Here is a 72089-nt window from a genome sequence, read left to right as displayed (position 1 = left end):
AGTTTTCTGCACGCCCAGTTACATTTCTTACATTTCAACAACAATTAATTTCATCTTGCCTAGATGAAATTAATTGTTGTTGAAATGTAATTATTTTTTTCATTTTCAACTATTTTCAAGTTGCCTATTAGCATTTTACATTAATAACTTTGTTGAGCCTAATACTATCTATTTCAATTTTACTGTTATCATTAAACATATTACCAGTAATCTTACTATTGTTACAATTGAATAAATGAATATAAAAGAATCTTACAAATTGTGATCTTTTCTAATCAAAGACTTTATTTAAACTTAAGATTTATTGAAATCTATATTTTTACTTATGTTTATGAAAAATTTGTTGAAGTTTTCAGCTATTTCTTTCTTATCAAATATTTGTTTGTTTATAGTTAGCTTTATTCTATTTGGAATTGTGGTGTTTTTTTGTAATTGTTTTTTCCCTGTAACTTCTTTAATTACTTTTCATGTCTTTTTACTATTTCCAATCATTAAACATATTACCAGTAATCTTACTATTGTTAGAATTGAATGAATGAACGTAAAAGAATCTTACAAATTGTGATCTTTTCTAATCAAAGACTTTATTTAAACTTAAGATTTATTGAAATCTATATCTTTTTATAGGTTTATATACATAAGTCGTTTATCAAAAATAATAAACAATATTTATTTACATCAATTATTTTTAATTTAACAAAGAATCTACAATGCACAAAATTATTTTTACCTTAATGAAAAAAATAAAATAAATGCACAATCTTGTATAAAATATTGAAGCAATGTCAGTCTTTTACTCTAAAGTAATTATATATATATATATATATATATATATATATATATATATATATATATATATATATATATATATATATATATATATATATATATATATACTGAAATATAGGCAGATTTAAGTTTATAAACTTTCGTGTCAACAAATTACAGTCAGTTTTAAATACAAAAAATATATATCTAATATAAAATAAATCCAATATAAATAAAATAAAATAGTAAACTTACTCAAACCAGTATCAGTTACACCGTGTGAAGTAACTACAAAACACTTCAGTTCTTTTCAATCACTCTAAAAAATAACTTTCAGCTCTTTCCAATAGCACTAAAAATAAAACAAAACTTGCTTAGCTAAGTTTCCTAGTTTATAAGAATCTGAAAACAGATAAGTAAAAAACCAAGTACAAACAAACATTTATTTGTCAATACTACTATATTTAAACAAATTAAATAAAACAAAGAATAACGCCAATTCTCCTTAAAAGCTAAAAAAATTTTTCAACTTAAATTTGCGTGCAGACCTTGCTTGTAAAATAAAATGTGAATAAGAAACACATTTAGAAAAGCCTAGAAAAATTCATAAAAATTTACATACTTTTTTTCTTTTATATCGCATAAATCCATCATATGATAAATCTGAAATGAAAAAATGTAATTGATAAGTAAATACAAAGAAAAACATCAAATATGAATCGAAAATCATTATATCTGATAGAGATAAGATGTCATGATAAGAGAGTAGTAGTTGTTAAATATTGTTATTTCATGTTAGTTATTAGAAAACAAATCATGTTGGTACTTCATGGTTCTAAAAATTCAAATTGAGATATAAATAAAATATATATACGGCAAAACGATTTTTCTTGAGTCGCTTTTAGTGAATGATTAAAAGCAATGAGTTTCAATAATAAAACCACTTATAATTTTAACAATAGACACCAACATAAAGGTAAGCCAAATGTAACAACATTGGTAACATAAAAAACAACTTTACGCAAAATCTTGCTCAACACGTTTGCCAAGTCGCACACTTTGAAAACATTGAAACAACATAATATAAACATATATAATAACTATAAAACACAATACATTTATTGAACTTTATATAACATATGTAAACACCTCATATAATATTTATAAACACAATAGATACATTTTATACTATTTTAATGACACATTTATAAAACAATTACATAACACATATTATTACATACATATATTTATCAAAAACTTTTTAACTTTGAACATAATATAAACATATATGCAAACTATAAACATATATAACCTGAATTGCACGAACAAAAAATTTTAAAATAACATGAAAATATCTAAAAAGATTCATATATATATTCATATATAAAAACATATATGTTGTAATAAAATATAAAATTATAATTATATTTAAATTAAATCAAATACTTATTGAATAAAGAGCAAAAAACAGATAGAAGAACTGCAATCCCTATAACAAAATTTAACGTTTAGCAACAATAAAATGTCAGTGTTGGCTCGAAATTTTAATTTATTTTTCTAAATTTTTTAAAACAGTACAAAAAAAAGGTAATAGCATAACAGAAATGTTAATAAAATAATAATCAACATAATAAAATAAGCAAGGTATGAAATGATAGGATTTATAATATTTGAATTATATTAATTTAGGACTTAAATTCAAACTAAATAAATTTAAAAGTTACTTTTAAATTTATTAAGTTTTATGAAGTCCTAAATTAATATAATTCAAATATATTATAAATCCTATCATTTCATACCTTGCTTATTTTATTATTTTATATTATTTTATTATTACTACTTTTAAAGTAGTAATAAATATTTTTATGATAAAGTTTTAGTATCTTTTTTAGTACATAAAAGTACTGTAACTGTATTGGAGATATGCGATACTGCTTTAGCAGAACGATATCTCTTCATACAACTTTTCATTTCTTCCTGACTATTCCTTTTCATTCCAGACAAACTTTTAACTAAATTTCTTAAGAGAAAACTTTTTAATTAAAATTTTTCTTTCACAATTTCAGTTTAAGCATGCGCTTTAAAGCAAAGATTTTCGTTTTTCCGTTATATGTTATATTAATATTTGTTTAAAATTGGGTACGATATCGTTCCCGTTTTGATCAAATATTAAATAATACGTATTTTTGATAAATAAGTGCTATTGAACTCGAATTCGAAACTTAAAACTAAATGCGTATTTTTCTGGTATCAACGGCGGAATGTTATACGTGATCAATACTCCGAGTATTTACAATACTAGATATGCCGACTGGGTAAGGACCACGGTACGAAATGGAAAAGTGCGAGAGACTTGTTTTTTTAAAAGGTACGTTGAAGTTTCCCGTTCCTCTGGTATGGTATCTATTTTTGCTATTTTGGAAAAAATTCTTTGAAAAGTAAGAAGGAACAAGTCCAAGTTTATATTTGAGCATAAATAACATATTTTGGAATATATTGATTTGATATACATTTAATGCTTTCAAATTTTTTAAAAGTGGCTAAGCATGCGAGAGTCTATCCTTATTATAAACTATTCTTGTAGCATGTTTTTGTTTTTGATATAGTGTGGTTAGTTTGGATCTATGAGTGCTCGCCCATGCAACATTAGCGTATATGTATTAGCTTTGTATAAACGAGAAGTATAGAAATTTTATAAAAAACGCATAATATATATTTACACTTTAATAAAAATTTAAAAAAAAATACATAAATTTATATTTATAGCCTTAATTCAATGCTAAAGATGGTAATTTTTTGCAACTTTTCATAAAAATTAAAAAATTGCGGATGTTTTGGACCGAATTTCGTATTTCTTCAAATAAAGCTTTGGGAATTTTTAAGGCAAAAAAAATCGCCGTGCAAGACGTCTTTTAATCAGCCACCACAAATTTTAAACACAAACCTACTTCAATATTGGACAGACTTACCCGAAGGTCTTTAAATAAAGCATTTTTGAATCAATACAAAAACGAATTCGAACAAGCACTAAAAAAAAGAGGATATAAAAACAGCTCCCTTAAATATTGTATTATTCAAAATCCAACTCAAAAAAGTTGTGAAAAAAATCTATTTTAAAATATTTTAAAACAAGTTGTTAATACAACTAACCTTAACTACTAAACAACCTCTTCCCTGAAACCTCAAAAACTTCTTCCCTGAAACCTCTAAAGCCTCTTCCCTGTAGCAATATTCTATTATAAATATTAGCAATTTAGCTAATTCCTAGCTTTTAAAATATAAGAAAATTTATAAGTTTGAAATTAATATAGTAGTAGGTAGTAAAAAGTAATATCATTAAATCTTTTTGATTAAAAAAATTTAACTAACATTAATTAGAAAAATCTTTGTGAAATATTTTTGTTCCATAAAAAAAAAATCTTTGTGAAATATTTTTGTTCCATAAAAAAAAAAAAATTGTGAAATATGTTTGTTCCATAAAAATGATCAGCAAAGTCTAATAAATTTTTTTCTAAATTTAGGTTACAAAAAAAGCATTTGAATTAAATAATCGATCCCTAAGATAGTCAAGTTATCATCAATCTTTAAGATATTTAAGGAGACAAATCAATATATTTTTTGATTTTGCCTTCAGATTTAACCATTTAAACCGTAGCAAAATGTAAATGTTTTTTTTTTTTTATAAATTGTAGAAAAAAATGAACAGCGAAATTATCAAGACAAGCGTATAAAGTGGAGTCATCAGTAAAGTTGAGTTATAAGTATAAACATATAAATGTTTGCTCCATGCCTGGAAGTTTACTCAAATACCAAAAAATGCTGAATCCACCCCTGATTTTTTTATACCAATATGTTTTTTTTGTTTTTGTTTTGGTTTAAGCAATAAAGGTAAAAGTTTTTCCGAGTTATGAAAAAGTTGAAAGGAAGAAGTTTGAGAAACGGTCTCGGCCACACACCGGCCTATCCCTATTGTTGCGTTTCCTATACGTTGAATGAAGTTTTAGTAATTGCAGACAGGCTCAGATTTAGGCATGAGTAAGCTGTTACATGGTACAGGGACCCACCTATTAAAAAAATAAAGTTTTAATTGTTTTCGACATGATTTTAGCGACATGATTTATGTTGATAACACTAATTAGACACAAGAACTTTTATTGTAAAAATAAACTTAATCTGGTCATATCAGATAAAATTTCATAAATACTGTGATGGATATTCTTGAAGAAAATTTAATCACGGTTAATAAATTTTTATTTGCTAAACTTTAACGATTCCCTAAGAAGTATTAAGTTTTTTTAGGAGTATTAAAATTTCAACAAAAGATATAATTTGTTGAAATTTTATTACTCTTTCGTTGAAATTTTAACACTCCATAGGGAGTCGTTAAGCTTAAATAAATAAAGTTAATGTAGTTATTCAAACATTTGTTTTCACTAAAAAGTTTTAATTAAGAACTTTTAAAAGTAATTGTTAAAAAAAGATTCTTTAGCAATAGTTTTAGGTATATTGTTCTTTATTAATAAGTAATCGCTAATAACCGGTTATTAGCGATTACTTTTTAGTAAAGAACGATATACCTAAAACTATTAACCGGTTAACCAACTATATACTTTATTAATAATTTTATTAAAATTTTTTATAGTTAACAAATAACACTTTCTGAGTTTTATTAAAAATTTGTGAGTCCAAATAAATTTACTATTGTTTTTGTTAATAAAACTTCTACTGAAATCTTGTAAGTACTTCCAGTGTACTCTTAAGGGTTGTTCTCTCTACTTTTGAGAATATTTTTTTGCAGTCTCTGTAACCTATATGCAATATTAAAAACAATTTATTAATCATAAAACCCTGCATTAAATTCCAGATGGCTTACTACAGCTTACCGCTTCTGCAAATTATAGTAGGTATATGACAATTTTAAAACTGATTATATATTAGATTGTATCTATCATTAGAAAGGGTTCCAATACAGTAGTTTCAAAAGTGAAAAAATTTAGCAAAATTCAACAAACCTACTGAAAGTTATGACATTTTAAATACCGATTTTTTGATATATACGGATTTGTTGGAGAAACTGTGGTCAAAATTTAATTTTTCTTAAGTAAACATTTTAACTCTGTCAATACCTATCTAAAAAACTTTATCTTGGTATCAAAACATAAATATATGAGACGGCTACATATTTACATTGGTCACTAATCAACGGGCGCATCCATGGAGTTAGAGGAGGCACCAAACTTATGGAAATTTGTATTTATTGGATATTAAAGGTTGGTGACCTTTAATATCCAATAAATACAAGTTTCATCCCTCAAAGAGTATATTTAAACGAAGTTAGTAGTTTATATATACAAAAAGTTGTACATGCACCAGTGGTTATAGATTGACACAGAGAGTGGGTGTAGATTGACATAGGGAGGGGCTTATGGTCCTTCTCTCTTTGCCTTTACCTAAAATTGATAAAATTAACTTTTTGTTTAAATACATTTTTTTAAATTTAAATGCAGCTATGATACCTCACGTCAATTGATATAACCAGAGTGGGAACTGCTCCGCCATCTTTATTACCCAAAGATATTTATTTCTTTAATTTAAAATCAAAGAATGTTTCAATCTTATAATTACTTGTATCGTTATATAATTTGAAAAAACTATTAAAAACATGTTAAAAAATAACCTGTGTTTTACCTGTGTTATTTTCATTTCCTTAGGAAATGGGGCGTTTGCCCCTCTCAAACAAATTTTAAAAAAAGATGTTTTTTAATTAAAATTGAAATAAATTTACAATAACTTACCAAATAATATTACATTATACATTACAACATTATAAAATATGTACAACATTATAAAATATGTACAACATTATAAAATATGTACAACATTACAAAATATGTACAATATTATAAAATATGTACAACATTATAAAGTAATATATAAAACTGCCGCACTACTATTATAAAACTGCTATTGAGGAACTACTGTGACTTCATATGTAGATTGATAAAACTATAATTTAGAACTAAAATTAGGTTACTGTTTTAAATTAAAGAATTAATAAAAATCTCATTCATAGGAAATAATTTTTAATTACACTGAGGATGTATTTAGTTACTTTTGTCTTGGCTTTTAGTAAATGAATAAAAATTAAAACTCCAATAATGAAACTATGTAACAGCTATTTTTAACGATAGAAACCAAAAAGGTAATATTAAAGCCAGAACAGAATTTTATGCAAGTTTCATCATTTGCGATACGTTTTTGTAAGCCACAACTCTTGCGGTATTTAATTTGCAAGCTTTATCACTTGTAATACCTTTTTGCAAGTCACAACTCTTGGAATACCTATTTTGCAGGTGTCAACACTTGCTATACCTTTTTGAAAATCACAACTCTTGCAGTATTAATTTTGGCATTATTCAACATTACAATTATGAAAATAATACACATAAACGTTATCAAATAAGAACACACATTAACATTAAGAAAATATTATTTCTCTTAAAACAACATCAGCAGCAAGTCGGGATTTTTTAATGCAATAATCAAAAGCTTCAGAATATGCTTTATCTTTTTGTCCGTAAATAATAGGGTAAATTCCGAGTTGCAATCTTTCCTTTACTTTTTTAACTCTATCATCATTCATAACAGACTTAGATTGTTCAGTATCATACCATTCAAAACATTATTTTTTACCTACGATTCTCTTAGACATAACATCATCTAAGTCATCGACTCGTTTTGTAGTCTGATTGAGTTAATTGGATTTGAATTTTTTAGTTTAAATAAAAACTATCTCCATGTCAACATTTATTGTAACATATACTGTCTATATGGGGTTTTAATAAAAAACGATTTCATATACTAAATTTAAAATGTAATTAATTATCAAATTTATAATTTTAATAAAAGTATTATCAATATTGTTAATAAAAATAATACTGTTATAATTATTAAATCTAATAAACTTAAGCCCGACAAGAAATTTTCATGTGGGTCATATATGGCAATGCCATGTTAACCATATATTTACCACTCTCCGTTATGGGATGGCTTTGGTGCGTTTCATATGTAATAATAATGTTTATTCCACTAAAACCACACTAAATAGGAGCAAAAGCCACACTTCATTTTTGCATGAAAGTTTCATATGGCCCACGTGTGGTAAGCATATGTTAGCCATATATTTACACTCTTCTTTATGTGGTGGCGTTCCATATGTGGCTATAATATTTATCCCATTAAAACCACACTAAATAAGAACGAAAACCGCATCATTTTCCTACAAGAAAGTTATAACAAATACATAAATGAATCTTCTGAGTTATTTAAATATCATACTTCAACAAGTCAGTAGATTTGTTTATGTATAGATGGAATATCCAAATAATTACACATATATATCTATACAAATAAGTATCATACTGTATGTATACTAATTTGTATAGGAATACCAGTTAAAAAAATTTAGATGAAAAACATCATACTTTTTGCTTTTATTCATAATTTTATTCATAATTTTATTCAGATAAATATATACGTACAACAAATTTTCATTAAATTTAAGAAATTCATTTTGTATTAGTTCTGTACACAAAACTAATCTGATGAATCATGCAATGAAGACGCAATATTTTCTTCACTATTTATCTAGCATTCTTAAAATGTCTTCGAAAAGTTGCTAAAGATAGTTTCATATGAAATTCATGTACAAACAAAATCGAGAGAAAAAAATCAAAAATAACGAAATCTTGCTTACATTGCCCGCCATTTTAAAATCTAATGTTGTTTTCTGGTAGCAAACACAACGTATTAAGCTATTTTTATCTTCTTTTAGTATAACTCTGATTATAATTTTTTTCGTTAAGTATAACTCTGTTTAGAATAAGTTTATAACTTTAGTATAACTCGTTAAGTATAACAACAAGTTTTTATTCGTTAAGTGATTGACACTTATTTACAAATTTTATTGAAAGTTTATTTTGAAAACAATTCTCAAATATATTTATCACAAAACCGCTCAAACATACTTACAACTATGAATTGAAAATTATCAAATCTGTAAACCACATGGCATCATGGAATATTCTAGAGTTTAATACAATACATTGCAATGGGATCGTAGTTAACAATTGGTTAAAATTTAAAATTCAAAATGAGGCAAGATTGTGTGTTTTATATGTATGGCCCATATGATAGCCACACCTAATTTAGCATGTATTTATTTAAGGATTATACCAAACTAAGTAGAACAATAATGTGGATGCATTATGTGTTCCACATGTGGGCCACACTGATCATCAACACATATATCAATTACAACTGAAATATAGTTGTACACTTTTATTCCACTTGTAAGCACGATGGCCACATGTGGGCCACATATACCTTTCTTGTCGGGTATGACTTAATAAACGTAATTAACAATATACTATTATACTAATAATTAACAATAATACTATTATAATTGTAAAATCTAATAAGCCTATTATAATATAATATTATGAAATAATATTATAATTAATAATATTAATAACAATAATGTATAGTTCTTAGATTTAATAACTACAATTATATATAATATAAAATACAATATTAATATTATTAAAGTTTATAATACTATCATCATGATTATATTGGGAGTCAATGACAACACTTTCAATCTAAACTAAAATGATTGACTAATTTAGACTGAGATTCTCGATCTCCCTTCTCTCCTACACTGGAACTTCCAGTATAGGAGAGAAGGGAGATCGAAAATCTCAGTCTAAATTAGTCAATCATTTTAGTTTAGATACACGGAATAAAATGTTTCAAAAATGTTATCGTGAAATTTGTCTGCATTATCATTAAAAGTTAATATGCTTCCATTTAATAAACATTTTGAAACATTTTATTACGTGTATCACGCTTATTTTAAAACTATTGTAAAAACAATAAATCCAAAAAATATAAAAAACCCTTGGGTGACCAAGGGATTTAAAAAATTATCAAAGATAAAACAGAGGCTTTATATAAATTCTCAAAAATAAAAATCATCTGCAAATAAGAAATATATAGAGTCTTGAGTAGTATTTAAAAAAAAAATTACTACTCAAGACTCTAGATAAATTTAAAGAATAACTCAAAACGCACTTGGCAAGTAATGAAATAAGATTCCCTCTTCCAAACAATTATAGTTGAAAACAAACATATATGCCAATCAAGAGCTATAGCTCATGAATTTAATAAATTCTTCGCTGACATCGGTTATAAACTAGCAAATAAAATTCCTTATACCAATGCTACATTTAGAGATTTTTTAGTACAAACGGATAATTGCATTGGTTCCAACGAATTATCTTTTGAATTATCTTTTCAAGAATTTGAAAGAGCTTTCAAACCTTTTTAATTAGTTTAATCAACTGGAGCAGATGAACGGTAATATAGTCATTGAATGTTTTAAATACTTAAAAGATATCCTATTTAAAGTCTATGGAGCATCTATCCACCAAGGAGTTTTTCCTGAATAACTAAAAATTGCCGAAGTTACCCCAATTTTAAAAGAAGGTTACCAAACAAATATCAGTAATTATGGCCCAATCTCTGTCCTCTTCACATTTTCAAAAATACTAGAACGTATAATATACAATAGATTATACAATTATCTTCATTCTGATAATTTTTTTATTCAACTATCAATTAGGCTTTAAAAGTAATATTTTCACAGAACATGCAATTATCCAATTTGTTCGTGAAATCTCTAATTCTTTTAAAAAGTCTAAATATACATTAGGTCTTTTTATTGACCTTTCGAAAACATTCGATACTGTCGATCATGAAATTTTACTACACAAGCTAAGATATTATAAAATAAATTGCAATGTTATAAAATGGTTCAAAAGTTATCAATCCAACCGTAAACAATTTATTTTCAGCAATAAAGATTATCCAAATAAATTCTAAGTATTTCATGTGGCGTTCCACAGGGTTCCATTTTGGGACCACTATTGTTCTTAATTTATATATATATATATAAAAAAGCTAACAAATTAGATACAGAACAGTTTGTAAGTTTGTAATCTGCAAAAATATACAAAATAATGTTTAAATTTTTATTTCCCTATGAACTCAAGATTCAAAAATTCAATTTTTCTAGATTTTGCATGAGGTTCCTCAATCATTTTTACAGCATGTTCAGCAACTTGATAACTTGATTAAATCTGGAATATCAATTAATGACACCTCTATTGACTAATGCGTTTTTAAATATTTAATTGACTTCTTGCATTATATCTTAATGAGTGAGGTAAGGAGTTCATCGAAGGATGTTTAATTGTTGTATTGCAAATGAAACCAAGCATTTTTTCATTCGCAAATGAAGCTGCATGCTGGAGCAAGGATGCTGCGGCAACCTGGTATCAGAAAGAATGCTATAACAGTATATATCGCACGTGAGTTCTATCTTGCCTGATGAAAATTTGGGAGTTTTTTCTAGCTGATTCAAGAGACATAATTTTTTGTTAATTTGTTAATAAAGGAGTAGGTGAGCTCTTGCTTGCTCGTTGGCTCTTGAATAAGAAAATTCATGACATGTTTCAGAAGGAGGTCAAGTACGTGGTGCTGAAAGTCAATATATTGTGGTTTCTAAAAGCCCTTTATTTTTTATGAGCTTTACAATCCCGTGAAAACGATCAGTATTTGCTGAAATAATGTCACAGATTACCATTTAAATATTTACCCAATTTTTGGGTAAATATTTTCATTTATAAAAAGGGTTTTTGCTTTGAAGTTTTTAAACAGCTTTGGTTTTAATTTTCTGTCCTTTAGAGATTACTCTTTTTCAGATCCCTGTCTGACTTGGAACCAGCACATTATAACTCTGTTCAGCAATGGTTGCAAGAACATCATGTGCTTTATATGTTTATGTTATATGTTTTTCATTACTAGTAAACTAGCTGCTTTAGTGCTTACTCTTTGGTATTTCAGTTTTCATTTAGGAGAAGATGACGAAGAAGAAGAGGTTGGTGACGCGGGTAAATAAGCAGATGTTTCAGAATCCGAAGATTCTGTTTGTGAAGGTTACAATTGGAAAGAGGCTTGAGGTTTAGCTTTTGATAGTTGGATTCATTCTTGGGTGGATTGATTACAAAGAGATTGTTTGACCATCGATAACCAATCTTTCCTCCACTCTTAACTTGTCTCTGGTAAAGCTCTTTATCCTCCGTGCTTTTCCATTCGCCATCAATGTTGATGACATCAAATAACTGAGAAAGTGTTGCATTGAATCTATTAGGTGGTTTCTTTTCCGTTTTTGTCATATAAATAAATTTAGGTATTGAGTTTCTTTCTGATGAGTGGGTTGAATAATAGTGAAAAGTCTAGAATTTTTCTCCAAAGAAGTTCTATATAGTCATAACTTTGATTCAAACTAGTCGCAGTTTCTCGCTATTGAACAGAAAAGGGAAGTTTCCAAGAATTTGCCGGTTTTTCGACATTTGTGTTAGATTGGTTAGCTTTACAGCAGATGTAGTCATTGTATCACTTTTTGTTTAGAAAAGAAGGGTAGATTCTTCATCCAAATGCACCTTTTTGACTTTACACTGTTGCTGTAATTTTTATAAGACATTTTATTTTGGTTTTAAGGTGAATTAACGTGTTTCACTTTTTTTTTCTTTTTAAGACTTGCAATTTTGCACTGAAAACGAGATTTTATCCAAAATGTTCAAAAATATTTCCAAATGTTTCGAAATATTCCAATGTATATATAATATGTTTGCACCTGAAATAGAAAATAAATAAAGTATAACAATAAAATAATTATATATAGTGAACTCGCCCTTGTTTATAAACAAATGTAAACAGCTGACTGGAATCTGCTCAAAAGTAGACTAGAACATCATTTAAAAAATGTAGAAAATAAAAAAAGACTGTAGATGATCATTTAAAAAATGTAGAAAATAAAAAAATTATTTTATCAAGAATTTAAGTTTTCATTCGCTATTTTTAGGAACTATGATTCGAAATAACAAAAAAAAAGAAAAAAAAGAAAACAATAATTTCAGGACAAAAAGCCAAAGTTATAAAAAAAGTTACAAGAAAACCTAGAAATAGCTGTAAATAAAGTAAAAATGAGTTTACCATAAGGAAGTCTCCTAAAGCTGACAATATGCGAGGGGTAGATTGTGTTTAGTCTTTAATAAAGAGGCATTGTTTAGCTTAAAAAAGATAGCTAACAGTGTAAAACTTAATCGAGCTGTAGTCAAAGATGACACACTTAACAGTTATTTTAATAATTTGTAGCAGTAGTTGGAGGATATACTTCAAAAAAAAAAAAGCTAACTGATAATCCAGGGTCCAAATCTGTTAATTTTTGTAGTGGTCATGAATACCGCGTTGAAAAAAGTAGGAAAAAACTGAGCAGTCATAAAGTATAATATTTTCTAGCAACTGACACTCACGGTTGTTTATGAAACAAAGAATCTTTACTAAGTTTGGTCTTAAGGTAGACCACATAAAACTATTTACGATATCCCCCAAAATGATTTGTTTGATGGTAGGACATTTATTATTTGTTTATGGATATATACTTGTCTATTGCTATTTAAAAACCGGCCGCAAAGTGTCATAAAACTTATATTAATGCGTAGGTTAGTGTTCTTTTGGAACTGACTTTTTGAAACAATACTCTAGTCGCTTCTTTAAAAGAATACTCTTTCTATTCCGACTGCTTTAATTCTCCAAATACAGTAACATCTAGTTGTTGGCGGAAATGGTAATGATGTATTTCGGAGAATTGCTATAAATTTGATGTCGTGTTGAATCATGACTTCAATAACTTCTAACAGAATAAAAATGGGAACCAAGATTATCACCAACGATGTTGTTACAGTTTTTAAACAAACAAGTATGTCCCCATAAACCATTTGGTAAATACCCTGATTTTCATAATGATTATAAAATAAGACATGTGCTAATAAATAGTCTCTATGTATTAGGGTGGGGTGAAAATTGATTTTTCTGGAAACTTCTCCTGTTACACCCCATTGTTCTATATTATAAAATAACACTTAATTTAAAAAATCATGGAATAAAAAATATTTTAAGGGGTCCCAACTGACCCTTGCTTATTTAAGAGTCCTTATTTAAGAGAGTATTTAAGAGAGCGTATTTAAGAGAGCTTATTTAAAAGTTTATTTTAAAAACATTCTTTAAAGGTATGTCAACCTGGTACTCAAAAGAAGCGAAGTTTTACAAAAGTTTCAAAATTAGTAATCATATTTTATAAAAGTTTATATATATTTACAAAAAGAAGTTTTCTTAATTATAATTTTTTTCGTTTAATTAGTCATTTTTTAGTTGTATTTTTTAAATGTTCAAGACCCTTGAACATTTAAAGGGTTTCTATTATTATTAAATAAAAGTTATACAAAAACAGGTCAACCTAGATTTCAAATAAAGCAAAATTGTATACATATTTAAAAACTATCATCGCTAAAAAACAATTGTTGGCGTAAATTTTAGTGGATAATTTAGATAATAGGTATTATTTGTTACGTAGGTTTTTCAAGAAACGACTTGAGCATTTGGCTCTAAAAAAGAACCACAAGATTTTTAACGAGGATTTCATTTAACTAATTCAAACCATAATTAACGCAATTTAAATATTACTTTTTAAATATAAATCTTCCGAATCTCTTTTTATAATCTATTGAGCACATTTATACATTCCTTGTAAAGTTTTTCCATCCAGAAATATTTAGAAATTCCAAACTGCTGACTGTAGTTTTGCTGACATTCTAGTTTAATTTAAGAATTTTTACTAGGCACTGCCAAACTGCAGCATCGCTCAAAAGTCTGAGTCGTTTTTCATGACATAAACATTTCATTGACTAGGAAAATGTCTTTGAGTCTCTACAGTGAATAGCCTACTAAATCAATTCATAATCTCTTTATTACTCAATGGCAAAAATTAAAACAAAGGATTTGTTATCCAAAGTATTCCTAAATGCTTCAGAACTGTCTTGTTGATTTTTACAGCAAACATTTTTAGAAAATTTAGATTTTTCTTTGTTAGAATTTATTTATTTATTGTCCTTATTTAAAAAATAGAATTTCTATCTTGTTTTTTAATACAACTTCTAGATTTCTAGTAATACCTAACTAGTAATACTTAACAGGTAACTAGAAGTACTCTGCCGTAAATAATAAATTTAAAAGTTATTTAAAAATAAAAGTTGTATTTACGTAAAATTTTTTAAAGTTTTTTGCTTTGTTAGTCATAATATAAATCAAATAGAACAAAAATTAACAGTAAATAAAACAACAAGCTATTTATTTTCCATGAATCATTTATTAATATATTATTAATTATGATAATAAAAATAATATAATAATAATAATAATATAAGATAACAAAGTTAATAAAAACTATAGTAATAATAATAATATGCGCGTTTACAATAATTACTATGAAAAAGTAATAATATTAATAAATATTATAATCAGCATAAAATTATTTATAATAATAAGTTAATGATTTATCAGGATGGTGACACTCACACAAAAATCTGATCAAAGAAGTGGCACCATTCTTTTTAATATGATATAAGTGATAATAAGCACAAAGACATACATTGGAACATATGCAACGTAAACACATAGATTAAAGCACATAGAACATACATTAAAAATAAACATGTAGAAATCATAATTTGCAGATTACAATAATAAAAAAAGGAAAAAATAAACAAACAAAAAACGCTGATGATAATTGCAGATTAACGAAAAGAAAATTAAAAGAATATTTTAATAAGTAATAATGTCTAATAGTTAGAATAAAATGTTTTCAGAATTTTTTTTAATTGATTTTGTTTATGATGGAGAAAAGGTATTTTAGAATCTAGTTTTTTGGACTCATTCAAAATACATACAAGACTCGTATTCCATTTACAGACGCGTTGATAAACAATAGAATGTTTACCATACTTCTGCGTTTTAGAAGATGGTATATTTAGTTTTTCATTGTATATATTTCTAGTAGAGTTGGAATTTACTAGCCTACTTTCTGTTAAAAGACTTGTAATGGATGTTGGTAAATTTTTATTTAAGAATTCAAAAACAAAAAGAAGATTAGTATGCTTTACTAACGCTGGAAATGTTGGAATGTTAAGTTTTTTGGAGGAGTCATATGTACCTGATTTAATTGGTTGGAAGTTTATTATTCTAATGGATTGACGCATAGACGATAGCAACTTGTTAAAGCAATAGTTTCCAACCCCCAAACTTGACAACAATAGCTAAGATGTGATGATTAAATGCTTTTAAGTGTAACTTTATTGACATAATGACAAATTATTGAAAAAATATGAATTCCATATTGTTCTTATATTTTTATTTTATTATTATTTAGATATCAAAATGGTCAAAAAGATATTAATAAAGATTTTTTTTACGAAAAGAATCTTTTTTTTTTTATAAACCGAAAATAAACGTGAACTGCAAAAAGTGGTTTTTTATGCAACTCAGTTAAATTAGTTAACATTAGTCAATTTAGCAATCATACATTGATATGTAAGGCAACAACTAATACAAAAATGGCAATTTCAGCGTCTCTATACAATTTTTTAACAAACGGCTTATGGGAGAGCCAGAAATTTCCGATTAATGCTGCAACCTATACTTTCATATTATTAACTTTCTTTTTTTAGGTGCCCCATGAAGCTTTTACGGTCTTATCACAGAGCACCGCGGAAGAACATTTGAAAACCTCCTTCCTTACCGGTGTTATAAAACTTTCCCAGAGATAGCGTTGAACCATCTCTAGTGGATCTCTAGTGGTTAAGGCAAGCGCGCTAACCATTGCGCTACGGCTGCTCAAATTTACTCCCGCACGCCTAATACAAGGGAGTGGGGAGGGGGGGGTAGAAGAGAGGAGATTGTGGTAGTTTTAGTCTGGATTCAGGGTCCAAGTTAAAAAAAAAGGTGGTAATTTCTTACAAAACACGAATAAAACAATTTAATTATAGTGTAGCAATTTTATATATATATAATTATATACATACATATATTATATGTAAAGTTTTAAATAGAAAAGACTAAAGAAAAAACGGCTAAATATAATATAAAGTTCAATAATTGGTTAAATTTATTTTAAATAAATTTATAAGCATCTAGAGAAAAATAACACTTTTTTTACTTTTTTGTTCCAAAATAAAAAGACCTTATGAACCTTTTAAAAATTGAGTCAGAACAAGCAGCTGTTCATTAAAACACCACCACCTTCTCTGTCTATCATACCAAATCGCATTTATGTCGATGTGAACCATCACGTTCTGTACCCAGTACAAAAACGTTTCATGGCTACATAAACAGTGTAACTATAGTAACTTAGTGAATAGCTTAATCATATTCTAACGAAATTACTCAAAACATAAAGTTGTATCTTAAGTATCATCATCTTTTAGTTGATAGAATAGTTTAATTACTTTATATAAAAATAGTTTAATATAAAAATAGGAAAAAATACCAAGACAAATGTTTCTTCGTCGCTAACGTGCATCAGTTTGTAATTCAGAGTAAAACTTTTTAAAGGCAATCGCATATAATTGTGAATAAAAAATAACAAATGGTTCGGAACTGAAAAAAAACATTGTTTACAATTAGCGTAATAGTTTATTAACGAATATAAAGACAATAAAATAACAACTTCAAGTAACATTCAGAAAATATAACACAACTTCAACATTTTTTATATTTTCTACTCTTTGACACACAAGTAAAATATAAAACTATTCGGCCTTTTAATATTGGATAAACCACTATGACTTGTAATTTGAATTCACATATCCATCAAAACGACTCGCATTTCAATAGATGTTCAGATCCGTTATGTAAAGTTGCAATTGATCGAATCAGAAAGATTTCTATTCTTAGAACTAAGGTAAAAGAAAAAAAAATTAATATTATGATTATTTCTGTGTTACAGTTAAATTTTGTTTTTTTCTATGAATTTTTCAGTTGCACAACTAACAAGTGGCAGGTTCTGTTTAGGGAGATAATCTCAAAAATGTAGAAAACTTGTAACGCAAACAACTTATATTAGCACTTCATCTATTTTAAAAATATCTTTATATAAATAATAATAATAACAATAACAATAACAAATATGTTTAGTTTTATGTACAAAAAAAAAACATTTTTAATATTAAATAGTTATCCATTTTATCTTTATAAATACACACACACACACACACACACACACACACATACACACAGATATATATATATATATATATATATATATATATATATATATATATATATATATATATATATATATATATATGCATATTTAATTTTAGGAGCATGAAGTACTAGAAAAATATGTAAGTAAAAGTTTCATAAGTTATGCTTAAACTTACGTAAAACTCCATAACATATTATTCCGTAATAATTTTTGTTACCGTAAAATCGCCTTGGTTCGGTCACTTAGGCTACAAACATTCATTTATCACGCATAAATAAAAAATTTTAAATTTTTTTTCCTGAAACATAGAGAAAATTATGTTGATAATTGTTATTGTAAAAATAAAAAAAATAAAAAATAAAAAAGAGTACTCAATATTTAATTTAAAATGAAAACATCTACTTTAATCGAACTTTCAATACCATCTAATTAGTTCGGCCGCTATATAAATACTAATAACGTATCACAAACTTAACGTCACAAATAATGAAAACTAATTTTTAAATGTTGTTTTATTGTAAAATTATAATATAAATTCAGATAATACCAGTAACTAAGGAAGGCGTCTTCCCGGGCTCAAAAAAAGAAAGTCTTTTTGGGCACCAAAGAAAACAAGAGGGAGCACATAAAAAAGGCCTTTTTAAATATAAGTAGTAGTTTTATTTAGTTTTTATTGTAGTTAGTTAACTATTTTATTACTTTGGCCATTATCACATTTACTACACCACTTGTTAATAAAATTAAAAACAACCAATCGTCACAGAATTCGCAATGCATTCATAATTGTTGTCGATTTTATTTCCAAAAAAAAAATGTCACAAGCTTGATATTTTTTAGAACTCAAAGAACCGTCAGTTAATTTTGAAATTGTGATGTCAAAATTTCCGGGTAAATTTACTGGTAAATTTTACATTTGCAACACTTATCAACATTTCACAATATTACTGCTAATTGTCTCCTTCGTTGTTTACCCGTGAATGACCGAAGTTAGATTATTTCAAAGTTTCACTAATTTTTATTAATAAAGTAGTTAATTTTCAAAAATTATTAATTTTTTTTTTTCGTAAATATACTTAATTTTGTGAGTTTTAATAACGCTAAGATTAAATTTGATCATTTATTTTAATATTTTGCTTATTTTAGATTTTAATAGTATGCATTTTTTCAATTTTTTGTTTTGCTAAAGAATTATTTCATCAGGTTGCATATAAACATTATTTTTTTATAGATCCATATTTACGAACTAATTACAAATATTATTTGAGAAAAAAAAGTTTGTAAAATTTGAGTTTTGCATGCTTTTTTTAGGGTTCATTATCGAAATTGCAAATTTCGAAAATTTTCGATTAAAACGGAACCGAAATGCTTCTTTTTTTCGAAATCTATAAAAACTTATGAAAATAATCGAACAAGCCAAATTAATTTCGGAAATAAAAAAGCAATTTCGAAATGTAATATTAATTTCGAAATAAAAAATTGAACTTCGAAATGTGAAATTTATTTCGAAAAAAAAATAGAATTTCGAAAAGTGAGCTTAAGTTCGAAAGAAAAATGATAATTTCGAAATGTGCAATTAATTTTGAAAAAAACCAAACAATATTTGATACCCTAAATTAATTTCGAAAATAAAATTAGATTTCGAAAAGATTATTTAATTTCAGGAAGAAAAAAAAAAGCATTTTGGAAAGTTAAATTTATTCCAAAAAGTAATTTTAATACATAATATTTTATTTGCATAATAATATTAAAAAACCGGGCGCCTAAATAGTTTAACACGGTGTGTTTCAGCAGGTTGACCTTTTATTATATACATGCAAATATATATATATATATATATATATATATATATATATATATATATATATATATATATATATATATATATATATATATATATATATATATATATATATATATATATATATATATATATATATGTATATATATATATATATATATATATATATATATATATATATATATATATATATATATATATATATATATATATATATATATACATCGAACAATGCTAAAAAGTGTTCCTAATTTTACATGTCTTAAAAACAAAACGAACTATACTACCACAGCAAACAGTTCAGGAGTCTGGAGTCATAGCATGCCATGACATGAGCAATCAGCTGACAGGTGACAGCACACAGGCAGAATTTCGTTGACAAGTGCCATTTTGCAGCGGACAAAACAAGTGCAACTTTTTTGGTTTGTTTCATTTTCTTAAGTCTGGTCCGTGTCAGAAGTTTCCAGAAGCATGCAGAAGCTTCAAGAAGTTTCCAGAAGAAGCATCTGGAAGCATTCGGTAGCATTCAGAAGTATCCAGAAACATTCAGAAGCATCCAGACGCATCCAGAAGCTTCCAGAAGCTTCCAGAAGCATCAAAAAGAAGCACCTAGAATCTTCCAGAACAGGTTCACACAGGTTTATTTTACTATATAAGAGACATGTAAATCGACATGTAATTCAGTCAGTATATGGAAGTCAATCAGCCAGTATTATCAAGACAGTTTATCGAAGTGAGTTTTATCAAAGTGTTTTATCGAAGAACATCAATGCAAGAAGTGAAATACAACAAGTGTTTCATTACATCAATACAGTCCACATCCAACCAAGACGATGTATTCCACAGAGCATTATTGTATCATCACAAGGTAAATGTAACATGGTAAGCCTTGAGAAGCGTGAATATTTATTTTTATTATTTTTATGACTTCAAGTGCAGTCTTGGATTGGAACTAAGAAAAAAAATTATTGGCGATTACGTAAGTGGAATGTCACAAAAAACTATTTGTGATAAATATCGCGTGAAAAAATGGACCGTATCAAGACTATGTTCCAAATATCGTTCTACGGGGAAGTTGGCAGCAGATAACAAAGATGGAAGACCGCGTCTCACCACTTCTAGAGAGGATTCTATGATCGTCAGATCCGTCAAGAAGGGTCCCTGGATATCATTAGTCGAGATACAAAAGCAATTAGAGCTGCCTGTATCGGACCGAACAATCAGTCGACGTGCTGTTGAAGCCGTTTTTCTCGACGCCCTGCCAAGAAACCGCTGATTTCACTAAAAAACCAGAAGAAAAGACTCTTGCTTGCTAAATCTCATATTGACTGGAATGTGAAGAAATGGCGAACTGTCCTGTTCAGTGATGAATCGAAGTTCAACATCATTGGGAGCGATGGCATTTGCAATGTACGTCGACCAGCCGGAAAACGCCTCGATTTACGTTACTGCCATAAGACCGTGAAGCATGGTGGAGGCAATGTAATGGTCTGGAGGTGTTTTTCTGCTTACGGTCTAGGTCCAATACATTGAAACGATGGAATAATGGACCGTCTCATGTATAAAAATATCCTGAAAGATGTTTTGTTACCTCATGCTGAATGGAATAAGCCAATAAAATGGGTTTTTCAGCAAGACAACGATCCGAAACACACTGCGAAGGTAGTCAAGCAGTGGTTTCAAGACAACCACCTATCGATGATGGATTGACCGCCTCAATCTTCGGATCTCAACCATATCGAGAACCTGTGGGAGATCGTCAACCGCAGAATTAATTGTGAAGGTGTTCGTAATAAGGATCAACTGTTTGAACAAATCCAAAAGGCCTGGGCAGCGATTCCACAAAGTTTAATTGATCACCTGATCGAATCTATGCCTCAAAGATGCAAGGCTGTGATCGACAACAAAGGATTCGCCACGAAACATTGATAGCGAAATACTGCTTGGTCAACATTTTGTCGAGTTGCACTTGTTTTGTCCAGAAGGAAATCAACTTTTTTTAATACTTTTGATTAATTTATTAATTTTCGTGTACAAATAATGAACTTTGTGATGAATAAAACTTGAAGAATTTTGTCTCTAAACAGTTACATAGTTATTTCTTTAAAATGAAAAAATACAGCACTTTTATATAAAGAAACTAAATCAGCATTATTTGGTTGCACTCTTTTTGTCCGATAATATATATATATATATATATATATATATATATATATATATATAACTATAAATATATATATAAATATAAATATATATATAAATATAAATATATATATATATATATATATATATATATATATATATATATTTATATATATATATACATATATATGTGTTATATATAGATATATATGTATACATAGCAAAATAATACCATTTTGGTAAATTTAATTTGGTGCCATTATGCTTAGTATGTAATGAATCTGTTTTAGTGTGCAAAGAATATAATTTAAAGAGGCACCATGATTCAAAAAATCTAAAAAGCTTTACCAGTTTCTTGACAATTTAGGGAAAAAAACAAAAAACCAATTTATAATTAGTTCGTTGGACAACAAGATTTGTTAAAAAGAGGCACTATCTTAACAGTAAATGCTACTGTTGCAAGCTCGGAAATTAGTCTCTTTAGTTACAAATTCTAAACCATTCAGTGGAGAGGAAAGATTACTTAAATTTAAAATTATTCACACCCATTTTCTCCTCAATGCATTTTTTGTGCATTTAGTCGGAAAAATTTATACTTTTAAATAAGCCGGCAAATGTAGACCTTTTAGGCCAGTCAGTCATCGAATATCAAAAAACAAAAACCTTATTTTTTACTTAGCGAAAATTTTAATTGCACCCCACCACGTGACACCTAATGGTACCTGCCCTGGTGGCAGCTCAATGATTGAACACTGTTGTTTTTTCCATACAGGAAAAGAAAATAAAGACCGGAAAGAAAACAACTTGTCATTAATTTATCGTTTGTAATCGTTTATTTCTTTCTCAAGTTTATCACATTGTTTTCAATTAAATGACAACGTGATTTATCTGCTACAAGTTCAATTAAGTTGATTGGCTTTCGTCTTTTGTTGTTAACGAAAGTAGTAGTATTTGCAAACGGTGGCGTTAACGATTGCTGAAATGTTTTTATAGTATTTTCAGTTGAGCTGTTTGATGAGTTTAAAGTGTTATTTAAACAATTTGTTTCAATTGTTATACCGATTTCTTCGGATTCTTTTAGATGCATTTTATAAAATGTTTTTATAAACATTTTTGCCTTTGTAATGCATTCATATCTACCGATATCATTTTTGATAAACTCAAATTTACGAAATTTGAAATCAAGAAAAGTAGCATCTAAGAAAAAATCATTAGCAAAAATGTATTTAAAACGCCCATTTAGAGACCTTAATAATTCCTTTTGAAAAGTCTCAACTAGTTCTGTAAAAATGGGTTGCGATTCAAGTATTCCATTTAGTAGAGAATACAATGTTGGAAACAGAAATGTTACTGTAACATATTTCTTACCGCTAAAAAGTTTTGTTAGCTCTTTAATTGGGTGTAACAAATCACATAAATCCTCCAGCACCTTAAATTCATTAGCAGTGGGAAGATAGTCTTTTATATTTTGGTATTCGATGCTTATCATATCCAACGCAGTTTTATTAGTTAATATAGATTCAATCATATCAAATTGGCTGTTCCAGCGAATAGTTATATCCTGTACTAACTTTATTTTAGTTTCATATCAAAGTGTTTCTTGTACTTCTCTTAACTTTTTTTGTAATAATTCCGAATGTTTAAATGAACCAACAATGAGCCTACAGGATGAAATTACCATGGCCATTTCTAATTTGCCTTCGTTAATTTTTTCAATTTCTTTAACTTCACTTTCTGTAATTTCTTTATTAGTTAATTTTCCATTACCGTCGTAATCCTTTACTTCGTAACACTTTGAACCATTTTTTAATTTTTTTTACTTTTATATCTCTCGTGTTTAGAAGATCGTTAACCACAAGATTCAAAAGATGACCAGCACATGGAATCTTAAGAACATTATCATCAAATTTATTTACTGCAGAGAAAATGTTTGCACCTGAGTCAGTAACTAGTGCAAAAATCTTATTACTGATTGACCATTCACTAAAGATTTCGTTTAACGTATTAAATAAATATTCAGCTGTTTTCTTGAGACATAAACCTAAGATCCAGGTTTCGGTCAACCTGTCATAATTTTGTCAATAAAATGACAAGTCACACCGAGGTAGCTGTTTTTACTCAATGATGACCAACCATCACAAGTAATTGTAATGAAATGACATCCCTTCAATTCTAGCATTAAAAATGATCTTAGATTGTCCGTAATTGATGGGATTAATTTTTTGCTCACCGTATTTATGCATGGCATTTTGTAGCTTTTGTTTAACTCACTAACTAAATTTACAAAATCTGGATGACGTACTATCGAAATCGGCTGATCTGTACCAACAATAAAGTTCATCAATAACTTGTTTAATTTTTTATGACCAGTCTCTTCAAAACTATTTTCATTACCGCTCTCAATATCGGATATATCGTCATCGTTGAGTAAAATTGTTGATTTTGTAGATTTTTTTGAATTAATGCAATGATCAATTGATAAATTGGATTGCATTGAACTGGTCGAACTGTTGTAAGGTAGAATCTTATAACATATGCTGCATTTTGTTTGATTCTTTTGGTCTTTTTCGAAATATGTCCAAACGAAGCTTCGTTTTCTTATTCCTTTCTTAATAACGGATTTATTTTTTTTTGACATGTTTATTCACACTAAAAAGCAAGTAGTTTTTTTACTCCTACGCATACAACAAATATTAATTAATTAGTATCTTATGTTATTAGTAAATGTTATTTCACTTAAGTTACCGAGCGATTAATGAGATTATTATAACTTTAGTTACATTTTAGAGTTACGTATCAAAAAGATTGCTAAGGTATAAATATAATTGTTTGAAATCGTTGTAAATCTCATCTAAATAACCACTAGAGAGCAATTAGCCGTTTACGTTGCAACAATGGTTTCATATACTTGCGTTAGAGGCCCTTAGGGAATAGCACGTTATAACTTTTAAACATCATAAGGGGTCGTACATAAAGTACGTACGCTCATATGGGGGAGTTCTTCAAAAAGCGTACGAAAGCGTATGGGGGTGGGGGTTTAATTTAAAAGTACGTTCTTCGATTTTCTAATTTATCACAATTTACCAGCTAATCAGTAGAAAAGTTACATTCTGACTAAAGATTCTAGTTTGCCAACATAAAAATATGTATGGTATATGGAGTAGAGGGTATAGTTTCCCTCTATGCACACACATGTATGGGCACCCTCAGAATTTTTTTATGTTCCAGATAGGACTCTTTCACACAAAGTGCAAACTCCTAACTTAAGTTTTTTTATACCTATGCCAAATGAGAAGGCCTTGCAAAATATCAGGATGGCGGAGGCCTGTGAACAAAAAGCCCTAAAACTCTTGCCCTCTCGTGCCAATACATGAGGGCACTAAAAAGGTCATAACTTTTGTAATTTACAATGTTTTTCTACAAAAATTAAAATCTGTTGATAAATTTAAATTAAGTTTTAGATGCTAAAGTTGAAAATTTTGCTACATATTTCCCTCACGTTTGGGCAGGGAAGGTGGGAGGCAAACGTTTTAGGGCTTTTTGTTCCCAGGCCTCCGCCATCCTAAATTTTTGCAAGGCCACCTTATTTGGCATATAAACAAACTTAAATTTGGAGTTTGCACATTGTGTGAAGGTGTTCTATCTGGAACAACAAAAAATCCTGCGGACGCTCATGCACACATGTCACCCCTTATATACTGGCCCTGAGTAAGGGCTATTTTTTGAGTCGATAAAAAACAGGTTTTAGCAGGGCTGTGGTTGATGGGTCGGAATCCCCCCCAAAAAAACGTGTCATTAGCGTCTCAAAATCTTCCAAATTTGACCGCTAGGTTTTGCTAAATTACAAAACTTCTTAAATTAGCAAAAGAGCACAAAATTTGCCGTTTCCCCCTACCCCCTCCAATTAAGGGGTATAGGTAGCCTACCCTCGGCACTGGGTTTTAGCCAATGTTTTCAATATTACTGATCTCGCGTAAAACTCGTTTTTTACTTACTAAAGAGGGGTGCCTGAAAAAAATGTTCGCCTTAAGTATAGATTATTTTTATTTGATTCGTTATTAAACCAAAAACAAAGTTCCGTATGATTTCTACGGAAATCGAACTTGGGTCTCCACCGACCGTTCCCTCTGCGTTAACCTCTCGACTAAACACACATTGTTTAAAGACTTCAAGTTTATTAAAATTTAAATTTGCATATATATTTAAAGACGTTTTTTGAATGCGCAAACAAAGGGCTTTGAGGTCGTATAAAGTATCTTAGATACCCTCCGCCATTTTTTTTTTAAATAAACTTTTTTATTGAGAAATAAGTTTATTTTAAAAAAAACGTAAAGGAGGGGGGGGGGGTATTTGAGAAACGTACGTACTTTTTAGGGGGGACACATAAAAGTACGTATATTAACAGGGGGAGGTGTCAAATTTCAAAATTTTTGGCGTACGTACTTTATGGACGACCCCTAATTATATTATTTAGGAAAAGCGCACGAACTTTTATGTAAATTCTTAATCCAAGGTTAAAACTTTCGTTATGTAAATTTAAGACTAAAAAGTGTTTAAACTAGTGTTGCTATCAACTTCAACTAAATCGACTAAAAATCTACTAGTCGAAATTAGTCGACTTTGAAAAATCTAATAGTGGATCTAATCGACTTTGGGTTATCTACTAATCGACTAAAAGTCGATTTAGTCGAATAATAGTACTTATACGTATAAGTAACTTAGTGCTGGATTAGGAGAGAGGTCGTTGGGATGGAGGGAGATACTATATTTTAATTTTTTAATTTAATATGAAAGGAAGGGGGGCAAATGTTATATTCCGGCTCTGAAAAAACTACATTCTATTCAACAGTCATATTTGCTTTTGATAAACGAAATAAAATTAAAAAGATTTGTATATACATGCATTTCTAATATCTTTTTATTTGATTGAACATTATAAATCTTTTTAATTTTATTTCGCTTATCAAAAGCAAATATGACTGTTGAATAGAATGTAGTTTTTTCAGAGCCGGAATATAATATTTGCCCCCCTTCCTTTCATATTAAATTAAAAAATTAAAATATAGTATCTCCCTCCATCCCAACAACTTCTCTCCTAATTCAGCACTAAGTTTTTTGCTTACTCTGTTGAAGTTCTATTAAGGGTTTGAGGATTTCAGCAACTTCCAAAAAAATTACTTTTAGTTACCGGTACCGGTATCTGCGGTCATGTATGGTAACTAGAATTAAATTCCGCCTAAGTTAACAATTCGTAATGTTAACAGTAAGTAACTTGCCGAATCTTAGTTCTAACATAGTATCTAAAAAATAATATACAAACAACCAGGCCTGAAAAGAGGTTGGGAAAGATTCATTGGGTGTGTGTTTGTAAAAATAATATTATTTTCATCTTACACTATTTTTCTATACTTTTTCTCTATTTTTACTATATTACCATTTTTTTTATATTATTTTTTCATATCTTTAGTATTTTTATAAATAATAAATAATCAAAATTACAAATTTCTTTTTTCGATATTCCTATTAATTTAAATCCAAAATATTGTTAGTTAGGTTCTGTATTTCTGGGTTTACGACTGATCATTTAACGAGGGCTCGCCAAAAAAGGTTTTCCGCATGCTTTTTGGCATCTGCCTTTTTACAGTCCAAAGATTTTTTCTGACGGCCCTGCATTATTTAAACAACTTCATAACATATGACAATAATTGTTATATTAAAAAACTTTATAGTTATGTGCTGCTTTTTTTTTTTTTAGCAGTCTTTGCATGTGATTATTAAAAAGATTTTCATACAATATCGATCCGATATACAGTGCCAATCCGTTCCGTTCTTTAATTAGGGCTCTAAAGATAATTAAATTGTGAGACCCTTCATATCTAAATAGTTTATTTTAAACCTTATATTTACTTTTATTTTGCTATTTTAGACTTATATTTGTTTTATATTTATCAAGAAATCAAAAGGACTTTTTCACAGTATTAAATCATTTGGACCTAGCAAAATTTATCCTGCGTGGCGTTCATATTGTTTTGTTTCATTAATATTTAAGTTGTATAATTTAAAAATATACAAAACAGACGTAAATTACTTGATTTTTTTTATTACTTCCCCTCCCCTTCCTTCCCCCAAAGTTAACCAAAGTCGACTTTTGAAAATGTATCAGTCAACAGTCGAACTTAAAATAACATCACTAGTTTAAATATAGTTTAACCAAATATAGTTTTGAATTTTATTTTGAAGTTCAAATTTTTTTTATTCAATATTGAATGAAGATGCTTTTAAGCAACTTTATTCAATAATTAATAAGTAAAAACTTGAATAAGTGAATAAGTAAAAATTTAAAAAATTATACGTCCAAAGTTTACAATTTAAATTGTAAACAAAAACACTTAAGTAGCTTTTGCTATAGGTAGGTTTTATTCACTTTGAGAGAGCTAATATTTTATATGAAACATTTCAGCGTGTAGATGTAAGGGGTCATTAGCAAATTACGTCACGCAAAAAACTTTTTAGATCCCCCTCCTCCCTTTTCCACAAAATGTCACAAAATATCAACGCAAAAGAACCATTGGAGTTCTAATCCCTGCAAATATATTTCGAAGCAAATTTTAGAATTTCGAAAGTAAAATATCGTTTCGGTATTATTTTCAGAATTTCGAAACCACAAAAATTTTTCGAAGCAAATTTTATAATTTCGAAAGTGAAAAATTGTTTCGATATTATTTTTTGTTTCGAAATCTCAAACATATTTTGAAGAAAATTTTAGATTTCCGAAAGTGAAAAATTGTTTCGGTGTTATTTTTAGAATTTCGAAATCGCAAAATTATTTCGAAGCAAATTTTAAAATTTCGAAGGTAAAAAATTGTTTCGGTAATATTTTCAGAATTTCGAAATCAAAATAATATTTCGAAGCAAATTTTACAATTTCGAAATGAAAAAATTGTTTCGATACAAAATTAATTAGTTTGAAATTATTTCGAACTTACCGAAACAAAAATAGAGTTTCGAAAACTTTTTTTTTTATCGAAAATTCAACTTTTGCTTCCGTGAACAACCTTACTTTTTTTGTATTTTTTCTTAAATGACCGAAGTTACATGGTGACCAAACGTTGATTTTACGGTATTACGGTATTCAATTTATATACGGTAATCATTTATGAAAAATATTCATAAATGATTACCGTAAATTTATTATATTTTTATTTGGATAACATAAATACATTACTACTGTCAGTTTTTTGCTAAGCGTTAAATTTGTCACAAATAGTGTTGTTATCGACAAGTTATCGGAATAGTGTTAAATTCGACTAAAAGTCGACTAGTCGAAAGAAAAATCAAATAGTCAATGTAATTGACTATGGATTTCCTACCAATTGACTAAAAGTCAAATAATAATCTTAAAATCTTAAAATATCTTTTTATTCAATTTAATTTTTTCATTTTTTCAATTATTTCTATTATTTAATAACAATACTATTATAACTATTGCCTATTGTTTTTTGTGTACACTTTTTAAGTTTCATAAAATTCATTGCATGTTAACGGTATCTATACCTAATTAAATTTCGGTTATGTATTATATTAATTTTTTTTTATTTCTATTTTTTTATGTTTACACTATGTTTGTGATTTTCATAAATACTTTCATAAAAAAATTGATACAGGGCCGTTCCAAGCTCGGGTCTCGGGGCAAAAATAAATCTTGAAGCTCCAAAATCTGAATGTCATCTATACATCAACATTGTAAATATGATTGTATAGATTTTCTGATATTTAGCAAGTATTAAAGTTGGTTCCTAAATCATTGGGGTATTTTTTAAATGATGTGATGTTAAAAAACGGAAGCGAACCAAAGCTCCTTTATAAAATCGAATATAAATTCCTTCATTATTTTTATTCAATTTGTTTCGAAAAATTTATTTCCATATTTTAAATAAATCGAATTTTAGTCGATTTTAAAAATGTATAAGTCGACTTTAGAAAATAATATTAGTCGATTTAGTCGACAGTAAATTATTTAAAATTCGTAACAACGCTTGTATACAAAAATTAAAAATTGCTTATAATGCATTAAAATTGTAACTTAAATTAATATTGCTGACAGTGCCGTGGTTGGTGGGGCGGAGACCCCCAACCATTAGGGCCACAAAATCTCAACATTTTAAATTTGAAAAAGGGCCTCTAAATTTCCAAATGGGCCCCCTAAAATTGCTGCCTCCTTCCCCCAATGGAGTGTTTAGGGGAGCTTAGCCACGGCTCTTATTACAGATATATTTATGAAAAATTTTTGTATTGCAATGTGCAGAAAAGTGGTTATTTGTTTTGCGTTGTCAATCTAATTTGTTGTCTAATTTTAAATATTTATTTGATAACATATCTATAGATAGCATTGATAAAATACCTATTTAGCATTGATAAAATATAGATCGCAATGCTAGTAGATGGTACAAGAGACGCTAGCTCTTTAGAGCAACACCCATTATAGTACTAAAAGAAAAGAGAAAGAAAAGCAACATTACGACGTTGTAGGTTGAAGATTGGCTGTAAGAGCAGGTCCAACAGTATTTATAATCCATTTTTGCACCTTGTCTAAAAGAGTATTCCATACAAAAACGGGTTTGAGATTTATAAAGGTAAAGAATAGAATCCAAATTAAAATACAAATTTCTTTCTCTTAGCATCTTAAATTGAAGGGTTGAACAGTTTCTGCGGCACACACACACACACACACACACACATATATATATATATATATATATATATATATATATATATATATATATATATATATATATATATATATATATATATATATATATATATATATGTATATAATATATATTATATATACACACATATATATGAATACATATACATATATATGAATACATATACATATATATATATATAATATATATTATATATACATATATATATATATATGAATATCAAGCACTCTTTTTGTAGCATACACTATCAAAATTTATATAGTGGTTTAAATTGTATTTAGTTTAAAACACTTTTTAAAACATTTAACATTTTAGTCGAAGATCATGAAGTCGAAGATCACGAAATGTACACAAAATAGAAAATAAATTTATTAAACTTTAATTTATTTAAAACAAATAAACAGTAAGATGCTCTAAGAGAAAATGATTTTAATGTTTTTAAAAAAAAAAAACTGTAAATATAACAATTAATATCTGTCAACTCTAAACTTATCTCTCCAGAAGTTGTAAATATGCTGAAAACCCTACCTGTATCTGAAACAGTTTCTGTATAAATTGACATTAAGGTCATTCAATCTTGCATTCTACTTCTTGAACAAGTTTTTTATTTTTAGGTATTATACCTAGGTATTATCTTTAGGTATTGTACCTAGAATTAAATCATCAAAAAAGTTAAAGAATGTTGGGGAAATCACTTATTGTCATAACTTTTGTTTAAGATATACTAGATAGGGATTTTGATTGATTTTTCTAAAGAGGCTCCCATATACCAACTCTACATGAAGAGGTTGGATACAAAGATAGAAATGATAGATATCCAGAAATTCCTGAAAGTAGATTTGACAGTCTTAGTTAGCTTTCAGGCAATTAACATGGCAATTAACCATCCTATTAATGATCTTATAGCATGCAGGTTTATATGCAACGTTTGCAGTTTCAACCGCCAAATCTTTATATGCGACGTTTACAGTTCCAAATGGTTGGAACTGCAAACGTCGCATTTAAATCAACATGCTTTCTGTTTGAAATCTTATATGAATAATGCTAACTGGGACACCCTAAAACTGTGTTAACTGGGACACCCTAAAACTAAATCTAAACGCCAATAAAGCGTATGATATTTTTTTAACAGAGTTTCTTAATCTTTATAACAAGGCATTCCCAGAAGTTACTAAAGTAATCAAAACAAAAACACTTTTAAACCCTTGGATCACCAAGGGCATTCTTAAATCTTCAAAAAAAAAACAACGCTTATATAACAAGTTTCTTAAAAAAAGAACTCTTAAAAATGAAACTACCTATAAAAACTATAAACGGCTATTTGAGTCAATTTTAAAACGCTCAAAGAAACGTTACTATTCTGAACAATTAATAAAGCACAAAAATGATTCTAAAAAAACTTGGCATATTATTAAGGAGGTAATTGGAAAAAAAAGCTTATACAGAAATTTACTTCCTCTAAATCTTAAATTTAATAACAAACAAATTGTAAATAAATCCTTAGTCGCTGAAACACTTAACCAGTTTTTTGTAAATATAGGTCCTACTTTATCATCTAATATAGCAACTACTCAATCACACTTTAGTTCGTACTTAACCTCAACCAACCTTAATGTTATGTCTAATTATAAACTTACAGAAAAAGAATTACTAGACGCAGTCTCTTTATTAAAACCCAATAAAAGTTTAGGATTTGATGATATAAGTAGTAATGTCATTATCAAATCAATAAAACAAATTACAATTCCATTACTACATATTTTTAATTTATCTCTAAAACAAGGCGTTTTTTCAGATAACCTAAAAATTGCAAAAGTCATTCCAGTGTTAAAATCAGGTGATCCTTCCGATGTTACGAATTATAGACCAATCTCAATTCTTTCTTGTTTTTCTAAAATATTAGAGCGGGTTATGTATAATAGACTATATTCCTTTTTAAATGTTAATAATATTCGTTTTCATAAACAGTTTGGATTTAAATCTGGTCATTCAACTGATCATGCAATCACTCACCTTGTTCATGATATATTTAAAGGGTTTGATGAAGACAAGTATACCCTAGGTGTATTTATCGATTTAAGTAAAGCTTTTGACACTGTCAATCATCAAATCCTTCTATCCAAACTGAAAAGTTATGGTATAATAAATACTAATTTGTCCTGGTTTGATAGTTACTTGTCTAATAGAAAGCAGTTTATTTCATATGATAGCGGAAAAACGGAATATAAGTCAATCACCTGTGGTGTTCCTCAAGGATCAATTTTAGGACCACTTTTATTTCTCGTTTATATTAACGACTTATATAAATTTTCTAACATTTTAAACTTAATTTTGTTTGCAGATGATACAAATTTGTTTTATTCTAGTAAAGATATCAGTAAATTATTTCAAACAGTAAACAAAGAACTTGAAAAATTAACCCAATGGTTCAAATCAAACAAACTATCTTTGAACATCAATAAATCCAAATACACTTTGTTCCATCGTCTTTATAAAAAACAAGATATTCCATTAAAACTTCCTGATCTTTTTATTGATAACGCATTATTAAAAAGAGAGCAATCAATAAAATTTTTAGGTGTGGTTCTGGATGAAAATTTAACCTGGAGGGACCACATAGGTCTAATTGAAAATAAAATATCAAAAAATATAGGTGTTTTGTATAAAGCCAAGCAGTTTTTAAATCTATCTTGTTTAAAAAACTTATATTTTTCTTTAATTCATTGCTACTTAAATTATGCAAACGTTGCTTGGTGCAGCACAAACGCAACAAAAGTAAAAAAACTGTTTAGTAAACAAAAACAGGCTATAAGGATAATTACAAACGTAGACCGTTTCTCTCACACTCAAACATTATTTAATAAACTTAATATTCTAAATGTATATAAACTAAACCTTTACCATATTCTTATCTTCATGTTTAAACTTGATAAAAAAATATCACCAATGTTATTTAATTCACTTTTTGAAAAAATAAACCACATATACCCTACCAGATTATCAAAAAACAATTACATTCAATCCAAAACACATTATTCAGCAACCAAATTCTCAATTGCTAACCGAGGTCCTAAGCTGTGGAATACAATATTAAATAATGAGCTGAAATCGAATTATTCTTTAAACCAGTTTAAAACAAAACTTAAGCAATTACTGATGATACATGAAAATGAATTAAAGTTCTTCTAAAAAGCTTTTTAAACTAGCAAACAAAAACAAAAATTAACCTACTAATTACTCTTTAATATTATATTTAATATTCTAAACAATAGTCTGCTATTGTAAATGTATTTCTTATCTTATAAGTTTTGAATTTACAAACGATTTTTTTAAGTTTTATTATTTGAAATACTAATTACTAAAAATATTGTAAAATTTTATAATTTCAATTTTTATTAAAAAAAGTTATTGTAAATTCTTTTTGTAATATTAACACTTATATATCATCTTATTTTACTAATCAGTTCTTAAATATAAATATTTTGAATTACTAAATATTTTAAACGTTATATATTTTATTTTTTGCATTTTGTTAAAACATTTTATTTGATGAATATGCATTTTTTTGGGGAGGGCTTAATGATAAGATGAATTTTGTCTTCTTCAAGCCCCAGTCATGTAAATATTTGTTTTTTTATAAATTACGAGTGTAAATTATTTTCAATCGGCAAATACAATAATAAAAAAAAAAAAAAAAAAAAAAAAATAATACGATCATTAATATAATAGTTTTTTAACTAAAGCTTAAATTTGAAAATTACAATTTTTTTTTTTGGAAAATAAAAATTTAATATTTTAATTGTTTACATTTATAGCAAATAGAAATTGTTTATAAAACTTTATTTTTATTAATATTAAGCAACAGGTTAATAGTGCTAACCTGTTAAACAAAATAAGAATGCTATAGTTAAATGTTATAAGAATGCTACAACAATAAGAAAAAGTTTTTAAACATAGTTACAGTTATAAAAAGTATGTTATCTTTTTATAATAAATATAGTTTTTGAAAACATAATTAAAAAATGAATGGAATTAAAGCTACAAAACCTTGATACGTTTTAAAATATGTTAAAAAAACATTCATATTAGGGCATTTTCATCGAAAAGTTTAACAATAAAATAAACTGGTCAGATATTTTTTTTTTTTCTTTTCCACTTTCGTTTTGTAAGCAATTTTTTTTCCAAAGCGTTTATTGTTTTAAATGTGGGAAGTATCAATGGCATTCGGAACAGTATTCTATCAAATATATCCGCCATAATTACCAACTAACTAAGAAAACAACAAAGGTGCTTGCATTATTTGAATATAATTGGGCTGAGAAATAAGTACAGCCACAAGGCAAAAAACAATCTAGCCACGGGCCTCGAGTGTTGACGGCATACGACTTTACAATAAAAACATATTATTTTAAAAAAACGCAAATTTATTGTGCCGCAAAGTTATTTTATACGGTGCAATGACCGAGCTCTTTTTTTAAACCGTTTTTTTTTAAGATTAATTAATTGCTCTTAAAGCTGATTTTACACGGTAAATAAAAAATAAACTTATCACAATAATAACCGATTATTTTTACTTTGAAAATATGTTGGGATACTATAAATAATTTTTTATTACGCTAATTATTTTTAAGTGAAGCCGTAGCCACAACAGCTATACCTTAGATCTGCGCCTGGGGCCAAGGTTAGAACCTTAAGGAACCCCTGAAGTAACAGGAAATGAGCAAGTGCTGTCCATCTATCTAGTGCTGTCCATCTATCTAATGCACTATAAAATCTATCGATTATTACTGTTAACAAATCAGCTGTAAAGAATTGACATTAGCCTGAATCCAAGAAGTTACATAAAAGCACATTTATCAGCAGAAAATGAAAGATTTCTACCCAAGGGCCATATCAACTAAAATCACGGAAAGATTCCAAGTTGTAAAAGATTTTAGTTAGGTACGATAATAGGGGTATTCTGATAATGAAGAAGAACTAGATATTAGTTTTTGTGAGATCTGTGATCAGAAGCACCTAAGGGTGATGTGGAGAAACTGAGCACTTACTAAGATCATAAACAAGACATAAGTCGAGTAGAGAAAGTAAATTGATTTGGATTGTCTGGAAATCGAGTTAGAAAGTTGACTATTTGTGTTAAAGATTGAGAAAGGCAAAATTTATGGGCCTTAACACCTGCAGAGTCACTGACTCTAGAATCAAGCCATTCAGTGTGATGAGCATTAAAGTTACCAATAATAAAGATATTGGTTGAAGGATAAAGAATAAGGACTTGGGTAATTTTATCAGAAATAAAAAAATTTAATCAAAAAGAGTGCAACCTTGAGATAAAGGAGAGGAATATAGAACAAAGAGAAAGACGATAGAGTGATGCTAATAAGCACATAAATAAATTGTCTGTGGATTCAAACCTAGTTTTGACAAATGGGTAAATTCTTACGAATGTAAATGTGACTATTGGAGTCTTTACGAATTAAAGGAAGATAGCCATCAATACTAAGATCACAAGATAAGACAGCCGAACTCAAATTAGTCAAATTAAAATCTATCATTCACGAATATTCGTGAATGATTTTGAGAACTGTGTGATGACGCTGGTTTTTTGTGTTTTATAGTTTTTGATACTTTAGTATTTTTTTAAATTGATTAAAGAAATTTACTTAAAGCACAGATAGTACTCAGTGCACTATCTAATAGTCTAAGCAATTGTCTAATTTTTATTAATAAACCCTAAATGGTAGCAAAGGGCTCCAAATGTAGCCTTGACAATGCATATCAAAAGTACCAAGAGGGAAACCATCCATGACCAACATGACACTGTTATTATATTGATACTTTACAGCTGTTGATAAAATCAGCCTTTCTGAGAGCTACCACAGAGTTTGGGAAACCTGATTACCCGTCAGCCTCAGAACCATAAAACGGAATTCTAGAGCTGTTCTCTTTTTAAGGAAATGGAATAAGTTGCCTAGTTATACAAACAGAGATACAAGCAAAACCCAGAGCATCTGTGGCGCAGTGGTTAGAGTTCTAGTTCAGAACGCAGAGGTTCGAGGTTCGACGCCAGCTCTTGCCCAATAAGCGACATTGGTAAGGAGGGAGGCGTGAACTTCTAGTCAAATGCTCTCCGGCTGTGCTCCATGATAAGACCGTTAGGATTTCTGGGAGCACCTAAAGATCCTAAAAAAAAAACCCATGCGTTGAATCAATAGATTTAGCATTCAACTTCCTAAACTTGAAACAATGTATTATAAATGTATCTATGCCAGGCTAATAGGTAAAGAAGGGAAGCTAGTAAACAGATCGAATCTGTTTACTTCTATACTTATAAGTCTTTGCCTTGGAGATCTTCTACAAGACAGTTGCCGGATGCATTTACTAGGTTACATGTTACCAGTAGCAGAATAAACTGACCTTAAATGGTATATATAGGTATGCATTTGGGTAGAGTTGATCTAAATTATCAGGGAAATATCAAATATCAAGTAAATAAAATATTACCGGTTGCATTTTTTTTTTCGTAAACCATGCGGGTGTTTTATTGCATTGCGAACTTTATCTCGTCTCATTTTTGCATTTTGCTTAACATCAGAATAGGATTTATTATTAAAGCCATATGTGCTTCTTTTAAGATTTTATTTTTCCATTCAAAATTCTCAGATATGCTTCTAGTTCAGTAATCTTCTTGGGTGTAAAAATTTTTTTATATCCAACTAAAACGTTTTTTATCTACAACTAAAACGTTTTTTATCTCCAACTAAAACGTTTTATATCTACAACTAAAACGTTTTATATCTACAACTAAAACGTTTTATATCTACAACTAAAACATTTTTTATCTACAACTAAAACGTTTTATATCTACAACTAAAACGTTTTATATCTACAACTAAAACGTTTTTTATCTACAACTAAAACGTTTTATATCTACAACTAAAACGTTTTTTATCTACAACTAAAACGTTTTATATCTACAACTAAAACGTTTTATATCTACAACTAAAACGTTTTATATCTACAACTAAAACGTTTTATATCTACAACTAAAACGTTTTATATCTACAACTAAAACGTTTTATATCTACAACTAAAACGTTTTATATCTACAACTAAAACGTTTTATATCTACAACTAAAACGTTTTATATCTACAACTAAAACGTTTTATATCTACAACTAAAACGTTTTATATCTACAACTAAAACGTTTTATATCTACCACTAAAACGTTTTATATCTACAACTAAAACGTTTTTTATCTCCAACTAAAACGTTTTTTATCTACAACTAAAACGTTTTATATCTACAACTAAAACGTTTTATATCTACAACTAAAACGTTTTATATCTACAACTAAAACCTTTTATATCTACAACTAAAACGTTTTATATCTGCAACTAAAACGTTTTTTATCTCCAACTAAAACGTTTTTTATCTCCAACTAAAACGTTTTATATCTCCAACTAAAACGTTTTTTATCTACAACTAAAACGTTTTATATCTACAACTAAAACGTTTTATATCTACAACTAAAACGTTTTATATCTACAACTAAAACGTTTTATATCTACAACTAAAACGTTTTATATCTACAACTAAAACGTTTTTTATCTCCAACTAAAACGTTTTTTATCTACAACTAAAACGTTTTATATCTACAACTAAAACGTTTTATATCTCCAACTAAAACGTTTTTTATCTCCAACTAAAACGTTTTTTATCTACAACTAAAACGTTTTATATCTACAACTAAAACGTTTTATATCTACAACTAAAACGTTTTATATCTCCAACTAAAACGTTTTTTATCTCCAACTAAAACGTTTTTTATCTACAACTAAAACGTTTTTTATCTACAACTAAAACGTTTTTTATCTACAACTAAAACGTTTTTTATCTACAACTAAAACGTTTTCATGCGCTAGTTTTTGAATTAAAATTTAAAATTTTTTGTTTCAAGTTTATTAGATTGAATTAAAAATTTTTTAAACTAAAATTTCTTTAATATCATAAATGAAAACATAATGAATGTTTTTTTAGACTAATGTTATAACAGCTGAACATAAATGGCGGGAGCACTATTAGCTGAGTTGGATTTTTTTCCAACAAGTAAAGGCAAGTTACACCTAAATAGTAACAAGTTAAACATGCCTTAACGTGGTAGGAATCCAAGTAAAGCCGAATTATTATTATATTTATTTACTACTTGTATACCATCATGATGGTATACGAGTAGCAAAGTAAAAAAACCAAAAATTAATAAAAAAAAAACCTAAATTAGGTCTGGAGGATTTAAAATTGTCAAAAATTTAAATTTATTTATTGTAAGAATACAAGTTTATTTTTCTTATAAATTGTAAGAATATTTTAAATTTGTCTTTGTTATTTTTTTAAAGAATAATTTAAATTTGTCTTTCTTATTTTTTTAAAGGATATTTTAAATTTCTCAAGTTAATTTTTAGGATACTTTAAATTTGTCTTTGTTATTTTTTTAAAAAATATTTTAAATTTGTCTTTGTTATTTTTTTTAAGAATATTTTAAATTTGTCTTTCTTATTTTTTTAAAGAATATTTTAAATTTGTCTTTCTTATTTATTGTAAGAATATTTTAAATTTGTCTTTCTTATAAGACAGGGGAATAAAAAAAACACTACTTAAAACAGAAAGTTTACATTTCGTGTTTTGACGCTAAAGTAGAACAAAACACTAAACACAAATTATTAAAAAATACTAAACACAAATTTTTAAGCACATAAGCACTTTTTTAAGCACTTTTTTAAGCACTTGGTAAGCACTTTTTGAAGCACTTGGTAAGCACTTGGTAAGCACTTGGTAAGCACTTGGTAAGCACTTGGTAAGCACTTGGTAAGCACTTGGTAAGCAAAACTAGCTAAACTAATAATCACATCAACATCATGGTCTAAGATAATACTATAATATACAGTTAATATTAAATACCTTGGTCTCACAAGCTAAACCTTTCATGAAACAACTTATTAAAACAATACGAGCAGCATTATACAAAATACTTTGAAAAATTATACTATCCTAATACCGCCATCTACGTTTATGCTCAATCTTTACAAAATTTACAATACCTTTATTTCAGGCAAATTTTAACGCAGATACTAAAGATCAAGCAAAGAAAAGGAAAGAAAACGGTAAGGATTGCAAGAAAAAATTCCACAATTTAAGACCGTTAAAAAAAAACAAATTTAAATATTGGTGATACATTCATAAAACAAAAAAAAAGAGTAATAAAGTTATGTCGCCGTTAGAGTGTAAACCCTATAAAATTACGGTAATGAACGATATAATAATAACTATTATAAATAACCAAATGACCACTCTTAACGCTCCTCTAAATCACCAATTGACCACTCTTAACGCTCCTCTAAATCACCAATTGTTCACTCTTAAAAACATTGTAATACGTTACACCTAAAAAAGGTTTCAATAGAACATTTAAATAGAATAGTATAGATATATAATTTAATTTAACACCAATAAAAAAAAGAAGCAAATGAAGATTATATATAAAACAAATCATGTTAATAGTGCGTAGTCATTGTTATGGCGGCTGCCACTAATGGTTCACTAAGTAACCGATGAGCAAAATTACAGCGGTCCGCTCAAAATGCCTATTTAGATCCAATAAATGTTTTCAAATGTTTTCTGGGATAACCAAGCATAGAATTTATTTAATTTTTTTTAATTTTTTTTTATAATTTTTAATTTTTTATTTAATTTTTAATATAAAATTAAATATTTTGATTTAACAGAAATTTTGAGTTAAATAATAACATGTTCTTAAAAAACATAAGTTGATAAGATACAATTATATTAGCTTCATGAAAAAATTGAAAGAAATTTTATACTATGCTGTATTATTTGAAATTATTAATTTTAGTTTATTGTAATTATTTTATTTTGTTGCAGGATAAGATGTTAAAAGTTCAAGGTAAGTTTTTTTTTTGTTTTCAATTAAATTAAAAACAGCTGAAATATTATTGCAATATTTTCATACATTTCAGTTAGAATTTGAGTTAAATATCTTGCAGCTGTGAGGTCAGAGCGCTTTAGAAGAGATCCAGGGTCCAATGCAAGTTCTTTGTGTCATCGGTAAGGAAGGAGGCGTCAACATCCTAGCTTAATTTTTCTTCCGCGGTGCTCTGAGACAAGACCGTTGGTTCTTCCTGGGGCTCGTAAAACAAAATATTACAAATAAAATATAAATATAAATAAGAATTAAATGAATATCTCATAAAAACCTAAATAAATATCTTATGAAAATTTAATCTTTAAAAATTATAAACCTACAAATTTTTCTTATAAACATTTATCTCATAAAATCTTAAGTTAAATGAATATCTTGTTATTGTTTAGACTCTATAAACAAGCGGCGTCAATCAGTAAGTCCTCATTTTGGTTTTTCTCGACCTAAATCAGTTGGCGCATTATTAGAATGCGATAATAAAAGCGAGATTGGAATTAAAAAACAACGTCGCTGGACAATTCTGCAATCATCGACCGTACCTAGTCATGTACAGGTATTTTTATTTTTATTTAGTTTAGTTTATATTTATATTTTTATTTAGTTTAGAATTGATAAATTTTATTAACAGTTTAGCATTTTATTACAAATTACAATACGCGTGGTCTATTTTTTTTATCTCCAAAATTACAAGACGTGTGGACTATTTTTTTATATCCAAAATTTGAAAAACTTAAGTTATTGGTTGTATTATGTACCGTAGAACAATGTTTCTCTACAGTAATAAAACCTTGTTGTTAGCAAAAAAGTTACGGTGAAAGCATAAGTAAAATAAATCTTTTTAAAGTCTTCTATCGTTTTCATATTTTTAATTGTTTCACCTCAAAACTCAAAAATGAAAAGAAATACAAAATAGTTCTAACTTTGCTAATGCAACTACCAACAATGAACAACCACCAAAAATATTGGATACTAGTGCATTTATTGAGCATTTATTGCTCATTGAATCTCCTCAACATAAAACTTTGTTTTATTTTACATATAACTCTGATGCAAACTTCATTATTAAGGTAAAATATAAACAAAATTGAGGGGTTAAAAATCATCAACAAAATATATTTTAGGGTAACATGGTGCAAAGTAAGACACTTTTTAGGAGAGTGTTCACACCTTGAGAATAGGCGCTTTGTACATCAGGATATTTTGAAAACCATTAGCTCATTAAGTGTCTAGCTAGTTAACCACTAGCTCATTATTTGTCTAATGCTCTCTTAAAGATATATGGCAATAGATAATTGCGTTATTACAGAATTTCAGTGAAAGTGGTTATGACCACATAGATATTCATCATATTGTATAATATGACCACATAGATATTCATCATATTAGAGGTTATAAAGGGTGGTCGTGGGTTTCTTGATGTTTTTTTATTTAGATGGGGCATGTTGTATCACTAAATTTAGGTAATTGAGGTCAGGGAGTTCAAATTTGGAAATAATCGATCTTTAGAAGCGGTAATGATTGCTCAAGCTGATAATTTAGGGGGTGGAGGATCTAGAATATCCTTATGGTTTATCAACTAGATACGGCAGTTGCATGTCTAAGTTTAGGTAATTGAGGTTGGAGAATTTAAATCTGGGCATAGTTGGTCTCCAGGAGTGATAAGGATTGCACAATTAATTTACCTTAAGTACTTATTTTCTTTGATATTGTGAGTATAAATATACAACGTACAATAAAATTGAACATCATTTACATAATTTTTTTTATAAACAAGAATCTAGGTGATGACATACATCATACATAAGTACATTAAGAGCTCCATGGCCTCCTTAGGTTGATTGGAATCTTTGATTTTTCCCTGACTTCTCTTTTTAGATACCTTAGGTTTGTTGCTGCATACAGAGTTACATAACTACATTGCAAGGCCAAGGACAAGGGCAAGGCTAAGAGTTTCAAGACCATGGTCAAGAGTTTTAAGGTCAAGGCAAGGAATAAGATTTTTAAGGCCAAAGCCTACCCAAGCATTTTTAAGACCAAAGACCTAAATTTTCGTCTAACGTTAAAGCCAATTATCAACAGTAGGTAGCAAGTGCTGTGACAATAAAACCACATGTTGTGAAATTAGACCAAGGTTTGGCGCAGAATTCAACGATTTCAATAAGAAAAAATACTTTTAGATATATAGAGATATTGTATATATGAATATTGAAAACAAAAATACATAAAAATAAAGAATTAAAACTTTTAATTCTTTAACTTTATGTATTTTTTTGCTTAATGCTAAAAACTAGTATTAACATCTTTTAAAGATATTAGTTGCATCAGAAGTTGCATCAGAAGTCATAACCATCAACTACCTAGCCTATAAATCTTTATTACATTTAAGAAACATCAAAGTTTCAAGCAACGAATCAGAAATACGATCTCTATGAGGGCACATTATCAATCCACTCTGATAAAAGGGACACAGAAACACTTGTCAAATATAGAGTTTTAATTTTTGAATATGTAATTGTGCACACTTTTTTTTAACGAAAAATCTTTTTGATTAAATTTTAGTGATTAACTCGTTCTTGTTTTTAAAACATGATTTTTCGGTTATTTGCAAAAAATATTCTTTTTTTTCTTTTGGTAAAGGGCTTTTGAATTTGAGGTGTAACACTATTTTTATTAGATATAAAGGTGATGCTGTTCTCGTGACCAAACTATCAACTTAAGCTATTGCTTATTGGTTCAATAATAGATTTTATAAATAAAATTATTAGAAAACTTTATTATATATACATTACTAACGGTTTTTTTAAACAGATTTCGATAAGTTGAATAAAAACAGTATAAATAAACAAAAAAATACTTTATGATAAATTATAATTTAAATATAATAAAAACTATTTTAATTCAAAAAACCTTAAAGGTTCGGTTTTTAATTTTAAGAAAAAATTGCGTGTTTAAATCTGTTTTAAAATTTGAAATGTTTTAACTAATAAAAAACGTTAAGCTATATCATGTGACTTAATATATAGATTAATAGTAATAATATATATATATATATCTATATATATATCTATATATATATATATATATATATATATATATATATATATATATATATATATATATATATATATATATATATATATATATATATATATATATATATATATATATATATATATCTATATATATATATATATATATATATATATATATATATATATATATATATATATATATATATATATATATATATATATATATATATATATATATATATACATATATATATATATATATATATATGGGGAAGGCGCCTATGATGGCATAGCGCCTATGATGGCATACCGGTCATATTTCCATTAAAATTGGTTTTGGTAAAAAAATGATTAGATCTACATGACTATACTGACTTTACATTAGTTTTAGTGAAAAAACGTCCCTTGTGCACAAATATTGTTTTTATAATCAACAAAAATCGATTTTGGGATGTGCTGTTGTAGTTTTATTTCCTTCATATATTTAAGATTGTGATTCTACTATTAACTGTGCAGAAATGAAATTTTCATGCATTTTATATTCAAGTTTTGTGCATTTAGTGGAATAGTTACTTTAATTATATCTTTTGAACAAGGCAGGCACAGCTTGTTTTAATGAAAATGACGACTTTTACCCATAGTAATAGTAATAGTAATAGTAATATATTTAAATAAGTCCTCGTAGATAAAATGACAAATAATTAAAAACCAAACAAACAAAGTTATACAAAAATTTATGGTTTGTGAAATATAAACTTTAAGTAAAAAAAAAAAGCAATTGTTGTTCATAGCAAGTAAGTTGATATCAAAATTGGGAAAAGGGAAAAAAGATTGCTTTCATTTAATTCAAGTTTACATCTATGACAAATAGTATCTAAAAAGCCAATATTTGTAGCTGCTAAAGCACGAATTAATTAATAAACGTGTAGCTCATCTTCAGTAAAAGATGTACTGTTTGCAGCTGGAGAAAAAAAATACTTTTCAATTCTATTCTTAAATGCGTTAACTGACGGAACCTTTTTGCATGCTGACGGCAAGTTATTCCGATCATTGACAATACGATTTGTAAAAAAATTGTGACGAGCATTATTATATGTGAATTCACGCATTAGGACATTGGAAGATGATCTGCGAATTGGTGGATTATGCCAATTGATACTCTCAAAACCGTTTTCTAGCTTAAACTGTTGGATTAAGTCGCCACGTCTCCTGCGAGTTTCCAAAGTAATAAAATTCAGCCGACGACACCTTTCAGCGTAAGGTAATCCTATTAAATCATGAGGTACTTTTGTTGCTTTGCGCTGAATTTTTTGATTTCTTTGATGTCACCTTTTAAGTAAGGACACCATACCGGAACAGCGAATTCCAGGTGCGGCCTAACATACGTAGTGTATAAATTACTCCAAACTTCCATATCTCTTGATCTAAATGTCTTTTTTAATAGGCCAAGTATCATACTCGCTTTACGTGTTGCAACCTGTATGTGTTGATTCCATTTTAAATCATTAGATATGAAGATACCCAGGTCCCTCTCAATATCCGTTGCCTCAAGAGTAAGTGATGCATTTCCATCATTCATTACATATTCATGATTACTATTTCCATAACCAAGGTGCATAACTTTACATTTTTGAACATTTAACTCCATCAGCCATTCCTTTGACCATTCTGTGACAATGTTTAAATCATTTTGTAGGATCAGGCAATCAGCATCGTGAAACTCAGGTCTTATTTCTTGTAACAGTTTAGTATCGTCAGCATAGATTTTATGAACTGATTTCAACTTATCCGTTAAGTCATTTACATAAATGATAAATAATGTTGGACCAAGTACAGACCCTTGAGAAACTCCGCTTAGAACATCGGTCCAGTCGCTAGAGTGTTCACCTAAAACAGTTCGCTGTTTTCTACTAATCAAAAATGACTCAATCCATTTTAGAACATTGCCATTAATCCCATATGCTTTCAATTTATGAAGTAGTCTACGGTGAGAAACTTTATCAAACGCTTTCGCGAAGTCCAAAAATGCAATATCGACAAAATTTCTTTTACTTAACGCTTTCGTGATGTAGTCGACACTCTCCAATAAGTTAGATGTGCATCCTTTTTTGGACATAAATCCATGTTGATTATGTGAGATGCTGCTCGTTTTTTCAAGATATTTAGTTATCTGTTCCCTGATAATCTTTTCCATTACTTTGCATGGAGCTGATGTGATAGACACTGGTCTGTAGTTAGCGGCATCAAGACGACTACCTTTTTTAAACAACGGTGTGACGTGTGACTGTTTCCAAGATGTAGGTGTTGAGCCTTCGGACAGTGCTTTATTGTAAAGTAAAGTAAGAGGGTAAGTCATTTGAGCTGCGCATTCTTTAAGTACCTTTGGACTAATGTTATCAGCACCAATAGATTTATTTGGGTTCAAACCTTTCAAATAAGCTAGCGTCGCTTCAAAGTTAATAGTTATATCGCCTAAGTCTTCTTGATAATGCCTTCTCTCAAAAATAGGTAACTGACTACTTTTACTATCATCTACAAAAACTGATTTGAAGTGCTCCTTAAGTCTGTTTGCGATATGTATTCCCTCTGTTAACGTTTCACCTTTTGCATTAGATATAGCACTAATAGATACATGAACATTCTGTTGCGCCTTAGCATAAGCGTACACCCTTTTAGGATTACTTTTATCTGATGCTAGTTGTGCTTCAAATACTCGAACACAACGTTTACATGCTTTCTGCACTTGACTTCTTAGTTTCCTATATTCACGAATCAGTGTCACTGATCGCCAGTTAGTCGCAGATAAGTAATTACCCATTTTTTTTTTTTGCTTTATCATAGCCAGTACCTCCTTATTCATCCACGGCGCATTACGGGTGGTATGGACTTTTTTTAACGGAATAAATTGCTTGCTGAGTTTATTATATTTATTGCAGAAAAGTTCATAGCACTCATTAGTGTTTTTATTTTCAAATAATTGCTTCCAGTTAGTTTCCATAATCTTTTTACCGAAATTTATATAGTTACCTTTATTAAAGTCATATTTTTTGTTTGAGAAAGTAGTCTCATTTTTAGAAAGGACGACATACCCACTCAGTATCCGATGACCTTGTGACGAATTACCTAACGGCAGAGAGCTAGATAAGTTGATTACTCTTGTTGATAAGTCTGTAATAATTAAATCCAAAATGTTTTTTGCTTTACCAATAGATGCTTCGAATGTTGAGAAATCAACTAAATGTTCTAGGTTATGATTAGCCAAAGTATCAAGAAAAACACTTGCCGCACTATTTTGACCACTTAGTAATTCGATCCTGTCATCATCGTGCCATTTGATTTCCGGAAAGTTGAAATCACCTGCTAGTAACATACAACTATACGCTTTTCTATCAACAGCTTGCTTAGCCAATATAATTGTTTTATTTATATCATTTATATTCGATAAAGGTGGTCTATAGACACAACCAATAAGAACAATTTCGTTACCGATTTTAATTTCACACCATATTTGTTCGGAGTTGCTGTTGTTTAAGATCTCTCTTAGATGACGATCAGATACCTCATTCACGACTAGATCACGCTTGATGTAGATAGCAACACCTCCACCGTGACTAATTCGATTTTTCTTTACTAGTGAGTAGTTGTTCAATTGAGAAGCAGATATTTCAGTGAACCATGTCTCAGAAATAAAGATTAAATCATACATGTTTATGTCACAAAGTGCAGATAATTCGTTCATTTTATCCGGATTAAGGGAAGTTGCGTTAGTATAAAAACATTTTAAAAATGTATTTTTAGGGTTAGGTTTAGCAGATTTTATTTTTGTATTTAATGCATTTAAATAAATATTCGCAGGTAAACACTTTGATTCATTGTGTTTTTGCAATTCTGGCTGCATGTGCATCTTTCCATTTGATGAAAGGATGCTTTTTACGACCATTGATTTCAACTTCCTGTGAGACATCAATGCCATGATGGCATACTGACGAGTTGGGGGTGTTGAAACATTGACGAGTTGGGAAAACCTTTTTTTTTTATAAGAAAAACTTATTTTTAAGTAAAGTTAAAAGAAAGCGATGCTCCAACATGTTTTCTTGGTCAAAAAAATACGTAAAACGCAATATATCCTATGCGCATGCGCAAAATTTTACTATGCTGGTGCGTAGCATGAAATTTTAAATTAGGATGGTTTCGAGTTTCGAGAAGACTCTAAGGTTAAATGAAATCATTAAGTTACCCTCGATCCTAACTAGCCCCATCCTCCCCTATGCCATCGTAGGAGCAGTGGTTGCCTATGATGGCATACTTGTGCTTTTTTTTACAATAAGAATAACTTTAAAAAAAATAAAACTGATGAAAACTCCCAAGGTAATTATTGTTCTAGATGTAACAAGGAATGTATCCATATCAAAACTTTTATTATTGGTCTTCAGGATACTGAATATGAAGCTTCAAAGTTAAGTATGCCATCATAGGCGCCTTTCCCTTATATATCATATATATATATATATATATATATATATATATATATATATATATATATATATATATATATATATATATATATATATATATATATATATATATATATATATATATATATATATATATATATATATATATATATATATATATATATATATATATATATATATAGTGGCGGATCCAGCATTTTTTAATCTTTGAGATAGCTAACTTCCAGACATGGAGCTAACTCCAAACATTTTTATGTTTATATTTTTATATGTTTATATGTTTATATCAAATAATGAGGGTTTGCAGAAAATTGCGGTGATTGGAGGCTGGGAACGAAAAAGTCCCCAAATTTTTGCTGCACCTGCCCCAAACGTGAGAGCAACAAGTTGATGAAATATTTTTTGTATTATTCTCAACTAGACTTATATACATCAATAATTTTTAAGTTTCATAGTATTATCTCTCAGCGTTCAAAAATTATGACCATATAAAAATTACAACCCCCTCAAATCGAGGGGGGGGGGGGGTTCAAACTGCCACTGATATATATATATATATATATATATATATATATGAAGACCTCAGTGGAAAAACCGGCGTTGTCACATTTAAAAAGTATTAAGAAAGTATTTGTCGATCATTAATAAATGTCTTTATTTAAAGCAAAGAAAAAAAAATTTTGTATAAAAAATTACAAAATGTTTTGTTTTTAAATAAATTTTACATAAAATAATTATAATATAATTTTTTTTAAATTGCTTAGTTTCATTTGCTTTAAATAAAGACTTTTATTAATGATCAATAAATACTTTCTCAATACTTTTTAAATGTGACCCCGCCGGTTTTTCCACTGAGGTCTTAATATATATTTATATATATATATATATATATATATATATATATATATATATATATATATATATATATATATATATATATATATATATATATACATATATATATATATATATACATATATATATATATAGTTATTAATATATGGATTAATGATATTATATATTAACATTAATTAATATTTATAACATGATAAATATTATATATATATATATATATAAGATTATTGCTTTTAAATAACTAGTCAAAAACGACAACTTAAACCATGGCATAAAACACAAAATTAAGTTCTAAATTTTTCAAGTAAACAAAAATAACTTTTGTAAACGAAATCGACTATAGTAAAATATTTAAAATGCAAACACGAAAGTTCTGAGTTTTAAAGGCTAAAATTTTCAAGGCCAAGGCCAACAGTTTCAAGGCCAAAACCAAGGCCAAGGCCTTAATTTTTGACCTTATTTATTGGTCAAAAAATAAGCATTTCATCATAAAGTCATAGTTTGTCCGGGGCCTGGAGAGTTTCAATGTGTACTGCTCCTTGTTGTTTGAGTGTAATACATTAATATCAGGGTGCATGAAATGATTCTTTTTCACAAATAATATACTGTTTTTTCAATTTTTGGGGATTATTTAAATGGAAAATAGACATCTAACCCATTTAAAGTACAAATTTCTAAATGAAACTGCCATTTTAGAAAAGTTATTTAGACTTCATTAAAATTAAAAATACTAGATGATGTTGTTTTCTCGCTTTCAACACCTTTTTCCTCGTAAAAAAACTAATTTTTCCTTACTAAATTAAACTCTTCTTTTTACAAAGTTAAAAACTATTTGCATACATAAATATAAATAATAAATCTCCTCTGCCATAAATCATATAAATTTAACACAATACAATAATTCACAAAAATTTGTATTAAAAAAACATATAACAAGTAAACATATAACAAGTAAACATATAACAAGTTATAAAAAAAACTATTAAATGAAAATCACGTCGTCATAGTTCCATAACTTTCCAAAATAATTTTAAAGATGATATTAAAGTAGATGTTTAAAAATTTTAAATAAATAAAAATCTACAACTTGGCTTTATGTGTTATCCTCAATTTTATAAGGCAAAATGTATGGTTGGATATCATTTATGATAAAAGCTTAGCACCTACTACGCTCAGCTGAGCTCAAAAAGTTTGATTTTAAAGTTTTATATACATATGTGAGAGTGTAATTCAAAGTTGATCACATGAGTGGCCCAGTGCGGCCAAGTGCTTTTCTGCTTGTGCAAGGGTCAGTGTTAAAAAAGGTTGCGCGTATTAAGTACAAAAAAAGGTTGTGCGTATTATTTATTGAAAACACTTTGAAAAAATGCGAGCAAAAAAAATAAAACTTCATACTTTTTCTTTTTATTTCGAAATTTGATGTCAACTAATCAATCAACTATCAACTAATATATGCCGTTAAATTTGATGTCCATCAACTAATATATGCCGTTAAGCGATTAAAATAATCTAAAACTGCCTCGTATTTCTTTTTTATACAATTATTTTTTTACCAATTTTTGAAAAGTAAAATATTGTCATTTTTGTATTGATAGACTAAACTTAAAAATCAAATTACAGAAAAAAATGTAACAGAAGCTGGAGGTCTCTAGATTACATTTATAAAAAGAAATTACTCCAATATAGAAGTTGGTTTTGAGGAGTTTGCTCACCTCTGGCCCACTGTGCAGTGTAAAGAATCTTTTGGCACTAAAGTTTTTACAAGTTATCAACAAAAACATCTACTTTAAATGCTGTTATAGCATTTCTCGAATAATCCTCGCTCTAAAAAGTCTAATTTGTTTTTATTTTGCAGTTATGTTTGACTATAAATTAAGCTTACAAATGCAATGTTTTTTAATAGGGGAGACCGGGGCTAGTTGGCTCGGTTTTTACTCTATGAACTCTGTAGTCCTAACGGTACATTTTTTAAAAAGTATTAAAGTGTAGTCTTAAAGAGTATGGATTAGGGTAACTTATAAAATTTGCATTCATTTACAAAAAAAAATTCTTGGGGCCTTTCCGGGCCCTGAAAAAAAAAAATGAAATTTGCGCCAACTTACCCCATCACGGGGTAAGTTGGCGCAAACTTTAAAAATGATTATTAATGTACTATTAAGGGCAAAATTAATAGAAATTTTTTTACTATTAATTTTTGCAACAATTTTATCCCAAAATTTAATATTACTTTTAGCTGGTACCAAATATTAGTCCTTATAAAAGCCAAACAGTAGCCCACTTTTTATCCGTGAACAAAAAACTAAAAAAAAAATTTTTTTAATTTTTTTGTAAGAATAAATTTTTTCAATATTGTTAAAAATTAAAAAAAAATAAATAAATAAATTTATAAAAATATATATTTTTCCAATTGTAAATGCTATGAGCCAACTTACCCCGTGAAAAATTTGTCAACTTACCCCGAATGTTTTTTTTTATAAACAGTCTATAGATCCTGAAAAACGGCAGCTTTCAAAAAAAAGTCTGACTGGATATAGTAAACCAATTGTGACTGGAACTTTTACAATAATTTTTTTTTCATACGACTAACTATTTTCTTTGTAAAGTAAAAAGGAAGCGATGTTCTAAAAGTTACATTTTTGTCCAAAAAACGCATAAATCTCAATATCTCACATTCTGACAATACTACAGTGAATGATGAAATGGTCAATAAGGAAGTTTCTGTGTAATTTTTGTTACTTTCTGATGAAAGGCTCTGAAGATAAACGCAGTTCGTCAACTTACCCCTGCGGCCAACTAGCCCCGGTCTTCCCTACTCCGTTATATGTTAACGGGGAAAGAGGAGGGCGTCTTTAACCTTATCATTCCCTCCCATACCCTCTCATCTCCTTACCTTTCTTCAAAACCATCAAAGTGGTTTCATAAATTTTTTTTTTTGTGGCTGTTTATAGACTTAAAACGCGGCGTTATGCATTACTAGATTGCTTAGTCTTTCAACTACCAAACTATTCAGACTGTTCTAACTTTTATAAGAGTGTTTGACATTACCATTAAAAACTATACAGGGTGTCAAAAGCACTGAACCTAGCCCACATGAACTTAATCTCACCCGCTTGGCGACATTAAATACAGGTGTGCGAGATTAAATCTCGTTAATTAATATAATATGAGTATAATATGAGTATCAAAGTTGCTGGTTGAAACTTAAGATATAATTTTTATTATATTACTAGCAGTATTGGAAGAAACACAATAAGCTAGACCAACCTTTAATAGTTTCCCTTCCTCTTGCGAATGCTTGATTTTAATTTTCAGACATATTTTTGGATTTGCTGTTTAAAAATAAATGTTTCACCAGGTCACAAACCCGTGGTCGCAAGAAAAACCAAAGCCTGTGTTTCAGTGTTGTACGTGGTATATTGCACAGATTGCTACCTTTCGCACTGAAAATGATGAATCTGAACTGACATTGTTAATTGCACGCATATTTTTTTCGCTCAATTTCATAAATTTGGACCGTTTTTAACATTGCGACTGTTTTTTAGCGTTGACTGACTGATCATATGAATGATTAGTATTATTAAATCAAGTTAAATAATATGTGTTGGTAGCTGTTTCATTTGACAAATTTTATGTGCACTACTATTAGAAGTTAAAGGTGTTACGCAATCATGAAAATGAGTTGTCTTATAACTTTTTGAAACCTCTGCTGTTCAACCAGTCTCTTTAACAGACTCCCTTTGTAATCGTAATGAAAATTTACATCATCCCCCTCTTGTTTTAATTATGGTAATTTTCAAGACAGGACGTAGATAAATAACATCATAGTACAAAATGTCATGCCAATTTAACAAAGTGTTCAAAATTTACAAAAGCTGCAAATATTAACATATGGTAAAAACTATATGTTAAGATTTATAACTTAACCTGATCCAAGGCGAAGGTAACGTACGGGGGTTATGTCCATATAATGTTCGTGGAGGATTTCAAGAAAATTTCAAAAAAAGATCTGAAATAACAGTTTATATAACATGCTTAATCAATTCTTGCTCACCCGGGTGAGATTGGATGCATTGGGCGAAAATATATTAATTCTGTGGGCGAGATTGCGTTACGTTGGGTAGAAGACATAATTTACCATTTTCATATATTATAAGGCATAATTTACCATTTCAAACAAAATAAACTTTATTGTACTTACAGAATAAAATATGGACAACAAAATAAAACTATAACTTAAAAAGCACAACAACATGTTTACTCGGTTGGTTCGGATTAGCTAGTTTGAAATTGGCAAAGTACCAAAAAGCTTATCAAAAATCAACCAAATTTCTTTGATAGATATTTCTTTAATTACAATTTCTTTGGGGTCAAGGTTGTTTTGATTTTGATGAAGACTTGCTTGATAGTGGGCAAGATTGATGATGGGCGAAATAAGATCAAGTTACCCCGATAAAACATTAAAATAGCTTCATCAACATTATTATTTATAAATAATTGTCAATTCAGCTAAGTGCACAGTCCGCTTAGGGCCGTCCTAGGGAAAGACAACCAGGGCAAGCTGCCCCGGGCGCCGCGGTAATTTTTTTTTAACGGTCTTTATGACTTCATAAAATATCTTTACCATTTAAAACCTAGGACGCCCAACATTTTCAGTCATTGACTTTAATGGATATTTCAGGTTGAGTACTTACACAAAATCCTTTCCCGAGAAAAAGTTTAATTTTTACTTTTTAGTCCATATTAAAAATATCGCTAAGTTAATAAAAATTTTGTTGCAAACTGTAATTAGCAGTGACCTTAATGATGAATTAAAAAACTTACATTATGAAGAGTTTATGTTTACAGAAACAAAATAAAAAATGTTTTACACAGTTATTTGAATTTGAATATTTTTTTATTAAAAATATTAAAGAAACTGTCAGGTTATCAAAGAAAAAATAGCCGAGGACTCTAAAGCAGCCCATAAGCTGTTTAAGTACCAGTTCTTTTCATTCTCCAAGTTTTTCACAACTTTTTGAATCAAGCATTTTGTGTAATGAAAGCTCCTTAAAAATATTTATTAAGACCTCCATTATGTCTCAATCTAATCAAGGAAAGATAATGTAAGTAACCCTTTGTTGTGTATATAACTTCATCATTGGACATTTGTAGCCTAAAATCTCAGGAAATGGAAAAAGTTCAACAAATGGAAAAAGTTCACAGAGCAAGCCTAAAAGAGACATCTTCATCTCATTACAGTTGTTCTGAGAAATGGATCGAAGCAACTATCAGGATAATAAAAATGATCAAGCAGCCAATTAAGGTCTTATCCAACAAGTTAACAATGAAACAGAACAATGGAGAAGCATTCTTAAAAAAATAGTGTCAATGATTATGTACTTGGTGGACATAATGTTACATTCCGTGGAAGCTCATCAAAGCTGTACGTCAAAAATAATGGGAACTTCCTAAGTCTTATCCAATTACTAAGTAAATTTTGATCCAATTTTGATTGAGCATTTCCAGTGAATTGAAGATGGAGAAAGACGTTCACAAATGCTAAATGTCAATATTTAAACACTTTAACCATTAGAACCACTCAAATAATCAAAAACACCGACAGAAAAGATCTTTTTACAAATCTGTGGATAGTAGATGTGGATAGCACTAGGTATATTGCTGACAATTTTAATCACAGTGGCTAGCAGTGAACGTAGTTTCAGCAAGTTGAAGTTAATTAGAACTTACCTACGTACATCAATGACACAAAAAATATTGATTGCTTGAATGTATATATATTTATGGTAGATTGGTAGGTGACGTAAGTATTAAAGTATCGGTGACAGCACAAAAAGTGTATATACGCGACTATTAATGGAGGAAGGGGACACTGTAACAACGTTTGCCCCGGGCACCACCAACCCTATGATGGCCCTGAGTACGCTAAATGTATGTGCTTGTTAAAACCACACAAGTTTGGAACCATGAACGTTAAACTTACAGAATATTTTTTTGCGTCAACTTGTAAATGATTTAAAAATAATAAAAATACTAGTATGAGACACGGGGAACCGCTCCTTTTTTAACTTGAAGTTTTGTCATTATCGCTCTAAAGTCATTAATAACATTGTTGCAGTATTGCTTGTATTTCACCTTTATAATTTTGAGCCCTTTCGAGCGTTAAAAATATAAACTGCAAGCGAGCATTTAAAAAATTGTGTGTAGTTAGGTATTTAATAGAAAGTGGCATTTCTCTGAACTGGCCTATTTCTTTATTTAATAGGCTCATAGTGACCGGTGGCTCAGATACATTAACCCAATCAATAGATTCCACCCAGTCGTTTGCATCGTAGTTAATAACAGGAATTGAGAACTGACAACTCAGCCTCTAAAGGATCTTTCTAGTGATACTATCGCTATTATGAAGCCATTCATAAGTTGAAGTACATGCTCATTGTGAAAACCTGTTGAAGCTCATTGTGAAAACCTGTTGCTTGCAATGTTAACAGACTCAGATGAAGGTAAATGCTCATGGGCAATTGACATAATCCTTCAGTTTAAAAAAAAAGACAATGGAACCAACATTTGCAAATTCAAACCATGTAAATAAGGAGTCATAGGAGTTTGCACTCCATCAAATAACTCAATTGACGTCAGTAATCTTAGAATTTTTGAAGCTTACTGTCATTTGAAATCAAATAACTCAATTGAGGTCAGTAATCTTAGAATTTTTGAAGCATACTGTCACTTAAAATCAAATAACTCAATTGACGTCAGTAATCATAGAATTTTTGAAGCTTACTGTCATTTAAAATCAAATAACTCAATTGACGTCAGTAATCTTAGAATTTTTGAAGCTTACTGTCATTTAAAATCAAATAACTCAATTGACGTCAGTAATCTTAGAATTTTTGAAGCTTACTGTCATTTAAAATCAAATAACTTAATTGACGTCAGTAATCTTAGAATTTTTGAAGCTTACTGTCATTTAAAATCAAATAACTTAATTGACGTCAGTAATCTTAGAATTTTTGAAGCTTACTGTCATTTAAAATCAAATAACTTAATTGACGTCAGTAATCTTAGAATTTTTGAAGCTTACTGTCATTTAAAATCAAATAACTCAATTGACGTCAGTAATCTTAGAATTTTTGAAGCTTACTGTCATTTAAAATCAAATAACTCAATTGACGTCAGTAATCTTAGAATTTTTGAAGCTTACTGTCATTTAAAATCAAATAACTCAATTGACGTCAGTAATCTTAGAATTTTTGAAGCTTACTGTCATTTAAAATCAAATAACTTAATTGACGTCAGTAATCTTAGAATTTTTGAAGCCTACTGTCATTTAAAATCAAGTATAATGAGTTATAAAGACAGTTTCTATCTTCAGTAGACTTGAGAAAAATAGTAAAATATATTGAAATGTAATAATAAGTATAAAATACCAAAATGCAATATCAATAGCAAAAAAAAATATTATTATAAAAACAAAATTTTTCTCAGTATTACTTTTTAGCATATACTATAATTTACTACTATAATTTCTTATTAAAAAACTAAGTCACTTTTATAGGTTATTTGTATGTTTAATAAATCAATTTCATACACATTATCAAGAACATAAATCTGTTGTAAAATGTGTTAACAATTAGTTAACAACATATAACACCAAATAAACACCATATAAATACCATATAAACAAACAACAACCAAATAAACACTATATAACACCAGAATAACAAAATGTGTTAATAATTAGTTAACAAAGTTAAAATCTAACCTAGATCTAACATATAGGTCCATTTTGTGATATTATTTTAACTAAATAAAGTTTTCATAAACCCAAAACAAACAAAAAACACCTTAATGCTGTATAACCAAGATTTCTTTTAGTTAAGGGTACAAAATCCAGCATATCTGTACTAAATTAGTAAGAATCCTGTATTCTTGGAAACATTAAATTTATTTCGAAAAGCTCTTTTATGAGTCTAGTTTTGTAAATTTAGACATTAAGCCTATGCTTTGTTTCTATTGCACAAGCAAGTTCAGTGAAATATGGATTCACATTTCAGGGCCGACGACACGGTCACAATCGCACCATAATTTTAAAAAAAGTTCTTTAAATCTAAAAAAGAAAAAAGGTCCGTCAGAAAAAATGTGGGGGGAGCCCGGACCCCCCGGTGTCGTTGGCTCTGTATTTTATAATATTTAAAAAATCAAGTAACTAAAGTCTTAGTTTCTAAAAGAAGGGGCTGTCCATTAATTACATCGATAGTTTTTTTACATTTTTTACCCCCCCCCCTCTCCTCCTCCCCCTTATCAATAACTTGTCAAACTTCCAGAGAACCCCCTAAAAAATTACGTCAACATTCAATTACCCCCCCCCCCCCTCCCAGTAAAAAAAAAAGAAAAATTAAGTGGAAAAAAAACAAACAATATTTTGAATATACTAATTTACAAAACAACAAAGAAATAAAAAGTAAACTATTTAGAGAACCATTTAAAAATTACAAATGCTTGCTCTTTTACAAAAATTACAAATGCTTGCTCTTTCACAAAAATTACAAATGCATGCTCTTTTACAAAAATTACAAATGCTTGCTCTTTCACAAAAATTACAAATGCATGCTCTTTCACAAAAATTATAAATGCTTGCTCTTTCACAAAAATTACAAATGCTTGCTCTTTCACAAAAATTACAAATGCTTGCTCTTTCACAAAAATTACAAATGCTTGCTCTTTCACAAAAATTACAAATGCTTGCTCTTTCACAAAAATTACAAATGCTTGCTCTTTCACAAAAATTACAAATGCTTGCTCTTTCACAAAAATTACAAATGCTTGCTCTTTCACAAAAATTGTATAAAAGTAAAAGGTATAGAAAAAAAGTTATTAAACTTTTAACTTAAGAACATATTTCCAGTTGATAGCTACAAAAACTTACTCCGAACAAAAAATTAAAGATTAAAGGGTGTTCACAAAAATGTATACACCTAGCACGTTTAAATTATTAACATATTTCAAATTGATGCAACTCTTCAATTTGCCAATCCTTCTCACTTTAACTTTAGACCTAATGCAATTTCCCAGTAAAAGCCAATTATTTGTAATAGAGTTTAGTATAACGATAAATGCATTTAACAAATTGTATAAACCAGAGGACAGTAACCTCTTTTTTTGTATTCACATCAGACTAAAACTTAGTAAATTGCAACTTTTGGCTTTTCGTTTGCATAGCAGACTTACCAACAACAACTTTGAAAACATCCCATGTGGGATTATTTAGTTCTGTACGTGTCGGGTCTTTTTAAAACACAACGCGGTTTTTAAAAAGTAGGAATATAAATAGCTTTATTAAAGTACTGAAGGTTTGGCGAGTATGTAACACAGGACTGCAAACGCTGCTTAATTTTTTTTATTTTAAGTAAATAAATTTATAAAAAAAGTAACATTGTTGACGTCAACTTGCCTTTGCCTCCCCCCTCCCTCTTGTCAATAAATGTCAAAAAAATTCAGACACCCCTTCCTTTACTTTGTTGACGTAATTTATTGACAGCCCCAAATCTTAGTTATTCTTATTTTACTTATTCCATCTTAGTTTCTATAGAAATGTGAAAAACAATACTAATGATGATCTCACGGTAGCGAATAAAAAACCCAATTTTGTCAGCTTGTTTTGTTTGTATTTAACAAAACATTTTTCTAAATCGGACACGTTAAAACCAACCGTGTGGGCAAGTTTTATTTTCACAGTTGAAAGGTCTATATATTTTATTATTTATTTGAGAGCATTTATTGATAGAATAAAACGTCGGTAACGTGTAATAGGGACCATAGTAGCCATGGCAGTAATCTCTATGGCCAAATTACGTAAATTACGGCAGGCACAATGAAATTTTTAGTGATATTTCTTTAGCAAAAAAATCCAAAGCTATATTGGATGACCCGATAAGGGTAATCCATAAAGTAGGTTGAAACTAAATTCCACTGAGCAAATCCAGGTTTCGCATTTTTTATAAAATCCTGACCCGAATATAATAAGTGCTCGTATATTAAGTTCGTTTTTAATTGAGATAAGTTATAACAAATTTTGCTATAATATATTAAAAATAATTATTCAATGTAATAAACATATTAAATTATTTATCTGTTGTAAATTATTATAAGTATATGAGTATAAACAGTTTAAATAAATTTAAATAATTTGGGTCTTGATTTTACAAAAATCGAAACCTTTTTTTGCTCACTGGAAAAAAGAATCGACCCCTATAGTACGTCACGCAGAGTTTATAAGTTTTATTGACTCTCTTTTGCACAGATTTTTAAAATAGTATAGCGATGTTTACTGGGAAGTTTTTCAAATTTAAATTCAGCGTGACGTAGTATATATATATATATATATATATATATATATATATATATATATATATATATATATATATATATATATATATATATTCTTAGATAATAGAAATAGTTCTTGTGTATGTTGTTATGCAATATAATTGTTTTTTTTTGTAATAGATGAGAGATGCAGACGCTCGTAATAATGTGTTTGTTTCGTCAATTCTAAGAACAAACGAGGTGAGGGAAATTGACGAAAACAACTTTTTTCTACAACATTCGTCTGATTCTCTTATAAAAAATTTTTCGAAATTTAAATACTCAAAAAGTATGGTTTTTGAAGATTTTATTCAAGAAAACTATTTACCCTCTAAATCACTTCAAAAAAGCTTTGAAGAAGTTTCTAAAGTTACGAACAAAGCAACCGTTACTGATGCAAGCAATTGTCTAGTTGTTTCTACACTTTTACCAATGCTACCAACGCCTAAAGTTTGTGAATTTGAAATTCGTAAATTAGAAACGAAAAAAAAACTTGAAGTACGCAGAAGGCTTCTTCAAGAGTTTGATGAAGAAATACAGAAAGTTAATAAAATTTTAAAACACATGTGAAACTTCTTCTGAATAAAATTTTTAAAACACACTTTATGTGAAACTTCTAAAAAAAATTTGAATTTTCATTATTTAAAACTATTATTTACTAATTTAATTTAACTTTCATAATTAATAGAAAATGTTTGTTTTATTTAATGCTTATACATATTTATGGTTCTGATTTCAATTACTAATCAATGTCGTAGTATGTATGTATGGATGGATGTATGCATGGATGTATGTATGTTTTTTTGTATGTATGTATGTATGTATGTATGTATGTATGTATGTATGTATGTATGTATGTATGTATGTATGTATGTATGTATGTATGTATGTATGTATGTATGAATGTATGGATGGATGTATGGATGTATGTATGTATGTATGTATGTATGTATGTATGTATGTATGTATGTATGTATGTATGTATGTATGTATGTATGTATGTATGTATGTATGTATGTATGTATGTATGTATGTATGTATGTATGTATGTATGTATGTATGTATGTATGTATGGATGGATGGATGGATGGATGGATGGATGTATGCATGGATGTATGTATGTGTGTATATTTGTATGTATGTATGTATGTATGTATGTATGTATGTATGTATGTATGTATGTATGTATGTATGTATGTATGTATGTATGTATGTATGTATGTATGTATGTATGTATGTATGTATGTATGTATGTATGTATGTATGTATGTATGTATGTATGTATGTATGTATGTATGTATGTATGTATGTATGTATGTATGTATGTATGTATGAATGTATGTATGTATGTATGTATGTATGTATGCATTTATGTATGTATGTATGAATGTCCAACTGGGTAACAACACAAATAATAATAATAATAAAATATAATAATATAATAATAATCCATTTATTTAACCATAAAATATGAAAAATTACAATAATATTTATAAACTCACATAAATAGGGTTAGGTGTCACTCATATAGTTAAAAACTAGTGAATGGAGTGACACCTGAAAAAAAAAAGAAAAAATAAGGAAAACAAATAAAACACAGAAAGAATTATAAATAAGAAAAAATTAAAAAGAAAGAAAGGAAAATAAAGCGCTAATAAATAAAGATGATATTAATAATTGTAATAATAATATAATAAAAATAATGATATTAATAATAATGTGAATAAAAAAAAACAAATAGTAACTATATCATGATAACTTTACTAAAAATTATAACTAATGGTAAATAATAATTATAGTAAAGTTTATAACTACGACAGAAATTAATAAAATAAACATAACAATTGCAAAAATTAGAACAAAAACCATAAAAACTATTACTACAATTGAATCACTATCACTATCATTATAAATGATATTAATAAGATTTAAAAAACAAAGATAAATTAATGATTATAGTAATATTTGTGGAGTTAAAAAAGACAGTATAAAATAAAAGTAATAATAGTTTTATAAATACAGTAATATAAAAAAAGCAATAGTAATAAAGATATAATTAATATTCATTAAATATATACTCAATTACAACAAGCATTAAATAATTGGAAAGTTTAAACAAAGATACAAGTTCTAGATTATTTATCATAAATGATAAAAAAGAAAAAGAATCCATTAGTTCAGATTTCACAAACCACATTTTGAAAAAGTGCTAAACACTCTGAAAATAACATATTGTTATTAAAATCTGAGTATTCCGCTGTGTTGAAAACATGATGACAATAACTGAAAAAAATATATTTCTAAATTAAACAATTTCTAAATTAAAATAATAAAAAGTCTCTATACTCTTTTGGTATCTCAGCAAAACATTTAAAATACGCAGTATTATACTTTAACAAAAAAACGCAAAGTGTTACACTTTAACAAAAAAAAAAGTACTCAACTTTGTTTTTTGTTTTGTAAAATCAAAAGCTCAGTCAGGTCAGTTGCATGGTCATCACGATCACCTTGCTACTGGTAGAATTTTTCTTATAGGATTTGCTTTCTAAGCAAAGGCTGGAATAAGTGTGTGCTTCCCATCATCAATACTATCTAATATCTGTCACGCCTATAGTATAATATATACATACATACATACATACATACATACATACATACATACATACATACATACATACATACATACATACATACATACATACATACATACATACATACATACATACATACATACATACATACATACATACATACATACATACATACATACATACATACATACATACATACATACATACATACATACATACATACATACATACATACATACATACATAATATATATATATATATATATATATATATATATATATATATATATATATATATATATATATATATATATATATATATATATATATATATGTATACCCAGAAAACATTGCTATAGTGGATTTGCAGTGGACCTATATAGGCATTTTTTAGCGGTTCATTGGAGTTTTGCTCAGCGGGCTCTTAGTGGACTATTCGTGTAAGCCGTTATAAATGGCAAAGTTATAATTTTCCGACATTTTAATAGTTTTATGCGGTTGCCACTAACGATCCACAACTAACCGATGAGCAAAACTACAGCGGTCCGGTCAAAATGCCTATATAGGTCCTCTGAAAACCCGCTATAGCATGTTTGTGTTTATATATATGTTTGTATAAATATATATTTTTTGTCTTTTATACAGTTAGAGTTGTCTTAGTTACTGTAGACTGGCTCATCTGTAACTTACTTTATATGTGTTTTGTCTCACCCGTAAGTTACTTTATGTATGTTTGTGTTCTGTTTAAAATTACTGATGCAGTGTGAGCTCAGGAACCAACTAATGGTTATAACTATAAAACCTACTCTTACCTTCTCTAATCTCTAGTATTCTGCTAGATGTAATGTTTTTCCAAGTGCATTTCCAAAATATTACCATCATTGTTTTAGAGTTGTGCTTAGAGGAAGTAACTTCTTTAAACTACTCCAGTTCAAGATCATCGCAATCACCCTGTTACTGATATCATGTAACCCAGTATTACTTGTCCCATGCCTTTTTACCTTGTAGGATTCACTTTTTTTTTAAGGCAAATACTAGGAGAAACAAACTCCGATTTGAAAATTCCTTGCCTTGTGGCTGGTGGTTGTGCAGAGGCTAGAGATGGTGTCTTGATAAAAATACTCTTCTTGGACTGATGTAAACAGCATCCAGCTACTGTCTTGTAGAAAGACTCCTAGCCAAAAACTTTATGGGTATGCAGAATAACTCTGGATTTTCTTGACTTTACTAAAAGATTTTTGGTTGTGCCTCCTTGATAGTGGCTATGCAACGTAACTGATTCCATAAACAGCTGTAAAAAATCAGAATATTAGCAAAGCCATCTTGAACATGGATGGTGTCCTTATTAATGCTTTTGATGCGCATTGTTAAAGCGCACCAAAAGCATTGTTAAGTTGCAAATTTGAGTTAATTACCAGGACTGAAACAACTGCATAGCTCATTCCTTGGGTTTGAAGCCATGCTTTATCTATGAATGAGTTAAGTTCTCTTTAAACGTAAATCATGCCAAAAGTAAACCAGAATATTAAACTCAAAAAACCATCCCTACCACCTAACTTGTTTAATATATCTTTAACAAATATTATAAATACCATATTTTTATAAATACACTCTATCACCTTTTTCTTTGTTCTTTATTTTAATGGTTGATTTAGTATGTAACTTCATACTAAATCAACCATATATATACATATATATATATATACATATATATATATATATATATATATATATATATATATATATATATATATATATATACATATATATATACAAATATGTATATACATATATATATATATATATATATATATATATACATATATATATATATATATATATATATATATATATATATATATATATATATATATATATATATATATATATATATATATGTAGTTATTAAACTTTAATGCTCAGCACACTGAATGGCTTAATTCTAACACCACTGACCCTGCTGGCACTAAAGACCGCAAATTCTGCATTTCTCAATCTCTTACTCAGATAGTTAACTTTGTGACTCGTTTTCATTCAACCCTAATCACTTACCTTCACTCCTTGATTGGTGTCTTGTCTCTGAACCTAGCTTGTGTTCAGTTTTTTCTTTTTCTCCTTAAGATGGTTCGGACGATGCAATGATCTCTAAAAATCTTTCATCTCGTACGTTTCTTTCAGACTCATCCTATCATCGCACTACTTACTACTACCCTAAAACTGACAGGGATTCATTTTGCGATTTTCTTTGTTACGGAACTTGGGCTAGTGTGTTTTCTCTCTCAGCTAATAAATGTACCTCCTACACAACTTCCTGGATCCAGGCAAAAATAGAAGCTTTTATTCCTTCTCGTTGGCTTCAAGTCAAGCCTCGTTCTATTCCATGGTTTTTAACTTCTTGTGCAGCTGCTATATCTAATTGTAATTATTATTCTCATTTTTTTTTAATAGAAAAACTCTCTTGTAAATAAATGTCTATTTATTATTGCAAGAAACCAATGCAAAAAAGGTGCTGTCTGATGCTAAGCCCTATTATTTTCAGCTCACTAAATCTCGTATCTTATCTCAGAAGTTAGGCTCCAAAGACTTTTGGAAAATCTTCAATAGCGTCTTTAACAAAGGTATGTCTAACATTCTATTTTTAATTCATGGGATTGATCTTGTTACCTCTCCAAACGATAAGGCTGAACTATTTACAAAAGACTTTTCTTCTAATTTGACTCTTGAATCTTATGACCAAACCCTTCCTTCATTTCCAGTTAAACAGATTAACCCATTGTTAGACATTCAAATCACTCTAACTTCTGTAGCTAAAGTCATACCTCAATTAAACTCTTCTACTGCTCGTGGTCCAGACAACATTCGTGTTATAGTCTTACAAGAGGATTCTACAGAAACTTCTTCAATTCTCTCTAAACTAATAAATAAATGTTTATCTGAATCTTGTTGTCCTCTCTGCTGGAAAATGGAATCTGTGGTTCCAATTTTTAAAAATTCTAGTAAACATTCTGACCCATCCAACTATCGTCCAATAAGTCTTCTCTCGGTTATTAGTAAGCTCTTTGACTCTTTGATCAACAAATTTATTACATCCAATCTTGAGTCAAATAACTTACTGTCAGACAATCAAAACTTTCAATCGTCTCGCTATACAGCTGATTTGCTAACTGCTAATACTGAAAGATTTTATTGTGCATTAGATGGAGGCGGCGAGGCAAGGGCTATTGCTCTTAATATACAAAGCTTTCAATAAAGTTTGGCATACTGGTCTTTTTCATAAGTTCTCTTCATATGGTGTAACTGGAAGAGTTTTTGAGATTATCAAATCTTTTCCTTCTAACCGCTTTACTAAAGTCATCTTCGAAGGCTATCACTCTTCTCTATTTCCAGTAATGTCTAGTGAACCTCAAGTTTCTAAATTTGGTTCTGTTTTGTTTCTTGTTGACATGGAATTCCTGACAACCTTACATCCAAAGTTGCTCTATTTGCTGCTGAATCAACTGTATACGCCTGTCTTGATGAAAAGTCTTCTTTTTTTGATCGCTTAGAACAGGTAGCCGATCTTGAATCTGATTTCACTTCTGTTACAGATTGGGGCTTGCAAAGGCTTGTAAATTTTAACTCAAACAAAACTCAGTTATTTATTGCAAACAACTACCGCAATGTTATCGACACTCCTATATTTATGATTAGCCACCCTCTCTTTTTTAAGTCTTCTTCGATTATTGCTCACTACTAATCTCTCATAGAAATCATATATACAATCGGTTGCTAAGTTAAAATCTGCAAAGACTTCTTCTCTTTATCGTACTCGCTATTTTCCTAACCCTGAGTCCATTCTCTACCTCCACAAAAACTCTCTTCCATCTGTTTCTTGATTTTGTTTTATCATATTTCCTGACTAATACAAAATACAATTTTTCAAGTCTTTTGTCAACCGTTTCCTTGCTCTGTATCTATATATTCTAGTAACTCTCAATTTAATAGTGGTGGCTTTCAGCCTTGTTCCGAGTGAATCGGAATAAAATAAAAAAATAAAAAAGTGGAATTTTTCAATTACACTGTTAATTATAGATGGACAGCAAAACCAATGTTTTTAAATTACAGTAATAAAAAAATTTACTATTGTAATTTACATTTTTCTCGTCTATAACTTTGAAGTATAACTTAGGCACCGCCGATTCGGTTCGTGAAGTCCGCAAAAAGTCAGGCCAACTTATTTTGCGGATTAAAACAGTCCGATCGTTAAATATTTTACAAACCAATTTTCGAAAAATAATTTACGAACTAATAGCGAATTTTTTTTTTCGGATTCTCTTTGCTGTTCGAATAACTAATCCGAAAAATTTTTACGAATTGCTAGCAGATTTTTATTTTGCGGATTTTTATTTTTCCTATTTGGAAATCTTGACCTACAATTCGTTCAACAGATCAACGGTAAGCCATTATTATATTATTTTGATTTAAAAGTTAAGAAATTTTCAAACTCAGTTTTTGCAGGGTTTTTTTTTTTTTTTGTGGATCAAATTCTTTCGCTTTGCGGATTGCTTCAATTAGTGGATTGGTCCGATAAAATTTATATTGTTATATTTCTTCTACTTAAATAGAAATATAAATAAAAATAGAAATAGAGATAAAAACTAGTTTGAAAAATTGTTACGTTCATTTCAACAATGAAGACAAATAACTAGTTCTTTTATTGAAAACATTATGCATGCCTCTATAATATCATTTATTGTTATCATTTATAGCATGCCTCTATAATATCTTTTATTGTTAAGACAAATGTTAAGGAAAATTTTCAAATAACTTTTGAATAATTAGTTCTTTTTTCGGAAACTGTTTGCATGCATCAAAAACTTAAGAATTAGTTCTTTTTCTGAAACTTTTTGCATGTATCACGTTTTATTAAGGCAAGTATTAAGGAAATAATATTTGCTTAATATTTTTAATAATACTCCCTCAATATTTCCGAAATATTGAGGCAGATATTTCAATAAAAAGTCCGTAAACCGAAAATGTAATTTGATCCGTGTTTTCGAATTTTTAATCCGAAGAGTAATCCATATTAATATTTAGGGTGCATATTCACAAAACTTTCGTAACTTTTGCGCAGCTTAACTAAGGTTACGGAAATCGTAAGTTCATGTTACAATTTGGTATTCACTAATGTTTCGCAGCATTTCCGTAAAGTTAGGGTTGCCGTAAAGTAACCGTAAAGTTAAATTAACCGTAAAATTAGGGTTGCACATGAGTTGCGCTGAACTTACGCAAAAACTTACGCAAAATACAACCAAGTTGATTTTTTTTTTTTGAATGAACCGAGTTTTCGTAATTTTATAAAACAAACTTTTCTAATATTGAACTCATAAAACTTTTAACTAATTTAATACAAAAATAAAGCAGGGAATATATACAGCTCGAGAAGAACCAATCTTTGAATCTCAAGGTTGAGATGTTGGTATATATGAAAGAAAACACTAAGCAACTCAGCAAAATTCAAGACATTGAGTGGCCAGGAAATGAATTTGGAAAATGATTCATTTTCAGTGTGATTTTGACTTTTTTTATTTCTTAACATAAAAATCATTTCGTTTCATTGTATATTTGAATATTGTATATAAATAAAAATGAATCTTATTTCAAAAGCATTCTTTATTCTGAATCCGTATAAATCCGTAAAAATAACATCGGTTCGGATTCCAATTCGAAAAAAAATTTTCGAGTTGCAATCCGATCCGAAAGCATCGAATCGGATTGCAGTCCGAAAAAATAATCCGAAAAAATTTTAACAAATTTTTTTCCAATACATTACTTTCGGATCAAATCAATCCGTAAGTAATTTGAACTGTTCAGCATAGATAGTTTAGAGCACAATCCGACAATCCGATAAACAGTAACGGATCGGCGGTCTCTAAGTATAACACAAAACAGAAATAAAATAGAAAAAAGTTATTTTTTTTTAAAAAAAAGTTGAATAAATATGTGTGTTTAGATAACATAAATAAATATTTAAAAGTTTAATCATATCATAGGTTTTATCTGAAGTTAAAGAGTTATATTAAATAATTTAAATTAAAAATTGACAAACATGATCTGACGTGGCATCAAACATAAAGCATAAAACAAAATATCCTTACAGAATACAAGAATATCCCGACAGAATACAAGAATATCCCGACGAAAAATACAATTTCGATGCTCTATAACTTTAAGTCAAAATATGATATTGAGTTTTTTTAAACTACTTCGTGCACTAATGGTTAAAAAATATAAAACAGAAAGTTGTTTTAAAAAAATAAAACTATAAAGAGTTATTCCTTTTTTAATAAGCAGAACAGAAAAACAGGAAAACTGTAAAATTTTGAAAACCACTTCCACTAACTACTGTTAAATATCAGAAAACAGTACGTCGCGAAATACTTTGCACTTTTGATTTGGAACAACGTGCAAATAAATCATTTAATGAGTTTCACTTGGTCTTATTTCTATTTTTAATAACAGTAATATAGAGTTACTAGGTAATGTAGAGTTGTAAATCATTCTATCTTGACTCTTCATTCAGTGTGCGGACTGAAACAAAAAGAATGTGCTTCGATCACTTGGTGACTGGGATAAGGTTTTCCCGAAAACTCCTCGAATTTGTAACTGGCTTAAACGTGAAGATCAATTGCACTTCTTTAAAAATGGCTTGGCAAAGTTTTTATGACTTTATGAAGAGATAGTCATAAGAAATATCAACAAGAAAAGCGAACAAATTAGCATCTAACAGAGCTGCTTCTTTTACGCCGTAAATAATTGATCGTTCTTTTAAATGCGTTGCCAAACAATATGAAAAATAGTTTTTTTGGATGATCAACGCAAAAAAACCTTTGTGTGTGAAAAAGGGACAAGATGTGGTTTTAAACTTACTGGAAAAATAAAAAAAGTTCATTATGTTGTAAACAATTACTGCAACACTGATGGACATTTTGCACCACCATTTGTGAGATGCCAAAAGAAACTTATGTCTTCACTGGGCTTGAATGGCTGAAAGAAGTATTTATACCCGAAACTGAGAAAAATGGTGGTATTCAAGTACTAGTACTATGTAGTACTATGGGCATACGACTCACACTACTTTGAAAGCGGTATTGTTGTGCAAAAAACACAATATAATCTTGATTTGTCCACCAGAGCATTCTTCACATATTCTACGACCATTGGATAGAGTTGTCTATCGCCATGTCAAACAAGCGTGGAAAGAATATCTTTCAAAGTATTACAAAGACTCAAAATGTAAGAATTTAGATAAACAAAATATTCCCCCGTTACTCAAACTGCTGTACGAGAATGGTATATGCTTTACACACTTGCATGCAATTGCTGGTTTTCAGTACACTGGCTTATTTCCATCTAATAAAAACAACATAAATCATAAGGCATTAGCAATCACAAAAACGTTTAATCCACCAACTTTGACAACCTCCATAGCACCTATACCATCTGGCTCAGTCACAGTATCATCATCTTTAAGAGCCGCCGCAGCACCTACTCTAACTAGATACTAATTAGCATTTTTATTAACTAGCCAGCTTCAAGTTTTGATAGGCATCTAGCATGTGTTGAGCGTTGCAAAAACAGTATCGAGATGGAGATGAAGCAACTTTTTTCAATCCAGAAACCAATCGCATGTTGAAAAATCAAAGCAGTGCAACATGTAAAACTTGGCGGAAATTTATTACCGAAGAAAATGTAGTTAAGTTTATTTAACAAAAAGATGAAGAAAAAGCTACAAAGGAAATTGTAAAAGTTGCTAAACTTAACGCAAAGTCTAGAGTCTTTATATCAAATACTCAAATGCCTGAGCAACCACAGCAAAACAATAATGAAGAACAAGTATCTGCAGCCAAATGTTGCTAAATGTAAAAAGTGTAGAGTACAATTACTCACAGAAATGATGCAATGTGAGAATTCGATATGTCGGAATTGGTTGTGCAAAGAAACATTACCAAAGAAATACACAGTTGCTACTGAATTCTTTTGTTGCAAAAAATGCAAAAATTTAATACAGTTTCTTAAATATAAGTTGTAATGAAAATAATAGTAAAAAAGTTAATATTTAAAAAAATATTTTCTCAAGTGTGTGGTAATTATATATATATATATATATATATATATATATATATATATATATATATATATATATATATATATATATATATATATATATATATATATATATATATATATATATATATATATATATATGTATAGATATCGATATATAGAATATATTCGAGGTTAAGTATTTTGATGTAACAATACGAAGTCTCTTGTACGTGTTACAGTGCTCAATATTACTGAATAATAGAGCTATATATAATTATATTTAGATGAATAAAAACAACTGATTAGCGGGACTTAAAGTTTCATGCCCGAAGGCAATCATCAGCCGTTAATACAAACAAAAAACGTAAACAAACCGTTACAAAAACGTAAAAAATTACTGTAGAATGACATCTGACGTTATAAACAAATCTACGTAAAAAACAAATCAAAAAACAAAAAGCCGTTATAGTTTACTAGTCCCCTGTGTCAAATAAAGGTAATAGGAATTTTTTTGAATGTCGACACTGAGATACGATTTCGTTTTTTTTATTCAGTAGGTTTTTTCCATTATGCGATAAAATTACATATTTTTCGTAGAGACAAAGGTGGCATATTTTTGTTGCTAGATTGTAAGGTTTACAACGTTTGACAATTTTCCATTCTATAATGGGCTTTATGTTTTGGTCAACCGAAATTCAACCGAAATTCTATTAAGATTAGCTACAGTTGCATGCCTAACCTAAAATCTATCATAAATTCGCATAATTTCAAAATTTTACACAACAAAAATCAATTAAAAACCAACCAATGTAACTGAGTAGATAAAGCATTTTGTCCTTTGAACAATCAATGTTTATCTAACAATATTGTCTATCAAGCAACCGTAAGTTCCAGTCATCATGATCGTAATAAAAAAGTATAATTTGGCATTAGTAATACACCATTTAAACTAAGATACGCAAACCATCTCAAATCATTTGCATCAGTTAAATATAGAAATGACACAGAACTATCTAAGGAAATATGGAGCTTAAAAGACCAAAACATAAAGCCCATTATAGAATGGAAAATTGTCAAACGTTGTAAACCTTACAATCTAGCAACAAAAATATGCCACCTTTGTCTCTACGAAAAATATGTAATTTTATCGCATAATGGAAAAAACCTACTGAATAAAAAAAACGAAATCGTATCTCAGTGTCGACATTCAAAAAAATTCCTATTACCTTTATTTGACACAGGGGACTAGTAAACTATAACGGCTTTTTGTTTTTTGATTTGTTTTTTACGTAGATTTGTTTATAACGTCAGATGTCATTCTACAGTAATTTTTTACGTTTTTGTAACGGTTTGTTTACGTTTTTTGTTTGTATTAACGGCTGATGATTGCCTTCGGGCATGAAACTTTAAGTCCCGCTAATCAGTTGTTTTTATTCATCTAAATATAATTATATATATATATATATATATATATATATATATATATATATATATATATATATATATATATATATATATATATATATATATATATATATATATATAATAAAAATTGAAAAAAAAAAGCTATTTAGTTTTTATTGATTAGTGTGTGGTTTGACCGGATTTACTCTAATTGATATACTAGAAATATTTTGATATACATTTTATAACAGTGTCATATTCACAACTAAACACAATTACAAGTTTGTAAGATTTTAAACTAATATTAATTGATAATTAACAGTAATAACGACTGTTATTATTGTTCATACTGACTGTTATTATTGTGATTATATGCATATATGTCAACTACATCGTATATTATTGGGTTGTTCGATAAATTCTTGCCGTTGTTTTAAATTAGAAGATTTGAAATTGAAATGAAATGTTTTGGTATTATGTTTTGAGTTATTCAACAGAAAATTTTTTGCTCTATGATTTTTTTTTTTTTTTAGAGCATTCAGATGTCAAGTCGACAAAAATGAGCATTTTGACACCACTTTCTTTTTGCGTTTCAATGAGGTGCCAAAGACACGGAAGCTGCT

At 28.5% G+C, this 72089-nt stretch overlaps 1 protein-coding gene across 2 annotated transcripts; it reads left to right on the top strand.

Moving 5' to 3' along the window:
• The first annotated feature begins 17449 nt into the window (after window positions 1–17449).
• On the top strand, window positions 17450–59969 carry LOC124818538 (uncharacterized). 2 transcript variants are annotated; one of them, XM_065796049.1, is made up of 5 exons: window positions 17450–17686; window positions 18108–18131; window positions 40599–40620; window positions 41046–41209; window positions 59525–59969. In XM_065796049.1, the coding sequence occupies exons 1-5, from the start codon at window positions 17567–17569 to the stop codon at window positions 59951–59953; spliced, it is 759 nt and encodes a 252-aa protein (XP_065652121.1). In that variant the 5' UTR covers window positions 17450–17566; the 3' UTR covers window positions 59954–59969. The 2 variants fall into 2 exon arrangements, with proteins under 2 accessions (XP_065652121.1, XP_065652122.1); XM_065796050.1 differs by lacking the exons at window positions 17450–17686; window positions 18108–18131 and adding an exon at window positions 30438–30565.
• The last annotated feature ends 12120 nt before the right edge of the window (window positions 59970–72089 follow it).

The sequence above is a fragment of the Hydra vulgaris genome, chromosome 04, assembly GCF_038396675.1.
Source record: "Hydra vulgaris chromosome 04, alternate assembly HydraT2T_AEP".
Classification (NCBI taxonomy): domain Eukaryota; kingdom Metazoa; phylum Cnidaria; class Hydrozoa; order Anthoathecata; family Hydridae; genus Hydra; species Hydra vulgaris.
This window is presented reverse-complemented; position numbering and strand designations above follow the sequence as displayed.

Bases quoted from the DNA above. Each gene is read 5' to 3' on its own strand.
- LOC124818538 (XM_065796049.1), top strand. From the start codon at position 17,567: ATGACTTGTAATTTGAATTCACATATCCATCAAAACGACTCGCATTTC. The intron at 40,621-41,045 runs GTAAGTTTTTTT...GTTATTGTTTAG, and splicing joins TAAGATGTTAAAAGTTCAAG to ACTCTATAAACAAGCGGCGT. The intron at 41,210-59,524 runs GTATTTTTATTT...TTTTTGTAATAG, and splicing joins CCGTACCTAGTCATGTACAG to ATGAGAGATGCAGACGCTCG.